The sequence below is a fragment of the Monomorium pharaonis genome, chromosome 9, assembly GCF_013373865.1.
Source record: "Monomorium pharaonis isolate MP-MQ-018 chromosome 9, ASM1337386v2, whole genome shotgun sequence".
Lineage (NCBI taxonomy): Eukaryota > Metazoa > Arthropoda > Insecta > Hymenoptera > Formicidae > Monomorium > Monomorium pharaonis.
In genome coordinates, this window is record NC_050475.1 from 9,221,528 (window position 1) to 9,293,616 (window position 72,089).

Consider the following 72,089-nt stretch of genomic DNA (forward strand, 5'->3'; position numbering starts at 1 on the left):
ATTATAAATAATTAAATAATAAAAATTATATGACATATATTCCACCCCAGTTACGGTTTGCTCTCTTTCTCTCTTCCCCACTATGAAACTGTGTCCGACCGTTTATGCGCGCAATCGAGCCTCACTCCCCACTACATTATTTGTATAAGCAGCGCCGTTATCTTGGCTGCTAGCGAGCGCCGATATTAGGCTGCCAGATTTTATAAACTTTAAAATATTAAAAAATATTACATTAAAAAATAAAAATATAACATTTGGATACTGTAGTCTACGTTTAATACTTAAATTTCTTTGGTACAATTGAACTTGTAGCAACATGTTAAATCTTAGCTTTCCCTTTTTCTGAAATTCTTTTCAAAGATCATGCGACTTACAAATAGCATAAGTATATATAGGCGAAATTTTTCGTGCATCCCTTAGATGTTTTCAAGTCTGTGTTTGAGTAAGTTTACAAGAAAGAAGTAGTGTGCCTTAAATTTACAAGTGCGATTTAAGAACAAATAATTATTTTCCACAAAATGGAAAATTTCGAACAAGTGGAAGATATCGTAATTATCGATATCGCTGATTACATCGAAATTATTGACGTTGAAAAAGATGTTATCGAAGTCATAGACATTGCAGACGACGACGAAGAAAAAATGGGTGATAATGTAAATAGGGATGATAATGTAAATATGGGTGTAAATATTGTAAATAATGAAGATGTGAATAATGAAGAAATTGTAAATAATGATGAAGACAATCGACTAAGAAACGCGGCAGATATTATCCACCAGGAAATGGACATTGAAAACGTTATGGAAATGGGAGATATTTTCGAAGAAGACTTAGCAGATATCAATTTTGAAGAAGAGGATCGCGAGAGCATACTTTCGGAAGACAGCCAATATTTAAGTGACTGTAGCGACGATTTTGAAGAATGTATGGAGAAAGTTATACAACTCTCACAACTGCAAGCGTTAAACGCACAAACAAAACATTGTGCCATTTATTGTTATTATAAAACCGAGCAGACATATGGTACAGGCACATACACAGCTTGTGCTGAATGCATGATTGGAGTGGCGTATATGGACGCAGACAAAATGTTTGCCGTCCGTCAACATTTAACAGATACGGTTTCTGCAATTAGCGGCAAGTATTGCTCTAATTGCAGAAAACCAGTATTTGTTATAATCCCATGCAATTTATGTCCAATGTGTACACACTAAAAAATCTAAGAAAAACTAAAAAAATAAAAAATAAAATAATAATAAAAACTTAAAAAAGTAAAAGAAAAACCATTTACAACTAGCTAATAATAGCCACAGTCACAACAGCAGCATTTTTCAACAACAATAGTCATCATACCCACCACTACTGCCACTATTAATACATGGAAGGGCGCACTGTATAAGAAGAATATCGTCATACATCAGTCGCTCATTACGAAATTACGAACATCCTCACTACAGTCGCTCGATTACCGGACGGATAACAAAGGACAACGTTGGCTGCTGGAGTCGATCGGTGGAAGATTTTTGAAAAAACGTACAAGATGAACTACTACGTTCCAATCCAGGAAAATGAAGCTCATGATAAACCGTAAGTATTTATAATTTTTAAATTCATTTTATTTATTTTCTATATTTAAAAAATAAATTTTTTCTATAACTCGCTTTATTCTTTTTACAGAAAATCACAGCCGCGCCATACTCTACGTATCTTAGGGAGGAGGTTTCCCCTCACGGCTACATTCTACAAATATTTGGATATGGGAATCAGCGTATGGTCTGAGTTTTTTGTAGAGATGATTCTTGGCGACAACAAGGAAAATCAGCTAATTTTAACACATATATAACATGGCAAATATTCATTGAGAGACGTATGAATATCGAGCGACTCGTGCGGCCAAATGATTGTAAGTCTTCCTCGAAACTTACGATTCATGATCTAGTTGTAGAAATTGTAAACGTACACGATGGAGATATTGTAAAGTTGACATTATATAACACTTGTATATATATGAAACCATTAACAATATTATTTTTACTTAATCTCGAACACTGCGTTGAATCTGTATATAATCAATTATATCAAAATACTTATAGTGTAAGCAATAAATATAAGAAGTTTATTACTATTTTGCGTCAAAATTATGTTACTAATAAGTGTAATGCTGTAAAAATGTTGAATGAAAATTACGATAAAATTTGTATCATAGAATGCGAACTGGTGACTTATGCATCCGACAATATTATACATGATGCTTTACATAATTAATAAATAAAGATGTATTTGTATAAAAGTTAAAAATTATTTAAGAATTATTTCTATCTCCTACCAATTATCCTAATATATAAAATTAATTTAATTTATTAAATGTAGTTTTTATTAAAAGAGAAAGAAGGAGAAAAAAAGAAAGGGAAATATAATGGGTAAAAAAAATAAAGTAAAAGATTGTATATATATATTTTTTATTTTTATTTTCTATTATTAGACCACCAATTTATACAGTTTGAATACATTCTGTAAAGCGCAATTGTTCACATGATTCCGACAACGTAAAGTATGCGTAACATTCATTTTGTTTAGAGGTTTTATGTTTTCGTAATGCATCTCGATATTTTTGACATTAGCTTTCTCGTCCAAAAGCAAGTCCAACAACCATTCTCGTTTCTCACATCTCTTAACGTATATGACGGGTGTTGTTTCATTCCTTATCAACGCCGCTGTAATCAAGTTTTTAGCCATTCTGTACGGAATCATTCCACCCTCCCATGATATTCCATGATGATGCGTAAGCAACCACGATGCTAAGCGCTTATCAGCGTTGCTAAGTTGATGCCACGGCATGGGATGTTGAAAAATGTAATGTGAGAGTTCGACGTCATTTTTGAGAGAGGCAAACTCCTTCACGACAAAGCTTCCTCTGACGATGAAGCCTTGCAGATCCACAAACGTTGGTACAGACATGACTGTTATCGTTGAGAAGACTGTGGTTCACATCGGTGCGTTATAGATTCTTATATCGTCTCAAATGTATTTTTCTGGAGAAAAAAGCGGTGGCGTCGTAGTCGTCTTAGGTAATTTAGCGTACAAGGTTGGTCAACGGATTCTACTGAACTACGCGATCGTGTATGATGAGACAGTACGCGGTGGTGCTCGCGGGCACATTCTCCTTACAATCAAATTCTATGCGCACATCTACAGTTGCGCTTTTGATCGATTCGAGAGCAATCGATAATCACAAACGGATCTTTTTGTCGAAAATTCGCAACAGATAGATTCGGCTCAAGATTATCATACCCATAATAGTCTTTACAGAAACGTGTGTACATATCGTATAGAATTGACTGTTTTTATCGAAATTCAGATTCATATCGTCATACGGATAACATTCCGAGTTCAGATACAGTTTTATTTGTCAGTTTGCAATCATTGAATCGACTCGCGTCCTCAAGCATAACGTTCTTCCGATCAGCCTGCAGAGCGAAGACGACGTAACGCGGCTTCTCGAGCTGAGTAGCGGTCTTGATAGCCCATGTATGTTTGGTTGTGCGTTGCAATAACGGAAACTCATACAGATCCCATGAGCGAAAAGCCATGCTGAGGTATCGCCCGCTTTTCAGAGCACGCAGCATCGACAGTTTATTTTTCTCATTCAACAGCACATGCGGCATTCGCCATTGTACTTTGAATAATTCAATTTCCGGTTCCTGCACTGGATCACCGACTAGACAATTATCATCGTTGCGCGCGCGTATCAAGATCAACTCGTGACGAGCGTTAATCACCACGCGTTTGTAATCTTCGCAAAATCCCAGTAGCATGTTAAGTGGTACACAAAAATTAAAGTATCCTGCGACGTAGCTTTCCTTCGGGAACCGCCAGGTCCGAGGGACTACGACCAATTAACGATAATTTCTATAACAGTTCGCGTATAACGCTTCCTCGCGAAATCGGTAACGTTCGAAAACGGTAGCTTGCTTGAACGGTAACTTCGCAATGCTCTATATTCCTGGGCGCCAGGCGCGGATTTCCGCGCCACACAACAATTAACTATAAGTTGGTAGCCGGATAGGAAGCGTTACTACTGCCGGTGGCTCGTTTCTCGAAGCGGTAGAGGGGCGTGGTTCTTTAGTAACCAGGGGGGTGGAGAGCTCAGATCGAGGCAGGTCGTAGAAGAGAATCGGTACACAATCGTCAATTGAATATTAAATATCAAAATATATTTCTTTAATGATTAATGTGTCAGATTTTAGTTGACACCGAGTACGGTGTCAACAAAAATCATGGATTTTACTCCACTTAACAAAACGTCATAAGTTCACAGAGATGTGGTTAAGATGGAAGCCGGAAGTCAGCACAAAAAGAATGCGGAAACTTAAGATTTACTCTACGAGGCGGGAGGCCGTCGAGACTTTCCGCTCGCCAACCACAACAATTATAATATGTCCGAAAACAGTATTCGCGGTAATAAAGAACGCAATTATCAACTACAAAATGACTGTCGGTGCCGGCTTTGTCCGAGAGGGACGTACTTAATAACTAAATATTCGGGCCGGTCGGTCCGATCTCTCGTGCGGTCACAAGACTTTACTTTGTATTTCGAGTTTCTCAACACTAAGGAACAAACAACAGCAAAAACGGTATCGGATTCGGGATCACCGGTAATACGACAAGAAACGGTATCCCTTATCCGTTCCCGCACGAAAGTCGACCGCCTTACCGAATCTTACTAAATTCCGCGTGGCTGCCGAGTGATGGCCTTACAAAATCCACAATCCTCGTCCGCCGAAGTCGATAACACGGGGCTGGTCCTCTGTGATACGTCGTATCGCCCGGCTTGCCGAACAGTGAGGAGCCCCGGTCCCGCGCCGGCCGGCTCGAGCCGCCGCGCATGCGCGGGCGCTCTTCGATTTCCGATAGGTGGATCCGCCCGACTCGCGTGATCCTCGATCCCGCGCCGCGTTGCTTCAGCTCTCGGAGCGTCCCTGATCGGCACGTGCTCCACAGGTGGGGTCCCTTGTGCCGTGCCGTTTCGGCTGGTCTGGCTGGCCAGGCCGCGACCGAACCGATCTTGGCGGCTGGCGGTTGACATGGCTGTGGTTACTCTTCCGGTCTGTAACCCGGTGGCGTGCCCATGGCGTGACCCTTGCCGGGAGTCGTCGTATTGCAGCGCTGTAATTCGGCGCGGTCGGTACTCTTGGCTCGGTGTCGGCACCGCGCCGCGGGGCCCGACGCACGGCTTGGCGGGGAAACTCCTTGCGGGGTGCTCCTTCCACTGTCGATCGCTCGTAAAGAATTCCCACGAAGGACGCTCCTCCGTCGCCTTTGACACACTTTTCAGATGAGCTCACATTCGGCGTCTTAATTTTAAATGATTGGCACTGCCAATGGAAAACGGTATCGCGGAAACTAAAAAATCCAAAAGAAAATAAAATAACGGAACTGTATCCCCCTCGGCTCAGCGAGGAGTCGCCCCCGTCCGACCCCCTCGGTCGGACTTATTCCCATGATACCACGGATCCCAACCAACGTTATTTGCAATTTTGGTTCTGACATGGTTATATAATTCTTTAGTTGACATGGTTTGTAACCGTCGCTCGCGAGCGACGGCCAACTTCGCCTCCGTCCCTGGTCGCGGCCCTTAGCCGCCCGGGTGTCGGGGCGACTATCTTCGCGAGGTTTCCCGACGTAATACTAAGTTGGGCGCCAAGTACGTTAAGCGTTAAGCGTTACCACTCTGTGTGCACCAAATCGCAAACGAATGTTACGATACTTGAATCGCGGGAAAGACGGGCGCACGCTAGGCGACCGGGGCGTTAGCGGCTCCGATATTCAGCTGCTCAGCCCTCCAATGGCAGAGGGAGAGGTTCGGTGCGGGCGGGTGGAATCGGGAAGGCGAGAGAATTACTTACACGACACAAATGTAACAGAGAAATTAACAATTGTATTTGACCGTAAGAATTACAGTAGTGGGCGACTCTGCGGAGCGGTGATGGCTCGCGCGCGTTACCAGCTGGCGACCACTGGGTATCGAATATTGCGAGAACGGTGTATTGAACGAGCGGGTTATGATGCGTACGTGGGAACTCTCCGACTTGTCTACGCTTGACCCGGCGTCGTTGGTGGACGCCAACTCCCGCCAGGAGGACGACCTCGTCAAGGGCGAACGGGACGGATCGCAACTCCGAGCCCGCGCGACACGCGACGGACTCGTGTTCTCCCGCGCTCTAACGATTCTCGCAAATGATAAGCGCGATAATTATTATTTACTCGCCCGTCGGGCGATTCAAGACGGTTGCGTCGATAACGATCAGAGCGCACTCACCAAAGGGCTCGCAATAACAGTGCGATCGACCCAATTATACAATATCAACGACTAAGTTTTCCAAGGCGCGACAAGATACAACGCGGGAATAACCCGCGACACGACGACCGGACGAAACGACGATTGACTCGGCTGCGGATCGGGACGCACACGCAACGCGAAGCTATTATGAAATGTACAGCACGGAGCGGAATCACGCGGACGGGCGCGATCGGGCGAGACAACGATGCTCCGCTGAATCCGCGAGCTCGTGGCTCCAATAAATACGCCGAAAGATACTGCGATAATTACGCGACTTCCTCACGGCTCGCCCAACCCGCGAAATCGGTGGCTTTACAATTCGTGTGACGCTCGTCTCACTACTTTGCCTCTCTCCTTTTGGCCTCCTCCGGGTCGGGATGGCTTCCGTCCCTGCGTCCTCTCTGACAGCTCGGCTCGGGATCTCGGAACGCACGCACAGTTGTAGTTTCTAAGTCCGCAGCACGAGTGAGGAATCCTGGATCTCGCAGGAGCCGCTTGGCGGCGCGCCCCACCTTGCCTCCGGCGCTCCAAGCCCTTATTGGCTGATTTCGCGAAAATCGATTTTCGCGCAGAGCGCGGTGCCCACGCTGTCGCCGGCTGATCGATCCACGCACGGCAGTCGATAATTATGGGCCCCGGGCACGGGAATCCTAACGCTTCTTTACGCGGCCGACTCTTCTCTCCTCGCCCGGCGTATCCTCCGCCATCGGGGCGTTATTTCCTCCTCGACGGGGCGTCGGCGGATCTTGAGTTATCGTGATTCTTTCGCCGGACTTCCCGCGGTATCGGGTCTGCAGTCGCCCTGTCGGGATGTCGGCATCGCGCGCCGTCGCTGGGTCCTGAAAGCGTGATTCAGCGGCAATATCGGAATTCTTACATGGCACAAACGGTAGGCAAGATAAGGGCGGCATTACCTGCGGACCCCCGCTTAGAAAGGGTCTTCTTTGACTCCCTCGTTGTCCGTTCCTCTGCAATCTCCGGGAAGATTTTCCGTTGAGACGAGATGTCCGAAAACTATAACGAGATCTTCAGAGCCACCGATCTCCGCCGCACCCGCGGAATAACGCTCGCAAAAATCTTAACAATTAATTAGATGGACAGCACGTGGGACGTCACACACACAAAAGTACAAGAGAATACGCTTTTGCGTCCGCTCCCGAGCGGGAGGACGCAGGGCCCGTGTGATGTTATTGCGTAAGGGCCCTCAGGGCCTTGTGACGGACAGCAGCCTGCGGCTGTCACGTCACAGGTTATATAATTCTTGAGCGTGCTGGTTATTCCAACGTTTCTGTTACGATCAATCTCTACACCGTCAAGTTCATATCGAATCTCCTCAAACATAAACGCGATGCAATTATTCCCCAATGTCACACTAGACCCCGTAACTGTTTTTTTTATCGTAACTTTTCCCTTGATATATAAAAAACTTTCAGACGGTATCGTGTATAAATCCTGATGTTGTATAGGTATTCTTATCTCATCGCTGTGATCAAACGTTGTATTGGCAAACGGATTGTACGTGTAAGTCTCGATCTTGATGATGCGATCATCGAAGATCGGCTCATTCTCGATGTTTAAGATGTCCGTCATTGTCGTACTGCGAATCCCAAAGATTGAAGAAATGCAACGTTCGACGCGGTAAGTTTCTTTTTCTCAATGCAAACTTTTTTTCTTGTTGATTGAAATTTTCTACTAAATGTCGGTTTTGTAAACAATGTGTTATCTTTTACGTGCCTGTTCACACGAGCATTTCACGCTGCGTCTACACAAGCGTTATCGTCGTAGTCATCGTACGTGCAATCTAACGATTGAGGTCGCTTAGCGTGCGCCCGCTCGCGATGATTTCTTCCCCTCGAAAATTAAGCAATCGTCCGTGCTGATCGACGACGTGTATTGTCAAATCCGAAATGCTCCATGCGGTGATCGACAGATAAATGATCTGAATCGGTGTTTCCGAGATCTTAGTGTCACGTTCGGAGAAAATTCATGCGTAACGCGTACGCACGCGCTTGTCGTTACTGTATGCGCTTGAGGTCACGTTACATTCTATGCGGATAATGTTTACCTTGATAATGTTAATTGATAAATCTGATTTATACCATTTTAGCGGTTTTAATATACGATCTGAAGAAAATCCTAACAACGATCCAATATTGTTGGGCTTGCTAAAATTTATTTTATAGGCGCATGTTATCTCGCTCCTCATCGTATTGTTATTCGCGCAAAGTACTATCGGGAAATCGTTATCACCGCTGTCTTTATCGACATCGTTGTCTTCAATTGAGATGTCACCGATATGTGTGTGACGCTACCATCGTCTTGTTTTTCATTATCATTAGCTGCATATTCCAGACGTTTCAGCATTTTGTGTTTCAAAAAATCGTTTATGGCTTGCAGTTCGTACGATCCCTCGGGAATCGTAATTTCCACGTCTTCTTTATCAAAGTAAAACTTATTATTCGAAGCATTTACGTTCGGAATTGTGTTGTAAGTCTCAAAGTTTATTAGACCGAGCTCGTAATTGTCATCGCTCAAATGTATAATTAGAAAGTACGTTGTAGTGAGGACGCTGTCCTTCCCGGTTAGCGTAAGTATCAACGACATGATTGAAAAACCGTCCAACGAATACTGAGTTAATTCGCATGTTGTCGAGCTTTAAATTCATACGCATCGACCGTTCAGAGAAACTGTAAACACAAATGCTCTGATTGTAAGTTTGATAGGACGTTCGATTGTATTCTATCTTTGTCACACTGTCTCCGAAATATCATACAAGTTCTTTAGGTGGTCGAAAATTACCAAAACTATCAAAATATATCATGTGATTGTCTCTCTTTGCATACGCTACCCATGAGTACCGCGACCCGTCACATCATCCAGGTTTACGATACCGCTCTCATTTCGTCGTGGACCGCTTATTGGTAATGCGTTACGCATGAAAACATCTCTAAAGTATAGAATACGCATACGAATAGCCGGTTGCTGCAGTTGCACATTTGTCATTGCACCCGCAGGCATTTTTAAGTTCTTTCGATGTTTTTTTTTTCCTTTCGCTGTTACACCTTTTCCGTATTTGTATGGAGCGAGGTACAGTCCCTTTCCACCTGTGTATGGACCAAGATACACCCCGCGATCTTCCATCGTGTGATTGTGTTGTAACTCCTCGAGCTGACTTCGCGCGACTTTACTATCATTCACTGCTTTTGCCACGCTAGCCGCTCCACCAATCATGGATCCGAGTGCACCCAATAACGGTAGAATCAGTAACATGCCGCCTCGTTTCGCTGTTGGAAGTACTCGTTTCTTTTTCGTTGTCTTTTTCTTTATTGTAATCTTCTTCATGCCCATGCCAATCTTTGTTTTAGCTTTCATAGCTGCCCAAACGGCAGCAGCAGCAGCTTTCTCTTTTAGAGCTGAATCTTTTGCGATTACACGTCCTAACGCTTTCGTGGCGAGTACCTCGTCCGTCGCGTGTCGTTTAGCGAAATCGTTGTTTTGAAAATAAACAATATCGTGTTCGCGGCACCCTGCGTCCAATGGATTTACACTCTGATCGCCTCTTGCTAATCGTTTTTTCAAGTGTGTTTCCGGGTCGCAAAACTGATATCCAGGGATATGTAGCTCGAAAAGAAGCGCGTTTATCAAGCGATTTAACAAACCACAACCTGATGGTATTTCCTACAATTCTTTATCAACGGTGCAGGACCGTTGAAATCAGGAATATCAGAGATGTGATAACAGCGCGAATATCTTTGCTACTAAACGATTCGCGGTTTTGCACCCACATATATAGGCGTTCGATCCTATCCTTTTACTTACAAGGGAAGTATCACAAGTGTCCGACGCCAATTTGATTTTCCTTGAAATATGTTGTCAAACACACAAATCTAAGAGACACGTATTTTTTTTATGAGCGGAGTTTCATGTTTAGAGGGTGAAACACCCCTTTGAAAAAAAACAATTTTATTCTTTCGGAGCGAATATCATCGGAAGTATAAAAGATAGAAAAAAATTTTTTTAATAAAAGTTGTACGGCTTCAAGAGTACTTTAAATTTGTAAAGAAAAGAAATTTTTTTTAATTTTTTTGTTTAACAAAACACCCTCCATCATTATTTTTTTTAATTAAAAAAAAATTTTTTTGCTATATTAAAAGATTTCTTTTTTCTAAATTTAACCATGTATATTAAAGTTATGTTACGAAATATCATTTTTGAGAATTAATTATAAAGATTTCCGTATATAAGCTATCCGTGCTCATGTACGCAAATAATTATCGTCTAAACAAGATTATACACAATTTTGATAAGATATATAATAGAAATCTATATAATTGATTCTAGCATCACAAATTATAAATTATAAATAATATTAAGAATTATAATGGTTTTTATTACTTTTCTTTAAAATTAGTAAATTTTTTTATTTTACTAATTTCTGTACATTATTTCTTTATATCTTGTGATTATTTTCTTAAAGCTATTTTTGGTCTTATGCTTTTATATTTTGTTTATTTACATAATAAGATTGTGATTTACATCATCACAATCATTTCTAAATATTTATTAATAAAATAATTTTTAAATATTTATACAATAAATTTGTACATTTTGTATTGTATCATTTACTCATTATACTCATTGCAATAATGATACTCAACGAAGAAATGTTTTAAACATAATGATTTTCTGCACCATGAACATTTTACTATAGCTGCATTATTGCAACCTTCGATATCACATGTTGTTGAAGTATCATCCAAACTAAATTCTACTGGATTTTTAAATTCCTGTAGTCTTTTGTTGGTATAACCACTTTTAAACCACGAATATTTAAATAAGTTACGATATCGCGGGGATGACAATTGATTATGTATCAAAGATTGCAATTTTATTATATTATTTCGTTCATGCAAATTTATATCACATTCCAATAATAAAACTATATCTGAAAATTTTTTAGCAAAATTTTTCCAAATTCTAAATCCGTAAACATCTAATAGTTGTATTTTTTCTGTAGTACCTTTCGGTATAATCATAGTAGTAATATGTTTATCTAGAGGTGTTAAATCCGAAATGATATTGGGACAATGTCCGGTCCATGAATCGATAAGAAGAACGCTATTAGAACCAATGTTTGGAAAATAAGCTTCTTCTAACCACATTTTAAAATGATCTGTAACAAATATAAATTAATTTAATAACTTTCTTATGATTGTTATTAGATTGTTAAATTAAATATAAAATTTCATAAAGATGATAATTGATTATGTATCAGAGATTAATTTTATTATATAATTTTATGTAATTGTTTATCCAAATTTATATATTTTTTTAATTATCAATATTTAAAAATCTAAAACCTTATAAAAGGAAATTTATATTACCTGATGTCATTTTACCAGATTTCGATGCTTTTACAATAACATTTGTTAGTTTAAATAAAGTTTTTTGTACTCTTGGTCCAAATTCGCCGTTAGATTCTTTCAAAACAATAAATAAAGGTGACAGCAAATTACCATTACATGATATTATTGGTTGTATCGTGTATGAATGGGTTGTTGACGACACAGATTGTACGATACGCTCTACTTTTTTTATTCCTTTAGGAGACAATGATCTTCCAGAATGTATTTCTAATTAAAAACCACTTTGATCAGAATTATAAACATTTTCTGCTCCAAACTGTTCAATAAGTGGTTTCACTGTTTTTAAAAAATTATTTGCTGAATTTTGTAAATCAATAGAATCTTCCACTGTTCTTTTAGTTACAAACTTCGTAACTTTTCTTGAAACAATTTGATGGGATTTCTTGAATCTTGATATCCAGCTGTGAGATGCTTTAAATATAGGAATTACATTTCCTATTTCTTTTTGAGCTTGTAAAGCCCATCTTTTGAAATCGATATCATGAACCATAAATCCTGATTCAATAGCTGCAGTAAATTTATCATGTGTAAATTTGGAGATATAAGATAATTTTTCCAAACGATTTCCAGTTGATTGTAGTTGTTCTTCCCATCGTCTTAACTGACGTTCAGATGAAACTCTTTTAAATTTACTTTGTACTGATTTTAGAGAACGATGCCTTTTTCTGTGGTTAATTTCTTTATTATCGTCTAAATTCCGCCAATATTCAACAGCTCGTCTTTTATAAGTACTGTCAAAATTTACTTCACTGTTTGAACACTATAGATGAGAATTTAAATTATCTTCACTCCATGCTTCTTCGTCATCTTCAATTATTTCGAAACTGTGTAATTTATAAGATTCTTGATAATCGAGATAGGTTTCTTCCATCACTTCCAATCCATTATAGTGAAAAATGCTATCTAGTAATAATTTTTGTATGTCTTCTTTTAATTGTATTTCTGCTTCAGTTACTGGCGTTTCTGTTAGATATATTGAACTTATAGATGCCAATAAAAGTCTAACAACATTAAGCGGATTGAGAATCATTTGTAAAGATGTTAAACTTTGCTTTGTATTATAATTTAAAATCAATTTAACAAATTGCACACATATGATTATTACAAAACGATTGCACTGATTGAATGTAAGACTGCTACATGACTATATTTATACTGTCAATTTATACTTATCTTGAGTGTACACGTAAGCCTAATAAGAGATAAAGATTAATTATATTTGATGAAAACATTTTAATTGAAACATGTAATTCATCATGTTCTTGATATGAGGGATACGTGACTTTTAGTGTATTATATATATATATATATATATATATATATATATATATATATATATAGCAATAATTTTTGTACGTTTTCTTTTATATATATAATGAACTAAAAGTCACGTAAGTAGTAGAGCTAGGGCGGTTCTAACTCAAGTTGGAGTGGGGATAAGGGGAGGGGAGGGGAGGGTAATTAATCGAGGAGAGGGTAATTAATTGAGGGAGAGAGGGTAATTAATCGAGGGGAGGGTAATTAATTGAGGGGGAGAGAGGATTTAATCGAGGAGGAGAGGGTATTTAATTGTAGGGGAGAGGATAATTAATAGAGGGGAGGGTATTTAATTGTAGGGGAGAGGGTATTTAATTGTATGGGGAGAGGCTAATTATTTGAGGGAGAGGGTATTTAATTGTAGGGAGAGGGTAATTAATCGAGGAGGAGAGGGTAATTAATAGAGGGGCAGTATTAATCGGGGAAATTAATCGAGGGGATTAATTAATCTATCGCGAAAGAAGGGTTATCAAATAATTTATCGGGGAGGGGTAGGGTTAATCTGTCACATAAATTTCAAATTTCTTTTGTTCTTATTGTTTTTTATAACAAACGTCTTTGTCATAAATTTTAAACTTTCTTTTTTTTTTGTTTATTGTTTCTTTTTAACAAATTACCCTGTCATAAATTTTGAATTTTCTTTGTTTATTGTTTCTTTTTAACAAATTACCCTGTCATAAATTTTGAACTTTCTTTGTTTATTGTTTCTCTATACCAAATGATACTGTCATAAATTTCAAACTTCCTTTTGTTTACTGTTTCTTTTTAACAAATTACCCTGTCATAAATTTTGAACTTTCTTTTCTTTTTTCTTTGTTTATTGTTTCTTTTTAACAAATTACTCTGTTATAAATTTCAAACCTCCTTTTCTTTATTATTTCTCTATAACATATTACCCTATCATAAATTTCAAAACTCTTTTGTTTATTGTTTTTCTAACAAATGAGAAACTTGTCTTAACATGTTTTCGAAAGTCCTTTGTGCTCACCACCACCGCCGCTCAGGTAAAGAGACTTTATTATTTCATATATGTAATGTAATTTTTATTTGATTATTTATAATTTGAGTTAGATTACATATGCATATGTATTCTAATTTAAATTATAAATAATTAAATAATAAAAATTATATTACGTATATTCCACTCCAGTTACGGTTTGCTCTCTATCTCTCTCCCACTACACTAATCGTATAAGCAGCGCCCTTATCTTGGCTGCTAGCGAGCGCCGATATCAGGCTGCTAGATTTTACAAACATAAAAACTTTAAATTTTTAAATAAATAAATAAATAAAATAAAATAACATGCGGATACTGTAGTCTGCGTTTAATATTATACCTGAAAAATTTCTTTGATACAATTGAACCTATAGTAACATAATAAATCTTAGCTTTCTCTTTTTCGAAATTCTTTTCAAAAGTCACGTGACTTTACAAATAAGTATATATAGGTAAAACTCTTAGAGCATCCCTTAGACGTTTTCAAGTCTGTTTACCCGAAAGTCTGTGTACAGTAGCAAATATTTCAAGTGTGATTCAGTGTATGAATAAGTAGTTTTTTTTTCCTCAAATGGAGAACTTTGAGAGAGTGGAACGCGAACTCCTAGAAGAAGCAAACGAAGTCGCTACATTGAGTAAATTTTTCACATGGCTGCAATCATGTGAGGAGTGTATCGAACAACTCGAGGAACATAATCGTGCCAAGCGTCCTCGACTCACCATTGGACAGAGACAATCTATGGTGGCGAGAATCGCTCGACTCGCGGGTGAAAAGGTGCGACTAGAAAGACGTTTTATGCACGTTGGTGGTAACTACGCGAGCACTAGTGACGATACTAATAACGCAAGACTTGAGTGGCGCGAAATAGATACTGCGTTCGAGAGCCGTATCTTAACCGGTGCAGTGATTAACGTGCGTCACATTGAGCCTCGTCATTTTCTAGAAGATGCTAAAGACATTGTGCTAGAGCGAGTGCGAGATGCTTTAGAAAGACACGGTAGTGTAAAAGTTAACACCGCGTTCAATGGCGAATTTATAGCAGGGGATAAACGTGCTAATAAGAGTTATACCACGAGAAACAGCGATCTTTTTAGAACATCAGACTTGGATGAGTGGTACAAGCGGTACGTCATCGAGCCTACGTTAGCGTTGCTCGATGAATTTCAAGAACGTGATAGTGGGTGGGCGTTATCACGTATACTAAACTTAACAATTAATATAAATAAGTATAATCCTATGCGTGCGGGATGTCGTTTCACATTACCACGACCTATTATGCTGAAAAGAGCGGTAGTGAACGTGCAATCAAAAGACAATGCATGTTTCGCGTGGTCAGTGGTCGCCGCTCTACATCCTGCAGACAGAAATAGTGATAGAGTGTCGTCATACCCACATTATTCAGCAATTTTAAATTTCGGAGATATTGATTTTCCAGTCGCGCTAAAAGACATTAAAAAATTCGAGCGACTCAATAACAACATTTCCATTAATGTGTACGGCGTCGAAGAGGAAAGATTTGTCCCCCTGCGACTTTCCGATGACAAGAAGGAGCAACATGTAAACTTATTATACATGCAAGAACCGCACAACGATAACATAGGCCATTTCACATGGATAAAAAATCTCTCTCGGCTCGTGGGATCACAATTGAGTAAAAAGGAACACAAAAAATACATTTGTGATCGGTAAGTAATAATTCTTTATAAACATATTTATAAAATTTTTTTAAATAAATAATAGTAAATTAAATTTTTTTCTTTTATTATTCACAGATGTTTACATTACTTTTATTCCGAGGAAAAGTTGAATATCTATAGCAAAGACTGTAATCAGATGAATGACTGCGCAATTCTTTTACCGAGTGAAAAAGACAAGTGGTTGAAATTCCGTAATCCCAAACATAAGGAGCGGCTACCCTTCATCGTATATGCCGATTTGGAGTGTGTGCTGCAGAAGACGCAATCTAACATGGAGCAAGAATCAACAACATACAAATACCAACACCATCAGGTATTCAGCATTGGATATTACGTGCAATGCTCATTTGATGATACGTTATCCGTGTATAGATTTCGTCGCGATCCTGATTGCGTCACGTGGTTTACAAAACAGCTAGAAGAATTATCACATAATGTTAAGACGCGTTTATCCGCCAATGTTCCCATGATTCCATTGTCAAAAGAACAGTGGGAGGCATACCGTAACGCGACACATTGTCATATATGTAATAATTTGTTCGCGCCGGATGATACACGAGTGCGCGATCATTGCCATTTAACCGGTAAATATCGTGGTCCTGCACATTCAAATTGCAACTTGAATTATAAAAATTCGTTTTTCATTCCAATAGTTTTCCATAATTTATCAGGTTATGATTCACACTTTATAATAAAGGAAATAGCAACCGCGTTTGAAGGTGGAGTTAGTTTACTACCAATCACAAAAGAAAAGTACATTTCTTTTACCAAAACCGTTGAAGATACCACCGAAGAAGATTCGCGAAAACATATCCAGTTAAGATTCATTGATTCATATAGATTCCTTAACACTAGTCTCGATAAATTAGCGTCATATCTTAATACTGATAAATTAAAAATTGTACGGTCAGAATTTTTAAATTTATCTAGCGAAGAATTTAGTTTATTAACGCGGAAGGGCGTATTTCCTTATGAATATGTGGATTGCGCGGACAAGTTGCAGGACACGTGTTTACCGCCGCGCGAATCATTTTACAGTAGCCTGATCGGTGATACGGTGTCCGAGAGCGATTACGCACACGCTGAGAATGTCTGGAAGCGATTCTCTATTCAAACGCTAGGTGAATACAGTGACTTATATTTAAAAACAGATGTTTTGTTATTAGCTGACATTTTCGAAAATTTTCGTGACACATGTATTCAAAGTTATGGTCTCGATCCTGCACATTATTATACACTCCCCGGATATACGTGGGACGCTATGCTAAAATATACTAAAATTACATTTGAACTACTCACAGACATTGACATGATATTGTTCATTGAGCGCGGTATACGTGGAGGTTTAAGTCAATGTTCAGGTAGATATGCACAAGCGAATAATAAGTACATGCAGTCGTATGACTCATCTAAACCGTCATCGTACCTGATGTACTTTGACGTCAATAATTTATACGGATGGGCAATGTGCCAACCTTTGCCTTACGCTAAATTTCAATGGGTTGAAGATATCTTAAATTTTAACGTGAACGCAATCGCTCCGGATTCACCAACTGGTTACATTCTCGAGGTTGATCTCGAGTATCCTCAAAATCTTCACGACGCGCACGCCGATCTACCGTTCTGTCCGACGCGCGACAAGCCGCCCGGTACGCGAGAAGAGAAATTGCTTGCAACTGTTTGCGATAAGAAGCGTTACATCATTCATTATCGCAACTTGCAACAGTGCATGCGTCATGGTCTCCGCGTAACACAAATACACCGCGTGTTAAAATTCGCACAATCTCCATGGCTCCGCAAGTATATTGAATTAAACACACAATTCCGAACCCTTGCAAAAAATGATTTCGAAAAAAATTTATATAAACTTATGAATAATGCGGTATTCGGGAAAACTATGGAGAATGTGCGCAATCACGTTGACGTAAAACTATTAACGAAATGGGACGGACGGTACGGCGCGGAGGCAATGATCGCAAAACCTAATTTTTACAGTAGAAGCGTATTTTCAGAGAACCTAATCGCTATCGAACTGCGTAATCTCGAGGTGAAATTCAACAAGCCGATCTACGTAGGAATGTGTATACTTGACATTTCTAAAATCTGTTTGTATGAATTTCACCACGAGTACATGCTACCACTGTATCGCGACAAATGCAAAGTAATGTATACCGACACCGACAGTCTCATATATCATGTCGAGTGTGAGAATATTTATGAAAATATGAAACGTGATATTACAAGATTCGATACCAGCGATTATCCGATCGGTAATGCGTACGGTATGCCTCTTGAAAATAAAAAAGTGCCGGGTCTGATGAAGGATGAGAACAACGGTGCGATAATGATCGAGTTTGTTGGACTCAGGGCGAAAATGTATGCAATGAGGGTGAATGGGAAGAAAGACACCAAAAAGGCCAAAGGTGTCAAGAGCAGCGTCGTCGCGCGAACTATAACATTCGATGATTATACACACTGTCTCCGTGAAGAAATCGAAATGACACGTCGCCAATCATGTATACGATCAAAGTTACATGAAGTATACACGATATCAGAAAAAAAAATCGCCCTGAGCCCGTACGATGACAAACGATATCTCGTGCCGGATTCAATTGAGACATTGCCGTGGGGACATTGGCGGATACCTTTGTAATATATTGTATTAAATACGTATTTCATATTTATATATTTTCTATTATGTATTTTGCATTTTACATGTATTTTTGTAGTTTTACATTTTATACTGTATATATTATACATTTTACACATATTTTATGTATTTTATATTTCTGCGTCTTTGTATTTTATATTTCACATATATGTTTATATATCTAAAACTCGTACGAAAAAAGATTTTTATACCTATTATATATTAAGGATAAGGAAGAAGGAATAATAAAGATACTCTTTGTTATATATCATAAAAATTTATTTGTATATTTTATACATTATACTTTTGTATGTTTATAATAAATAAATGTTTATTATTCTGTATGAATCAAATGATATTGTCTTTGTGTATCCATGAATTGTGTGATCCATCGAATCCCAACCACTTTAGTAGACCTCGTCACCCTTCCTGCGTAATATTTTTTCCACAAGAAATACATCCGGATGAGTCGTGCGATGTAATTCGTACTCGTAGAACGCTCCAGATATAGATTTTCCGCGATAATCCTCGAGTAGATAGGTTACGGGATTGGTATGCTGGACTTTAATGATTTTAAACACCTCAGTCGTCCAATTTGGTGTATAACCCTTTTCAAAGACAGTTTTGTACTTGCTTACGCGTACAGAGTCACCCACTTTAAATTTTGCCGGACCGGCAATCTTTATAGCGTTGTATACTGTAGCCAAGAGTCTTTCAGCTATTGCGGGTGTTACGTCAACGGGTCGCATGCCAATTGTTCGATGCTTTCGGGTATTGTAAGTAGACACGAGACGCGGTAACATATCAATCCATTTGTAATTGCCGTTGAACGTAAACTGTTTCCACATGTCGTTTTTCAGCGTGCGATTGAATCGCTCAACGACCGACGCTTTCATTACAGAGTACGTAGAATAATGATTGATATCATGTTTTTTCAAGAGTTTCTGTACATCAGCGTTGTAAAACTCCTTCCCCATATCGGTTTGCAAGTTTTTCGGATGTCTACTGCTCTCTCGAATTATCTTGGCGATAGCGTTAGCCGTCTCGCTTCCACCCTTGCTCTTGAGTGGTACAACCCACGCATACTTGCTCAACACATCGATGACAGTGAGTATGTAGTGATAGCCTTTGTTGAAACGCGAATACGGATGCATCTCAACGATATCAGCCTGCCACAAGTCGTCGTATCCTCGAACTATAACACGTCTTCGTGGAAAATTTCTTCTTGCTGGAGCGTGCAGTTCCTCGACGAGTCGCAGTCTTTCCGAACTAACGCGTCTATTGAATTTCAATGATTTCATGTTTCGCAAACTTGATCAAGTAATAACGCGCGCGATGAAATTACACTATGATTTATTTCGTTCTTTTACGTTCTTTTACGTTCTTTCACATTCGTTTCACGTTCTTTCACGTTCTTTCACGTTTGTTTTACGTTCTTTTACGTTCTTTTACGTTCTTTCACGTTCGTTTCACGTTCTTTCACGTTCGTTTTACGTTCTTTTACGTTCGTTTCACGTTCGTTCCACGTTCGTTTCACGTTCTTTCACGTTCGTTTCACGTTCTTTCGCGTTCTTTTACGTTCTTTCACGTTCGTTTCACGTTCTTTCACGTTCGTTTTACGTTCTTTCACGTTGGTTTCACGTTCTTTTACGTTCGTTTCACGTTCTTTTACGTTCGTTTCACGTTCTTTTACGTTCGTTTCACGTTCTTTTACGTTCGTTTCACGTTCTTTTACGTTCGTTTCACGTTCTTTCATGTTAATTTATAATAAGGCCAGCCTCGCGAAGTTCCTCAATTATTGACAACATCTCATTATCATGTGCATTGTGACCAGCTTGACGCGAAGCTTCAAGCAAACGTAAGCGATCCACTAGCTCGTTGGGATCATCCCAGTGCACGTAATCAATCGCGTTATCATTTAATGTCGCAACGTTAGGTAATCCTTTTCCAATCGTAAATTTATCATTTAATAACGGTGCAATTATATATTTATACTTATATCCCTTGTTGCTCAATAATCGACCGTGTGAAACGTGATTTCGTTTATGCGCGTTTGTAACCAACAATATGTTTTTGTACTTTCGTTTATCGTTTTCCATGTAGAGGGAATCATCAGGATATCTCTTAAAGATTAGTTCGTAAAGACCCGGTGTGCCAACGTATCGCATACCGTCGACAATTATGTTATCTTCGCTGTCCACGTCAAACTTTTTACTACCAAGCATCATTCCATCCTTGCCCAGATAAACACCGTAAACGATATCTATAATTTTCTCTTTTTCACCATGACCGCTGAGGAAATCTCCGATGTACTCTTGACCTAGCGGACCAAAGTGCTGCGACAACGCTTTAGACCCCCTGGTGTTTGCAAACGATTTCGAACGATTGCTGCAAACGAATCGTCTGTCGTTTCAAAAACATCTTCGTTCTGGAGCGACTTGGGTTGTACAACAACCATACGCGGCGTGGACGCTATTGCTGGCGAATCCATCGCTGGTGAATCCATTGCATCATTTAACGTATGCTGATGCTGCTCATCCTGTATCGATGGCAAATCTACCGCGTCGTTTAATGTATACCGCATAAGTTTGTACGATTCGTTTAAAGTGTGATCCATCGAAGTGTTTTTTTGTTTCCTCTTTATCTTACTCTTTGTCGTATCCTTCTGAACAAACGACGTTTCAACATCATCGTCACGAGGCTCCTCTTTTATTGCGTGTGTACTAGAATTGTCAACAATCTTTTGCAGTGGTTCAATGAGAGGTTCAAAGTGTCTCTTGGTCACGATATCCTCTTCGATCCTACCGGTCTTCAAGGCACGATGTTTTTTTCGGATTGATTCACTCGTTTTCTCAATCTCCTTTGCAATATTTTCACGCTCGCGTATATCTTTCTTTTCAGCCATGTTGACGTTTGTTTAACGTTGACGTATCGATAACGACTAATCGTTCCGTGGTATCGCAAACTCGTTAAATCCTCTTCTATCGTCCGTTAGCAAGCTCACTATCCTTGTCTATCACTAGAAATCCATAATCACGCTGCCAACAATCGCGACACAATGTACAAAAATCATCATACGTCATATCGGTATTCACGTGATCGTTGTATACATGCTTCAGGTTGGTATTATCCTGCTTGAATAAGATTAATAGGTTCGCGTTGTCACGTATAAGATGTTTAGGTATTCTAGCATACGTCTGACAGAGATAAAAACTATCGACGTTTGAATGTCTACCCATTGAAAAGTATTCTCTTATCGTATCTTGCTTATCACACGCCACGTCATCAAAAATGAAGATTGAGTTTGAACGCGCCTCGCTCGGAGGAATAACGTCACTGTTATTAAAGAATGTAAAGTAACCGATTTCATCGATCGATGTTAACAAATTCTCCAAGTATCGATATTTCGGCTGCTGCAACGATTTCGAGTACACGTACACGTTCTCGAAACGTACGCCGTGCGGACTTTCCAACAAGCTTATGATAACGTTAGTTTTACCACAATTCGAGGGTCCGCAAATAATTGCACGTATAGTACTCGGCAGCATTTCACCATGCTTACGCTTCTCACTGTCACCCATCAGTGACAATTTGTTGTCATAGTTTGTAACGCGTATCGCCAACGGTTGTCGTACGAACCTCATTTTCTACTAAGTAAAAAGGTAGGACCGAACGTCTATTTATATGCGCGCAAAACCGCGAATCGTTCAGTAGCAAAGATATTCGCGCTGTTATCACATCCCTCTGATATTCCTGATTTCAACGGTCCCACACCGTTGATAAAGAATTGTAGCGAATGCCATCGGGTTGTGGTTTGTTAAATCGCTTGATAAACGCGCTTCCTTTCGAGCTACATATCCCTGGATATCAGTTTTGCGGTCCGGGAACACACTTGAAAAAACGATTAGCCAGAGGCGATCAGGGTGTAAATCCATTGGACGCAGCGTGCCGCGAACACGATATTGCTTATTCTCATAACAACAATCTCGCTAAACGAAACGCGGCGGACAAGGTACTCGCCACGAAAGCATTAGGACGTGTAATCGCAAAAGATTCAGCTCTAAAAGAGAAAGCTGCTGCTGCTGCTGTTTGGGCAGCTATGAAAGCTAAAACAAAGATTGGCATGGGCATGAGGAAGACGACAATGAAGAAAAAGACAACGAAAAAAAAACGAGTACTTCCAACAGCAAAACGAGGCGGCATGTTACCGATTCTACCGTTATTGGGCGCACTCGGATCCATGATCGGTGGAGCGGCTAGCGTGGCAAAAGCAGTGAATGATAGTAAAGTCGCGCGAAGTCAGCTCGAGGAGTTACAACGTCACAATCACACGATGGAAGGTCGTGGTGTATATCTTGGTCCATACACAGGTGGAAAGGGACTGTACCTCGCTCCATACAAATACCGAAAAGGTGTAACAGCGAAAGGAAAAAAAAAACGTCAAAAAAACGCTAAAAATGCCTGTGGGTGCAATGACAAATGTGCAACTGCAGCAACTGGCTATTCGTATGCGTATTCCATACTTTAGAGATGTTTTCATGCGTAACGCATTACCGATAAGCGGTCCACGACAAAATGAGAGCGGTATCGTAAACCTGGATGATGTGACGGGTCCCGGTACTCATTGGGTAGCGTACGCAAAGAGAGACAATCACGTGATATATTTCGATAGTTTTGGTAATCTTCGACCACCTAAAGAACTTGTACGATATTTCGGAGACGGTGTGACAAAGATAGAGTACAATCGAACGTCCTATCAAACCTACAATCAGAGCATTTGTGGGCAATTGTGTTTACAGTTTCTCCGAACGGTCGATGCGTATGAATTTAAAGCTCGACAGCATGCGAATTAACTCAGTATTCGTTGGACGGTTTTTCAATCATGTCGTTGATACTTACGTTAACTGGGAAGGACAGCGTCCTCACTACAACATACTTTCCAATTATAGATTTGAGCGATGACAATTACGAGCTCGGTCTAATGAACTTTGAGACTTACAACACGATTCCAAATGTAAATGCTTCGAATAATAAGTTTTACTTTGATGAAGAAGATGTGGAAATTACGATTCCCGAGGGATCGTACAAACTGCAAGCCATAAACGAGTTTTTGAAACACAAAATGCTGAAACGTCTGGAATATGCAACTAATGATAATGAAAAACAAGACGATGGTAGCGTTACACACATATCGCATGATGACATCCCACTTGAAGACAACGATGTCAATAAAGATAGCGGTGATAAGGATTTCCCGATAGTACTTCGCGCGAATAACAATACGATGAAGAGCGAGATAATATGCGCCTATAAAATAAATTTTAGCAAGTCCAACAATATTGGATCGTTGCTAGGATTTTCTTCAGATCGTATATTAAAGCCGCGAAAATGGTATAAATCAGATTTATCAATTAACATTATCAACGTAAACATTATTCGCATAGAATGTAACGTGACCTCAAGCGCATACAGTAACGACAAACGCGTGCATACGATACACAAATTTTCTCCGAACGTGACACCAGGATATAAGATCTCGGAAACACCGAGGCAGATCATTTATCTGCCGATCACCACACGGAGCATTTCAGATTTGACGATACGTGTCGTCGATCAGCACGGACGATTGCTTAATTTTCGAGGAGAAGAAATCACCGTCAGATTGCACGTACGACGACTACGACGATAACGCTTGTGTAGACGCAGCGTGAGATGCTCGTATTGAACGGGCACGTAAAAGATAACACATCGTTTACAAAACCGACATTTAGTAGTAAATTTCAATCATCAAGAAAAGAAGTTTGCACTGAGAAAAAGAAACTTATCGCGTCAAACGTTGCATTTCTTCAATCTTTGGGATTCGCAGTACGACAATGACGGACATTTTAAACATCGAGAATGAACCGATCTTCGATGATCGCATCATCAAGATCGAGACTCACACGTATAATCCGTTTGCCAATACAACGTTTGATCACAGTGATGAGATAAGAATACCTATACAACATCAGGATTTATACACGTTACCGTCTGAAAGTTCTATACATCGAGGGAAAAGTTACGATAAAAAAAACAGTTACGGGATCTAGTGTGACATTGGGGAATAATTGTATCGCGTTTATGTTTGATGAGATTCGATATGAACTTGACGGTGTAGAGATTGATCGTAACAGAAACGTTGGAATAACTAGCACGCTCAAGAATTATATGACCATGTCAACTAACAGAACCAAAATTGCGAATAACGCTGGTTGGGATCCGTGGTATCATGTAAATGGATACTTTAATTTTTGTGTGCCACTTAACATGCTATTGGGATTTTGCGAAGATTACAAACGCGTGGTGATTAACGCTCGTCACGAGTTGATCTTGATACGCGCACGCAACGATAATAATTGTCTAGTCGGCGATCCAGCGCAGGAACCAGAAATTGAATTATTCAAAGTACAATGGCGAATGCCGCATGTGCTGTTGAATGAGAGAAATAAACTGTCGATGTTGCGTGCTCTGGAAAGCGGGCGATACCTCAGCATGGCTTTTTGCTCATGGGATCTGTATGAGTTTCCATTATTGCAACGCACAACCAAACATACATGGGCTATCAAGACCGCTACTCAGCTTGAGAAGCCGCGTTACGTCGTCTTCGCTCTGCAGGCTGGTCGGAAGAACGTCATGCTTGAGGACGCGAGTCGATTCAATGATTGCAAACTGACAAATGTAAAACTGTATCTGAACTCGGAATGTTATCCGTATGACGATATGAATCTGGATTTCGATAAAAACAGATGGGCAATTCTGTATGATATGTATACACGTTTCTGTAAAGACTATTATGGGTATGATAATCTTGAGCCGAATCTATCTGTCGCGAATTTTCGACAAAAAGGTCCGTTTGTGATTATCGATTGCTCTCGACAAAACGAATCGATTAAGAGTGCAACTGTAGATGTGCGTATAGAATTTGACTGTAAAGAGAACGTACCCGCGAGCAGCACCGCGTACTGTCTCATCATACACGATCGCATAGTTCAGTACAATCCGTTGACCAACGTTGTGCGCAAAATTACCTAAGATGACGACGACGACACCACCACACTTTTCTCCGGAAAAATACATTTGAGATGATATAAGAATGTATAGCGCATTGATGTGGATCAGTCTTCTCAACGATAACAGTCATGTCTGTACCAACGTTTGTGGATCTGCAAGGCTTCATCGTCAGGGGAAGCTTTGTCGTGAAGGAATTTGCCTCTCTCAAAAATGGCGTCGAACTCTCACATTACATTTTTCAACATCCCATTCCGTGGCATCAACTTAGCAACGCTGACAAGCGCTTGGCATCATGGTTGCTTACGCATCATCATGGAATATCATGGGAGGGTGGAATGATTCCACACAGAATGGCTAAAAACTTGATTACAGCAGCGCTGATGAGGAATGAAACAACACCCGTCATATACGTTAAGGGATGTGAGAAACGAGAATGGTTGTTGGACTTGCTTCTGGACGAGGACGCTAATGTCGAAAATATCGAGGTGCATTACGAAAATATAAAACCTCTAAATAAAATGGATGTTACGCATACTTTACGTTGTCGGAATCATGTGAACAATTGCGCTTTACAGAATGTATTTAAACTGTATAATTGGTGGTCTAATAATAAAAAATAATAAAATATATATATATACAATCTTTTACTTTACTTTATTTTCCCCATCATATTTCCCTTTCTTTTTTCTCCGTTTAATAAAAACTACATTTAACAAATTAAATTAATTTTATATATTAGGATAATTGGTAGGAGATAGGAATAATTCTTAAATAATTTTTAACATTTATATAAAAACATATTTATTAATTATGTAAAGCATCATATACAATATTATCGGATGCATAAGTCACTAGTTCGCATTCTATGATACAAGTTTTATCGTAATTTTCATTCAGAATTTTTATAGCATCATACTTATTAGTAACATAATTTTGACGCAAAATAGTAATAAACTTCTTATATTTATTGCTTACACTATAAGTATTTTGATATAATTGATTATATACAGATTCAGCGCAGTGTTCGAGATTAAGTAAAAATTGTACAGTTGATGGTTTCATATATATACAGGTATTACACAGTGTTAATTTTACGATACCTTTATCGTGTACGTTTACAATTTCTATTACTAAATCACAAATAAAAAGTCTCGAAGATGGTATAGTTGCTCGTACGAGTTCTTCAATATCCACACATCTCTCGATAAATTTTTGCCATGTTATATATGGCAAAATTAGCTGATTTCTCTTGTTGTCGCCAAGAATCATCTCCACAAAAGGCTCAGACCCCACGCTGATCCCCATTTCCAAGTACTTGTACCCTGTAGTGGTCAAAGCAAACCTCCTCCCCAGGATACGTGGAGTATGGCGCGGCTGTGATTTTCTGTAAAAAGAATAAAGCGAGTTATAGAAAAAAATTTTTTTAAAATATAGAAAACAAATATTATGAATTTAAAATTATAAATACTTACGGTTTATCATGAGCTTCGTTTTCCTGGATTGGAATGTAGTAGTTCATCTTGTACGTTTTTTTTTTTTAAATCTTCCACCGATCGACTCAAGCAGCCAACGTTATCCTTCGTTGTCCGTCCGGTAATAAGCGACTGTAGTGAGGATGATTAAACTTTTGTAATGGTTGACTGAGATTGAAGCTCTTCTTCTTATACGGTGCGCCCCTCCAATAATAGTGGTAGTAGTGGTGGAAATGGTGACTATTATTCTTGAAAAATGCTGCTGTTGTGACTGTGGCTATTGTTGGCTAGTTGTAAATAATTTTTCTTAGATTTTTTTTTAGTAAATTTTTTCTTAGTTTTTTCTTAGTTTTTTTATTTATTTTTTTAATGTGTGCAGACCGGACACATATTGCATGGAAATAATATGTATACTGGTTTACGACAATTAGAGCAATATTTGCCGCTAATTGCCGTAAACCTGTCCGTAAGATGTTGACGGACGGCGAACATTTTGTCTGCGTCCATATACACCACTCCAATCATGCATTCAGCACAAGCCGTGTATGTGCCTGTGCCGTATGTCTGCTCGGTTTTATAGTATGAAAAAATAGCACAATGTTTCGTTTCTTCGTTTAACGCTCGTAGTTGTGCAATTGAAACATCTTTTTCATGCGTTTCCAGGAACTCATCACTGCAGTCGCTTAAATACTGACTGTCTTCGGACAGCACGCTCTCGTTATCCTCTTGTTCCTCCTCAAGGTGGAAATCCGGCACATTTTCATCAAAATCATCGATGATGTTAAAAAAATTCTCGTCGTTTATATGATGTTGTACGATGTCAGCAACGTCGATTTGTTCATCCATATTTACATCCATATTTATATTTTCTTCATTATTTGCATCTATATTTACATTATTTACACAATGTACATTATGTACATCTTCAATTTCGACTTCATCATCATCGTCCGCGATGTCGATGATTTCGATGTAATCATCATCAGCGATGTCGATAACTTCGATGTAATCATCATCAGCGATGTCGATAACTTCGATTTCCATATCACTCATTTTTCGGAAAAACTATATCTTTTACTAATCACACTTGAAAACTAGCTGCACATAGACTTCGGATAAACTTGCTCAGAAATAGACTTGAAAACGTCTAAGGGATGCTCTAAGAGTCTCACCTATATATACTTATGCTATTTGTAAGTCACATGATCTTTGAAAAGAATTTCGAAAAAGAGAAAGCTAAGATTTATTATGTTACTATAGGTTTAATTGTATCAAAGAAATTTTTCAGGTATAATATTAAACGCAGACTACAGTATCCGCATGTTATTTTATTTTATTTATTTATTTATTTAAAAATTTAAAGTTTTTATGTTTGTAAAATCTAGCAGCCTGATATCGGCGCTCGCTAGCAGCCAAGATAAGGGCGCTGCTTATACGATTAGTGTAGTGGGAGAGAGATAGAGAGCAAACCGTAACTGGAGTGGAATATACGTAATATAATTTTTATTATTTAATTATTTATAATTTAAATTAGAATACATATGCATATGTAATCTAACTCAAATTATAAATAATCAAATAAAAATTACATTACATATATGAAATAATAAAGTCTCTTTACCTGAGCGGCGGTGGTGGTGAGCACAAAGGACTTTCGAAAACATATTAAGACAAGTTTCTCATTTGTTAGAAAAACAATAAACAAAAGAGTTTTGAAATTTATGATAGGGTAATATGTTATAGAGAAATAATAAAGAAAAGGAGGTTTGAAATTTATAACAGGGTAATTTGTTAAAAAGAAACAATAAACAAAGAAAAAAGAAAAGAAAGTTCAAAATTTATGACAGGGTAATTTGTTAAAAAGAAACAATAAACAAAAGAAAGTTTGAAATTTATGACAGTATCATTTGGTATAGAGAAACAATAAACAAAGAAAGTTCAAAATTTATGACAGGGTAATTTGTTAAAAAGAAACAATAAACAAAGAAAATTCAAAATTTATGACAGGGTAATTTGTTAAAAAGAAACAATAAACAAAAAAAAAAGAAAGTTTAAAATTTATGACAAAGACGTTTGTTATAAAGAACAATAAGAACAAAAGAAATTTGAAATTTATGTGACAGATTAACCCTACCCCTCCCTGATAAATTATTTGATAACCCTTCTTTCGCGATAGATTAATTAATCCCCTCGATTAATTTCCCCGATTAATACTGCCCCTCTATTAATTACCCTCTCCTCCTCGATTAATTACCCTCTCCCTACAATTAAATACCCTCTCCCTCAAATAATTAGCCTCTCCCAATACAATTAAATACCCTTTCCTCTACAATTAAATACCCTCCCCTCTATTAATTATCCTCTCCCCTACAATTAAATACCCTCTCCTCCTCGATTAAATCCTCTCTCCCCCTCAATTAATTACCCTCCCCTCGATTAATTACCCTCTCCCCCTCAATTAATTACCCTCCCCTCGATTAATTACCCTCCCCTCCCCTCCTCTTATCCCCACTCCAACTTGAGTTAGAACCGCCCTAGCTCTACTACTCACGTATCCCTCATACAAAGAACGTAATGAATTAAATGTTTTCAATTAATATGTTTTCATCAAATTAATTAATCTTTATCTCTTATTAGACTTACATGTATATTCAAGATAAGTATAAATCACGTGTTAGTCGTTATCGATACGTCAACGTTAAATAAACGTCAATATGGCTGAAAACAAAGATATACGCGAGCGTGAAAAAATCGCAAGGGAGATTGAGAAAACGAGTGAATCAATCCGAAAAAAACATCGCGCCTTGAAGACCGGTAGGATTGAAGAGGATATCGTGACCAAGAGACGCTTTGAACCTTTCATTAAACCGCTGCAAAAGATTGTTGACAATTCTAGTACACACGCAATAAAAGAGGAGCCTCGTGACAATAATGTTGAAACGTCGTTTGTTCAGAAGGATACGACAAAGAGTAAGATAAAGAGGAAACGAAAAAACACTTCGATGGATCACACCTTAAACGAATCGTACAAACTTATGCGGCATACATTTTACGACGCGGTAGATTTACCTTCGATACAGCATGAACAGCAGCAGCATACGTTAAATGATGCAATGGATTCATCAGCGATCGCGTCCACGCCGCGTACGGTAGTTGTACAACCGAAAATACCCAAGTCGCTCGAGAACGAAGATGTTTTCGAAACTGCAGACGATTCGTTTGCAGCAATCGTTCGAAATTGTTTGCAAACACCAGAGGGTCGAAAAGCGTTGTCGCAGCACTTTGGTCCGCTAGGTCAAGAGTACATCGGAGATTTCCTCAGCGGTCATGGTGAAAAAGAGAAAATTACAGATATCATTTACGGTGTTTATCTGGGCAAGGATGGAATGATGCTTGGTAGTAAAAAGTTTGACGTGGACAATGAAGATAACATAATTGTCGACGGCATGCGATACGTTGGCACACCAGGTCTTTACGAGCTGATCTTTAAGAGATATCCCGATGATTCCCTCTACATGGAAAACGATAAACGAAAGTATAAAAACATATTGTTGGTTACAAACGCGCATAAACGAAATCACGTTTCACACGGTCGATTATTGAGCAATAAGGGATATAAGTATAAATATATAATTGCACCGTTATTAAATGATAAATTTACGATTGGAAAAGGATTACTTAACGTTGTGACATTAAATGATAACGCGATCGATTACGTGCACTGGGACGATCCCAACGAGCTAGTGGATCGCTTACGTTTGTTTGAAGCTTCGCGTCAAGCTGGTCACAATGAGATGTTGTCAATAATTGAGAAACTTCGCGAGGCTGGCCTTATTGTAAAAGAACGTGAAACGAACGTAAAAGAACGTGAAACGAACGTAAAAGAACGTGAAACCAACGTGAAAGAACGTAAAACGAACGTGAAAGAACGTGAAACCAACGTGAAAGAACGTAAAACGAACGTGAAAGAACGTGAAACGAACATGAAACGAACGCAAAAGAACGTGAATGAACGTGAAACGAACGTGAAAGAACGTGAAAAAACATGAAACGAACGCGAAAGAACGTAAAAGAACGTGAAACGAACGCGAAACGAACGCGAAAGAACGTGAAAGAACGTGAAATGAATGCGAAACAAACGCAAAAGAACGTGAAAGAACGTAAAACGAACGTGAAAGAACATGAAACGAACACGAAAGAACATGAAAGAACGTGAAAGAACATGAAAGAATAAAATAAATCGTAGTGTAATTTCATCGCGCGTGTTATTACTTGATCGATAGTTTGCGAAACATGAAATCATCGAAATTCAATAGACGTGTTAGTTCTGAGAGGTTGCGACTCGTCGAGGAACTGCACCCTCCAGCAAGAAGAAATTTTCCACGTGTTATAGTTCGAGATCGTCATCGCCAAGATAATTCGAGAGAGTAGTAGACATCCGAAAAACTTGCAAACTGATATGGGAAAGGAGTTTTACAACGCTGATGTGCAGAAACTCTTGAAAAAACATGATATTCATCATTATTCTACGTACTCTACGTAATGAAAGCGTCGGTCGTTGAGCGATTCAATCGCACGCTGAAAAACGACATGTGGAAACAGTTTACGCTCAACGGCAATTACAAATGGATCGATATGTTACCGCGTCTCGTGTCTAATTACAATACCCGAAAGCATCGAACAATTGGCATGCGATCCGTTGACGTAACGCCCGCGGTAGCTGAAAGACTCTTGGTTACAGTATACAACACTATAAAAATTGCCGGTCCAGCGAAATTTAAAGTGGGTGACTCTGTACGTGTAAGCAAGTACAAAACTATCTTTGAAAAGGGTTATACACCAAATTGGACGACTGAGGTGTTTAAGATCATTAAAGTCCAACATACCAATCCCGTAACCTCGAGGATTATCGTGGAAAATCTATATCTGGAGCGTTCTACGAGTACGAATTGCATCGCACGACTCATCCGGAAGTATTTCTTGTGGAAAAAATATTACGCAGGAAGAGTGACGAGGTCTATGTAAAGTGGTTGGGATTCGATGGATCGCACAATTCATGGATACACAAAGACAATATCATTTGATTCATATAGAAAAAAAAAACGTTTATTTATTATAAACATATAAAAGTACAATGTATGAAATATATCACAAATAAATTTTGTATGATACATAACAAAGAGTATCTTTATTATCCCTTCTTCCTTATCCTTAATTTATATGATAGGTATAAAAATCTTTTTTTTCGTACGAGTTTTATATATATATAAATACATGTAAAATATGAAATATAAAGACGCAGAAATATAAAATACATAAAATATGTGTAAAATGTATAATATATATATAGTACAAAATGTAAAACTACAAAAATACATGTAAAACATAAAATACATGATATAAAATATACAAATATGAAATAGGTATTTAATACAATATATTACAAAGATATCCGCCAATGTCCGCACGGCAATGTCTCAATCGAATCCGGCATGAGATATCGTTTGTCATCGTACGGGCTCGGCGATTTTTTTCAGATATTGTGTATACTTCATGTAACTTTGATCGTATACATGATTGACGACGTGTCATTTCGATTTCTTCGCGGAGATAGCGTGTATAATTATCGAATGTTATAGTTCGCGCGATGACGCTGCTCTTGACACCTTTAGCCTTTTTGGTATCCTTCTTCCCATCCACCCTCATTGCATACATTTTCGCCCTGAGTCCAACAAACTCGGTCATTATCGCACCGTTGTTCTCGTCCTTCATTAAACCCGGTACTTTTTTATTTTCAAGAGGCATACCGTATGCGTTGTTGATCGGATAATCGCTTGTGTCGAATCTTGCAATATCACGTTTCATATTTTCATAAATATTCTCGCACTCGACGCACTGGTATACGAAACTGTCGGTGTCGGTATACATCACTTTGCATTTGTCGCGATACAATGGTAACATGTACTCGTGGTGAAATTCATACAAACAGATTTTTGAAATGTTGAGTATACACATTCCTACATAGATCGGCTTGTTGAATTTGTGACGATACGTCACTAAGTCCCGGGCCGACCATCCGCCCCACCACGGGACTCGGCGTCTACGGACGCCCCTCCCGAAAGTCTAGTACCCCCGTCGGGAACCGATCCCACCACGCTGCTGGGAGCGCGTGGGGATCGCCCCGACGGGTATAAAAGCCAAGCTCGATCGGGATCGAGCACCAGTCCCGTCCTGTCGACTGAGTAGGTCTCCGGACCACTCTGACGCCCGGTTCTCGCCGGCATTTGACTATCCTTGTGTCCGCCGACGGAGCAGGCCACCTGGCCGTTCCGCCGCCCGGTTCTCGCCGGCATTCGGCTATCCTTGTTGTGCCAACAGAGCAGGCCACCTGGCCGTTCTGCCGCCTGGTTCTCGCCGGCATTTGGCCATCCTTGTGTCCGCCAACAGAGCAGGCCACCTGGCCGTTCTGCCGCCCGGTTCTCGCCGGCATTCGGCCGTCCTTGTCATCTCCAACGGGGCAGGTTACCTGGCCGCCCTACCCGCCGGTTCTCGCCGGCGCCCCCGGGTCGCGACCGCGTTCTAAGGTGCCGCGCACGAGCGCGCTCCCGTCCGACTGACATCGCTAGGTTAAGTTGTACATTATTGTGTATACCCGCGTAGTCTAAGTAGTACATAAGGTAGCATAAGAAATATGTAAGATAGGATAAGCCTTATAATAAAGACTTATTACTTTAATATCGGTGTGCGCAAGTTGGTTTCCCCCCTTCTCTCGAATCCTGGTGCCCGGCGAGCCTGTCCGAGGCGTTCGGGAAAGGCGAACCGTCACAAATTTCACCTCGAGTTTACGCAGTTCGATAGATTAAGTTCTCCAAAAATACGCTTCTGCTGTGAAAATTAGGTCTTGCGATCATTGCCTCCGCGCCGTACCGTCCGTCCCATTTCGTTAAAAGTTTTACGTCAACGTGATTGCGCACATTCTCCATAGTTTTCCCGAATAGTGCATTATTCATAAGTTTATATAGATTTTTTTCGAAATCATTTTTTGCAAGGATTCGGAATTGTGTGTTTAATTCTATATACTTGCGGAGCTATGGAGATTGTGCGAATTTTAACACGCGGTGTATTTGTGTTACCCGGAGACCATGACGCATACATTGCTGCAGGTTACGATAATGAATGATGTAACGCTTCTTCGTAAACAGTTGCGAGCAATTTCTCTTCTCGCGTACCGGGTGGCTTGTCGCGCGTCGGACAGAACGGAAGATCGGCGTGCGCGTCGTGAAGATTTTGAGGATATTCGAGATCAATCTCGAGAATGTAGCCTGTGGGTGAATCCAGAGCGATTGCGTTCACATCAAAATTTGAGATATCTTCAACCCATTGAAATTTAGCATAGGGCAAGGTTGACACATTGCCCATCCGTATAAATTATTGATGTATCAAAATACATCAGGTACGACGATGGTTTCGATGAGTCGTACGACTGCATGTACTTATTATTCGCTTGCGCATATCTACCTGAACATTGACTTAGACCTCCACGTATACCACGCTCAATGAACAATATCATATCAATGTCTGTGAGTAGTTCAAATGTAATTTTAGTATGTTTTAGCATAGCATCCCACGTGTATCCAGGAAGTGTGTAATAATATGCAGGATCAAGATCATAACTTTTAATACATGTGTCGCCAAAATTTTCAAAAATGTCAGCTAATAACAAAACATCTGTTTTTAAATATAAGTCATTGTATTCACCTAGCGTTTGAATGGAGAATCGCTTCCAGACATTCTCAGCGTGCGCGTAATCGCTCTCGGACACCGTATCACCGGTCAGACTACTGAAAAATGATTCGCGCGGCGGTAAACACGTATCCTGCAACTTGTCCGCGCAATCCACATATTTATAAGGAAATACACCCTTTCGAATTAATAAATTGAATTCTTCATTAGATAAACTTGAAAATTCTGAACGTACAATTTTTAATTTATTGGTATTGAAATATGACGCTAATTTATCGAGACTAGTGTTAAGGAATCTATATGCATCAATGAATCGTAACTGGATATGTTTTCGTGAATCTTCTTCAGTGGTACCTTTAACGGTTTTGATAAAAGAAATGTACTTTTCTTTTGTGATTGGTAGTTGAAAGTTGAAATTCATCGAGCAGCGTTAACGTAGGCTCGATAACGTATCGCTTGTACCACTCGTCTGAGTCCGATGTTCTAAAAAGATCATTATTTCTCGTGGTAATACTTTTATTTGCACGTTTATTTCCCGCTACAAATTCGCCATTGAATGCAGTGTTAACTTTTACACTACCATGTTTGTCTATAACTTCCCGCACTCGCTCAAGCACAATGTCTTTGGCATCTTCTAAAAAATGACGAGGTTTGATGTGACGCACATTAATCACTGTACCGGTTAAGATACGGCTCTCGAACGCAGTATATATTTCACGCCACTCAAGTCTCGCGTTATCACTATTGTAACTAGTGCTCGCATAGGTATCACCAACGTGTATAAAACGTTTTTCCAGTCGCACTTTTTCACCCGCGAGTCGAGCGATTCTCGCCACCAAAGATTGTCTCTGTCCTGTGGCAAGTCGAGGACGCTTGGCACGATTACGTTCTTCGAGTTGCTCGATGCATTTATCACATGATTGCAACCATGTAAAGAATTCACTCAATGTAGCGACTCCGTTTGCTTCTTCTAAGAGTTCGCGTTCCACTCTCTCAAAGTTCTCCATTTGGAGAAAAAAAACTACTTATTCATACACTGAATCACACTTAAAATATTTGCTACTGCACACAGACTTACAGACAAACTATCTTGCAAACAAACTTGAAAACGTCTAAGGGATGCTCTAAAAGTCTCACCTATATATACTTATGCTATTTGTAAAGTCACGTGACTATTGAAAAGTCACGTGACTTTTGAAAAGAATTTTAAAAGAAGGGAAAGCTAAGATTTAACATGTTGCGACACGTTCAATTGAAATAAATTTTTCAGGTATAATATTAAACGCAGACTACAGTATCCGAACGTTATATTTTTCTTTTTTAATGTAATATTTTTTAATATTTCTTATGTTTATAAAATCTAGCAGCCTGATATCGGCGCCGGCTGGCAACCAAGATAATGGCGCTGCTTATACGAATAGTATAGTGGGGAGTGAGGCTCGATTGCGCGCATAAACGGTCGGACACAGTCCCATAGTGGGGAAGAGAGAAAGAGAGCAAACTGTAACTGGGGTAGAATATACGTAATATAATTTTTATTATTTAATTATTTATAATTTAAATTAGAGTACATATAAATATATGTAATCTAACTCAAATTATAAATAATCAAATAAAAATTAAATAAAATATATGAAATAATAATAAAGTCTCTTTACCTGAGCGGCGGCAGCGGCGGTGGCGACCCCTGAGCACAAGGGACTTTCGAAAACATGTTGAAACAAGTTTCTCATTTGTTAGAAAAAATAATAAACAAAAGAATTTTGAAATTTATGACAGGGTAATATGTTATAGAGAAATAATAAAGAAAAGGAAATTTAAAATTTATGACAGGGTCATTTGTTATAGAGAAACAATAAACAACAGAAAAAAAGAAAGTTCGAAATTTATGACAGGGTAATTTGTTAAAAAATATAAACAAAAGAAATTTATGATAGGGTCAATTGTTATAAAAAAACAATAAACAAAAAAAATTATGACAGGGTCATTTGTTACAAAGAAACAATAAACAAAAGAAAATTTATGACAGGGTCATTTGTTACACAGAAACAATATAAACAAAAGATTTTGAAATCTATGACAGAGTCAATTGTTATACAGAACAATAGAAACAAAAAAATTTTTGAAATTTATGTGACAGGTAATTACCCCCCCCTTCCCCCCATTCTATTGTTTAGGTTAAAACCGGCCTAGTACAACTACTGTCGTTCAGCTAGATCGTTGCTATGCGAGTAAGCTATATCGTGCTCGTGACACGCTGCGTGTAACGGATTTATACTCTGATCGCCTCTGAGTAATTGTTTTCCCAGGTGCGTTCCCGGACCGCAAAACTGATATCCTGGGATATGTGACTCGAAAGAAAGCGCGTTTATCACGTTATTTAACAAGTCACAACCCGCTGGCACAATTTTTTATCAACTGTGTAAGCCGATTTACAACCATACATATATTGTAATTGCAAAACACATCTTTCGAAAGACGTTGCGAGTAGCACCTCTTTCGAAAGACGCACAATAATTCGCCGCGCTCACGGAAATCCCATGTAACTTCCGTGAGCTTACAACATCATGCTCGGAAGCAGTTCCGTATCGCCCTAGAAATAAGGCCCTACGCTACACAATTAAACCACAAGGCTACCGCGTTCCGATGTCAAAACGCTTAGCCTCGCGGAAGCTACCGACGCCCGGTCACTGGCCCCCCAAAATTGCGCCAGAAACCATCGTATATAAGCGCGACCACGCCGTGACCGAGCGGAGAGTAATTTAACAACGTCCGAGCTACGTCAGTTTTACTACGGATCTTACTTACAGATCTTACTTTACTCGTGAGTGACACTTGATACCGCTACGCGCAACAGCTGACTGTAAGCACCGAGCGGAGGAATAAAGACTACGAATTAACCAAGTAAGAAGTGTTTTCTTTCATTCAAACAACAAGCCAAAATGATTCTGGGATTCGTCCTGCCTTAGGGGTTAGGACTCGTAGGGTGAAGGTTCGGCTCGTGGTTATTAACAAAGAAAAACACTCTCACTTGTTTGTCAGATGAACTTTTATTCTTGTCTTGTGGTCAGGCTTACACTCAGCTGTTGCACGTAGCGGTATCAGATGTCACGCGCAATAAGACTTATAATAATCCGACGTATCTCGGACGTTGTTAAATTACTCTCCGCCGGTCACTGCGCGTGCTGACTTATATAGTCGGATGATTTGCTAGCTTAGCGCGATTTTTGGAGGCCAGTGACCGGGTGCGTTAAGCAACTTCTGCGAGGCTGGGCGTTTCGACATTGGTATGCGGTAGCCTCGCGGTTTACTTGTGCCGCAGTTTTTATTTAAGTTGATGCGGAACTGTATTCGGACTGTTCCGCATCGAATTTTGCGAGATCACGAAAGTTAGCAGGAACTTCCGTGAGCACGGCGGATTCCAAAGACGTTGCGAACAATGACCTCTTTCGCAACATTTTTCGTCACTGATCTACGTTGTAGTTCGGGCTACAATAGTTTATATCGAGAATATCGGAAGGACTCGATAACAGCACGAACATCTTTGATACTGAGCGATTCGCGGCTTTGCACGCATATAAATAGGCGTTCGATTCTTTCTACGTAGTAAAAAAATGAGGTCCGTGCGACAATCCTTGACGATACGCGTTACAAATTACGACAAGTTACGACTGATGGGAGACCGCGGGGAAAATCGTAAGCATAATAAAATGCTGTCAAGTACTATATGCGGAATCATTTACGACCCCTTGAATTGTGGTAAAACCAACGTTCTTATAAGTTTGCTGGAAAGTCCTCACGGCATACGTTTCGAGAACGTGTACGTATACTCGAAATCGTTGCAACAGCCTAAATATCAATATTTGAAGAATCTGTTAACATCAATCGACACAATTGGTTACTTTACGTTTTCTAATAACAGTGATGTCATTCCATCGAGCGAGGCACGTCCAAATTCAATGTCTTTGACGACGTGGCATGCGATAAGTAAGATACAATAGGAGTGTACTTTTCAATGGGGCGATACTCAAACGTAGACTGCTTTTATCTTTCTCAGACGTACGCCAGAATACCGAAACATCTTATACACGACAACGCGAACCTTTTAATCTCATTTAAACAGGATGATACCAACCTGAAGCACGTGTACAACGTTCACGTGAATACAGACATGATGTATGAGGTGATTTTTGTGCATTGTGTCGCGATTGTTGGCAACGTGATTACGGATTTTTAGTGATAGATAAGGACAGTGCGCTTACTAACGGACAATACAGAAGAGGATTTAATAAGTTTGCGGTGCTACGGGGCGGTTAGTCGTTATCGATACGTTAACGTTGGATAAATGTCAACATGGTTGGAAAAAAAGATATACGCGAACGTGAGAAAATCGCGAGAGAGATTGAGAAAACAAGGAATCGATCCGCAAGAAACATCGTGTTTTAAGGATCGAGGAGGATATCGTGACTAAGAGACACTTTGAACCTCTTATTGAACCGCTTCAAAAGATCGTTGACAATTCTAGTACGCTCGCGATAAAAGAGGAGCCGCGTGACGATAACATAGACGTCGAAACATTGTTCGCCCAGAAAGACTCGATACAGAGTAAGATAAAGAGAAAACGAAAAGAAACCTTGACAGATCATGCATTAAACCAATCACGCTAATTAATGCGACATACGTTAAACGTTGCAATTAATTTACCGTCGGTGCAGAAGCATACGTCAAACGATGCAATGGATTCAGCAGTGGTGGATTCGCCACCGATACGTACGGTAACTGCAAAACCAACAATATCCAAGCCGCTCGAGAATGAAGATGTTTTCGAAACTTTAAACAATTCATTCAAGGCTACCGTTCGAAATCGCTTGCAAACGCCGGAAGAAACGTTGTCGCAGCATTTGGGCCCATTGTGTCAAGAGTACATCAGATATTTTCTCGGCGGTAGTAGTGAAAAAGAAAAAATTATAGATGACGTGTTTATCGGTTATACGGTGTTTATCTTGGCAATAATGGAATGATACTTGGTAGTGAAAACTTTGACGTGGACAGTAGCGATCACATAATACTTGACGGCATGCGATACGTTGGTACACCCGGTCTTTACGACCTGATCTTTAAGAGATATCTCGACGATTCCCTTTACACGGAAAATAATAAAGAAAAGTACAAGGACATATTATTGGTTACAAACGCGCATAAACGCAATCACGTTATGCGTGGTATTATTGAGCAATAAGGAATACAAGTATAAATATATAATTCAACCGTTATTAAATAATAATTTCACGATTGAAAAAGTATTACCTAACGCTATGACCTTAAATGATAATGTAATCGATCACGTGCATTGGGATGATCCGAACGAGTTAGTGGATCGCTTACGATTGCTCGAAGCTTCGTGCCAAGCTGGTCACAATGCACACGACAATGAGATGCCGTCAATCATCAAGAAACTTCGCGAGGCTGGTTTAATTATAAATTAACTCGCGTGTCGTCGAAATGAATAAGTCGAATAGTGTTACTCACATCAAAAAAATGCTAATCAATAAATTTGGGCTATACGAACAGAGAAACGATGACGATTCGTATTATCGTTGAAGTGATATAGTGAGAAATTACGTGCACGAAAACGTTCTGTGTCGTGTTGCAACGGACTTTGACGCGATATTGCGCAAGATTCGCCGTCTAGTGCAGCCTGAGGCTGATACGAACGCCGTCAACAAATTGTACGTGGACCAGTGTATAAAAACCTCGATGAATCAACAGAAAAAATCAGACGAAAGATTGACTTTGCTTGAAAAGAACGTGCTACCGTACAGACTGCAATAAACAAATTTCAGTACAATTATTAAAGTAGATTTAAAAACAATGACATCGAACGACAATGAGCGGTAATGAATGACCAAGAGACGGTTACAAACGTCTAACGAATGGTTCCGAACAGTTTCTGAATCAACAACGCACAGTTCAGGAACGGGTGTCAGATAGCTATCAAATGGCACAGAATCGCTATCGAGCGACTCAAGAACGATTATCGGATGGTTATCGAACGGTTGTAAATCAGATCAGAAATGAACGACTATCTAATCGATCGGTACCGGAAGACAAACAATGGAAGACAACTTTTGAAGGATGACAACAACAAAAAATAAATGAACGACGAAAGAACGTCAATATTAACGACAAAGAACGATAAAGAATAATACGAACAATAAAGAACGTCAACGAACATCAATACAAATGTCAACGAACGTCGACGAACGTCAACGAACGTTAACGAATGTAAACGAACGTCAATACGAACGTCAACGTACGTCAATAATGTTTAGAAAACGAAATAAATTGTAGTGTAATTTCATCGTGCGCGTCATCCAATCGAAAGTTGTGTGCGAAACATGAGAGCATCAAAATCAGATCGATACGTTAATTCCGAGAGACGACGACTCGTCGAAGAACTGCACGCTTCGATTAGAAAAATTTTTCCACGAAGACGCGTCATAGTTCGAGGATACGATGACCTGTAGCAGGAAGATAACGTCAAGATGCATCCATACTCGCGTTTCAACAAAGGCTACCACTACATACACTCACTGTCATCGATGTATTAAGCAAGTATGCGTGAGCTTTACCGCTCAAGATCAAAGGCGGAAACGAGACGGCTAATGCTATCACCAAGATAATTCGAGAGAGCAGCAGACATCCGAAAAACTTGCAAACCGATATGGGGAAGGAATTTTACGTCAAAGTGCAGAAACTTTTGAAGAAACATTACACAATTAATCATTATTCTACGTACTTCGTAATGAAGGCGTCGGTCGTCGAGCGGTTCAATCGCACATTGAAAAACGACATGTGGAAGATGTTTACGTTCAACGGTAATTACAAGTGGTTCGACATGTTACCACGTCTTGTGTCGAATTACAACGCTCGGAAGCACCGAACGATTGGCATGCGACTCGTTGACGTAACCCCCGCTATGACTGAAAGACTTTTGGCTACAGTATACAGCGCGATAAAGATCGCAGGTCCGGGGAAATTTAGAGTGGACGATTCGGTACGCGTAAGCAAGTACAAGACAATCTTTGAGAAGGGTTACACACAATTGTTTTACCGAATTGGTTACAACCGAGGTGTTTAAGATCATTAAAGTGCAACGTACCAATTCCGTAACTTATTTACTCGAGGATTATTGCGGAACAATTATCGCTGGAGCGTTCTACGAACACGAATTGCATCGCGCGTCTCACCCTGACGTGTATCTTGTGGCGAAAGCATTGGGTAGGAAGGAAGACAAGAGTAGTAGGGATATGAAAGTTCTAACTTAAACAATAAAACGGGGGGAAGGAGGAGGGGAAGGGAGGTAATTAGCTGTGACATAAATTTCAAAATTCTTTTGTTATTGTTCTTTATAACAATTGACCCTGTCATAAATTTCAAAATTTCTTTTGCTTGTTGTTCTTTATAACAAATGACCCGTCATAAATTTCAAGATTTTTTGTTTATTATTTTTTATAACAATTGACCTTGTCATAAATTTCAAAATTTCTTTGTTTTCCTATAACAAATGACTTTATCATAAATTTTCTTTATTTATTGTTTCCCTATAACAAATAACCCTGTCATAAATTTTAAAATTCCTTTGTTTCCCTATAACAAATAACCTTGTCATAAATTTTCTTTGTTTATTGTTTTCCTATAACAAATGATCCTGTCATAAATTTCAAAATTCTTTTGTTTAATGTTTTTCTAAGAAATGAGAACTTGTCTTAATATGTTTTCGAAAGTCCTTTGTGCTCAGGGGTCGCCGTTGCCGCTCAGGTACATAGGTAAAGAGACTTTATTATATATATATAATGTAAACGAGCCGTTTCTCCGCCGTCGTTAAGGCATAAAGATATGAGGCCGTTACCCTCTTACCTCGTGTAGTCCCCTCCGCTTATCTCTTCTCCTCGCACGTCTCCGCTCCTCTTGTCATCAAACGGGGGCTATAAAAGCCCTCCGCTGGTAATAAGAGAGCAGATCTCTTTGATCTAGCGAAGTGAGCCGACCGATCTTCTCAGCGAACTGAGCTGAGTCTCCAGAGCACGCACTGAGTGCCGAACATAACCTCGCACCGGCTTGCCGGCGCGCACTGAGCGCTTCCTCGCGCCACATATTGAGTGGCAGATCACCGCTCCGCTTGTCACCCGGATCACGGTATGCGCACTGAGCGACCGATCCCGACACGATCCCCGTACACGGGGACCCCGTAGTGAGAGGAAACCGGCGCCGCAAAGATTATCCACGCGGGATGACACCGTACACAACAGCTGATCGACGCAACAGCTGATCATCGTGGCTACCGAGCCAAGCTCCGCGCCGTACCGCGCAACCGCGCACCGCCGCGACCAGTAAGAGCGTCGCGCCAACCGACCCAGCGAATGGGAACACCGTGCCGCACCGCGCAACCGTGATCATAGCACCGCAGCCAATCCGGCTACCGCCGTAACCGACACGAGCGCCGCCTCGTACCGCACAGCCACTGCTGTACCGCCACGAGCGCCGTAATCACCGAGAGCGACCGCTACCGCAATCGGCGTACCGATCGACCGACGCACGGACCGTACGCCCGCCGCAGCCAATCGGCATCGAGATACCACGCGCACCTGCGCACCGCGATAAATATCGCCAGCATCACGCTCACGCGCCTTGCACAGCGAAAGATTAGGTTTAAATATTATACATATTAGGTAGGGGCAATTGTACATATTAGCTAGGAGTATTTGAATAAACCATAGTTTTAAATATATATAACTTGCCTCCGTTCATTCACTTAACCAGCCCGCCGCCCGAACCCTGAATTCCCGCGGCTATCCGTAGCCAATAGAATTCATAATTCACGGTTACAATGTAATTTTTATTTGATTATTTATAATTTGAGTTAGATTATATATTTATATGTACTGTAATTTAAATTATAAATAATTAAATAATAAAAATTGTATTACGTATATTCCACCCCAGTTACAGTTGAGTGAGTCCCAGATGCGCACAGTAATAAACGGACACAGCAGGCTCAGTGAAACGGACACAGCGGGCTGAGTGAAACGGACACGGTAACAAACGGACACAGTAACAGACGGGCACAGACCAAACGGACACAGACCAAATGCGCACAGTGCGAAACGGACACAATCGCAAACCCATGTAATGCAGAGAATGCTTCGCACACACATACACACACACGGGTGGTGCAAGCGGGGGCTTCGCATTCTCTCTTCCTGCACCCACCCTATCGACAGGAGTGCCCTGAAAAGTCGCAACCCATGTGGTAAGTTCGTGCGTATTTGATCCGTGCGAATTTGGTCCGTGCGCATTTGGTCTGTGTGCATTTGGTCCGTGCGCATTTGGTCTGTGTCCGTGTGTTACTGTGTCCGTTTATTACTGTGTCCATTTGTTACTGTGTCCGTTTGTTACTGTGTCCGTTTGGTCTGTGCGCATTTGGTTTGTGTGCATTTGGTCTGTGTCCGCTTGTTACTGTGTCCGTTTGTTACTGTGTCCGTTTGTTACTCTGTCCGTTTGTTACCGTGTCTGTTTGGTCTATGGTGCATTTGGTCTGTGTTCATTTGTTACTGTGTCCGTTTGGTCTGTGCGCATTTGGTCTGTGCCCGTTTCGCATTGTGTCCGTTTGTTACTGTGTCTGTTTAGTTTGTGCGCATTTGGTCTGTGTCCGTTTCGCACTGGGTCCGTTTATTACTGTGTCCGTTTGATCTGTGTCCATTTGTTACTGTGTCCGTTTCACTCTGCCTGCTGTGTTCGTTTATTACTGTGCGCATCTAGGACGCTTTCGTTACAGTTTGCTCTCTCTCTTCCACTACACTAATCGTATAAACAACGCCTTTATCTCGACTGCCAACGAGCGCCAATATTAGGCTGCTAGATTTTATAAACTTTAAAAATATTTAAAAAATAAAAAAAATAAAACATTTGGATACTGTAATCTGCATTTAATATTACACCTAAAAATTTCTTTCAACTGAACGTCTCGCAACATATTAAATCTTAGCTTTTCCTTTTTCTGAAATTCTTTTTAAAAGTCACGTGATTTTACAAATAGCATACGTATATATAGGTGAGACTCTTAGAGCATCCCTTAGACGTTTTTAAGTCTGTTTTCGAATAAGTTTGCCCGAAAGTCTGTGTGTGTGTGCAATTAGTTTTTTCAAGTGCGATTTAATAAACGATTCAGTTTTTCCAAAAAATGGCAAATTAAATAGAAATTATCAATATTACTGGAAATGACATTGAAATTATCAACATCGCGGATGATGAAGTCAAAAAAATATATGTACAGTGTGTTGCACTTGAATACAGTGCAGTATAAACGGGTTGCCTATCCATTCCGTCAATAAAAACGCATGCCGATATTATCAATGAGTAGGGAAAGAATGCGCGGAGAGAGCAGGGTAAGCAGGCATGCTGTATACGACCCGCAGTCTGCGCTTCGTCAACGCGCTAAATCCTTTTTTTAATGTAGTAATGACGAGTTGAGAGAATAGCGCGTGAAAGTGATTTGAATCTGACACAGGTCGAAAGAAAATAATGCCGCATGCAAATAAGATAATCAATTTGAATACTCGCCGCAACAATATTGAATGATAATGTCAGAAGCGAGAAATTACATGAGAAGATCTTTCTTCTTACTTTGTACGCCTGCAGAGATTAATTAATTTTTTTATAGGTCAAACTGCACGTAAGTAATAACAAAATAGGTAGCATAATAAGTATTAGCAAAATACCAGGGTTCAATAAGTTAATATATTTTTTTAACTAATAAGATTAAAGTTAATGGCTTATATTTTTTATATAATTTTTCCCCTCAGGGTTTACAATCTCTGTACATTCAACTTACCACTACTCTTAAAAACTATCTTAATCTACTTAACCTACAAAAAAATCGAGGTGCTTCGGCCTATCATAGTCTCCACACCCCTTCCGCTTTGCACACACGCACATACACACACACACACACATACACGACGCTTTGTGGACTTTTGTTTCCTCTCCAATCAATCCAATTTTGCATCTACTCCTCTCCTCCCACATACTCCTCTCCCCTTCCCCCCTCTCTCTCTCTCTCCAGGTCCCTTAACCAACTCTCTTCCTCACCTTCCGTTCCCAAAATCCTCTCCCTCGCTTCTTGCCAATTAATGCTACCTCCACCCCAATCTCTGCACTCCTCCCACACATGCTCCCACGTCTCACTCATCCATCCACACAATCTACACATCCTCTTTTCCTCATTCTCCCAATATCTATTTCTTCTCATCCCATTGCCTAACCTAAATCTCAGCACTTTATTTTATCTACTCTCTCCCCACTTTTTTTTTAAATACCCTGGAATTCCTTCCTCTTTTACCCATTTATAACACTTATTATATTCCGACTTTCTAATTCTCCTCCATCTGTCCTCTCTCTGTAACTGCCTCTTCTTACTTATAATCTTGTCCGTCTGTATCTCTTCTCTCACCATATATCCCGGTGTGTTCCAGTCCAAACCTAGCACCCACCTTAAATATCTTTCCTCTAACCTCTCTATACTCTTTCTTTTTCCAGCCCCATACTTCCACTCCATAACTCATTACTGTTCATACCAGCCTGTCGAACATCCAAAACCTCCCCCAATTCTTGCTTTCTCTTCCCTATCCCCCAAACCCGTCCCATTATCGCCGTCGCTTTCCTCACTCTGTCCCTTACTTGCGCCTCTTGCCCCCCATTTTTTTGCATGATATATCCCAGATAGCTGTACTTCTTAACTTCTTCTATTCTCCTTCCTTTCCACCATCACTTCTTTTTACTTTCCCTGTCTCCTCCCCTTTTAAATCTCGTTATTTTCGACTTTCCTGCGTTTAAAATTAAGTTTTTCTCGTCTAAGTACGCTTCTAGTCTCTCTATCATACTCCTCATCTGATCTTCCTCCTCCGCTATAACCATTAAGTCATCCGCGTATGCTAACGTGCAAACCCTCTCTCCACCTATCTTTACACCCTCACTTAACTCTCCTCATAACCTCCTCTAAATTTAATATTAGGATGTTGAATAGCAACGGACTCAGCGGGCAGCCTTGTCTTACTCCCCTACTTGTCCAAAACTCTTCTCCTATCTCCTAGCCTATTCTAACTCTACTTTTCGTCTCTCTTAATAAGGTTTCCACTCTCTCTATCAATCCCCCTCTTACCCCCCCTCTCTCTCATCGTTCTAATCAATATACCCCTGTCAACCGAATCAGATGCCGCTTTCAAGTCAACGAACAACGCTACTAATTTCCCTCATTTTCTACCTATGCTTCTATTCACCAAGTAATTAAGTACAAAAATGTTATCTGTCGAACCTCTGCTCTTCCTAAAACCTGCTTGATTGTCTGGAATTATCCCCTTTCTCTCTATATCCTTCTTCAACCTCTCCGCTAGGATCATAGCATAAACTTTGTACAGTGAGAGCATCAACGTTATCCCTCTATACTCTTCCACGTTTTTTCCCTCCCCCTTTTTTATAATTGGAACCACTACCCCCTCCTTCCACTTCTCTGGCCACTTCTCCCCCTTCCACACCCTATTCAAGAATTCCACCATCCATTCCTCTAACCTCTCTCCCCCCACTTCCACACTTCATACGGTACTCCATCAATTCCTCCTGCCTTTCCTAGTTTCAACCTCTTTACTACGCTCCTCACTTCCTCCTTACTTACTACCTCCTCATCCTCTCCTTCTCTTCCATATTCCCTTCCTTTTCTCCTAACAACTCTATCTTCTACTCCCCCTAGCAAGCACATGAAGTACTCCTTCCATTTTTCCATCTTTATTCCCTCGTTCACCTTTTTCCTTCTCCTCCTATCCTTATTTATTATCTCTCACACTTCACTCTCTGTCCTCGCTTCCTCCGCCTTTTTTTCCCATATCCTATTCTCCTGTTCCTTTTTCCTCTTACATAACTTCTTGTATTCTCTCTTCCTTACTAGAGGTGGAGAACTATCGATAGTGGTTACTATCGATTGCGCGATAGTTAATTTTATAAATATCGATAATATCGATAGTACTATCGACAATTTTGAAATTATTATTTAATATTATAAATCAAAAATTTTAATAAATTCTATCGGGTTTTATATTATCGACTATGTGTATTAAACTTGTGTATTATATCGATATGTAATGGGAAAAGAAATAAAATTATTAAGTATATAAAATTTATACAAAAAATGTATTCTTCAAAACGCTGAAACTTATATTATTGCGTATCTATAACTTATTATAGTATCACTTTTCGCAAATCACTGCTGAGTATACAAAATTAATAAAGAAATTTACTTTTTTAAACAATAAAACAAATATATATTATATATTGCACACCTATAACCTACAGTATCACTTTTCGCAGATCACTGCTGAGCATACAAAATTAATAAAGAATTTTATTTTTTTTAACAATAAAACAAATATATATTATATATTGCATACCTATAACCTACAGTATCACTTTTTGCAGATCACTGCTGAGTATACAAAATTAATAAAGAAATTTATTTTTTTTAACAATAAAACATATTATTACGTACCTATAACCTACAATATCACTTCTCGTAAAGCATCTATTACCCAGATAGCCAAGCGAGATTAAGCATATCGGGCAAATTAATGTACTGCATGTATGTTGTGAACTTGCCCACAATTTGCTGTCGTTGTAATTTAACGTGGAACGAAGTTAACATTAGGAGAGCAAATGACCTTCATGAGTTTATATAATTATAAGTGCATGCATTGAGAAATAATAAATTTGTCACATTGACAGCAATTGTGCATGCATATTGACAACTTGCCGTCAGTTTGTTGAATTCTAATGTAGAATTTTACATGATGTCAGAACAACAGACAGTTTGAAGAAACACCTTGGCTTTAGTTTGATAAAATTAATAGGGAATAAGTGACAGCAAAATAACAACACATTGCCTTTATTTGGCTATCTGGGTATAAGTATTTAATTAACGCTTAAGAATTAATGGACGAGATCAAAATCTTAGATAAATCAGATATCTAGGTATTAAAAAAGGAATGTTTTAATAAAAAATAAAAATGCAATAATTGAAAACAAATCCTACAGTGGAGGTATATCTAATTTATAAATAATTCACTAGAGCTAGATTCCGGACTTCTCGGAAACAAAGAAAAAATTGATAATCGAGTATCAGTTATCTTAACTAGAAACACGTATCATATCTTTTATGGTTCAGAAACTGAATGAAACATTTGCAGAATGCTAGCTAATTAACTTTTTCTGTGAATATTAAAGTAAATCATACAATCTATTCTTCAATTAACCACATATTTTGATTTAAAAATATTAACAAGTTTATATTGGTAGGCTTTAAGTTTGAACGTCTTGCCGAAATTATTTGTCCTACTTTAGAAAATATCTTTCGGACGAAACCGAAGTACTTGGGCAGAAGTAACGTTCAGCTATCCTCTGAAGTTCCTTTACGAAATAATTTTTTCAGTATAAAATCGGATTTTCATCTAGCGCAAGCGTAGGCGATTCCAAATATTGGCAAATTGCTATAATACCATCTGTTGTCGCATTTGAGTTGTTTATTGTTTGAGAAATGCGCCGGGATAAAAAATCCATCAACCCAAGAGTTGTCGTTGCTTCAATTGACGTTGATGAAGATGACAATGTCTCAGAAGTAGATAGTTCACCTTCCAAATGCAAGTGTTTCTCTTTTCTGACTAGTTGAGCCACTTCTTGTTGAACAAGTTGCTGAACATTATTCGCGTTCTCCACATTACGAAATGCACATTTCCTTAATTTGGGGTCTAATAATGTCGCAACTTTAGGAATAGTTCTTTGTTCATATATAAAGAGGCGTTTTATCACAGATAATTTCAATCTTGTACATAGTTCTTTCGCAATGTCACTGGTAAGTGAGTTCTATTTCAGTTAAACTACTATGTATTCCCACTACTAAAGGGATAATTAGCGATACGTCACATATGTCTGTCCAAAAATTCGATTTGTTGCAGTTTCAAAAGGTCGAAGCAACTTCACTACTTTTTTTAAATCAATGAAGTTGTTATAGCTTAGTGGTTCTGGCGCTTTAGGCAACTTTGACAGAGTTACAATTAAACAGTCTTCTGTGTTTAAAGTGATCAGTCGTTCTATCATATATAAAAGGTTATTCCACCTTGTTGTAACTTCTTGTAATGACTTTAATTGTTTTAAATTTTTTTTGCGTTGTTCTTCCCGTAATTTGTCCATTGCAAGAATACTTTTCTTAAAATATTTAATTTGTTTACATTTTTGTAAAAGAAGTACAAGACCATCAGTTTCCTTTTCTTTTGTATTTAAGCCATCATTTACTGTTAGGTTTAAACTATGGGCAAAACAAGGTAAATGCTTTATTTTAAGCAAATTACAAGCATTAATCATGTTTTGAGCATTATCGGTAAAGATACATTGTACCTTATTTTCCAAGTGCCATTTTTTAATGACTACGTGAAAAAGTAATATTAATTTAGCACATCTACAATATTATCAATTTTTATTTTTTTTTTTTTTACCTCAATATGCTCCGCAATACATTCAGCTGTATGACTTCCTTCTACTTGAACTGGTTCCAGTATTATAGTTTTAAGATTTTCATGTAAAACGAAGTGGCAGGTAATGGTAATGTAACCTTCTCTTGCCAGAGATGACCACAAATCAGTAGTGAGTGATACATATTTATTAATAATTTCTTGTAACTTGGCATCAATTTCAATTGATAGAAAAGGTAATATTTTATTACGCAATGTTGTTTTACTTGACAGTTTGTACTTTGGATCTAATGTGAAAATTAAGTTTTGAAATTCTTTATCCTGAACAATTGAAAATGGCTGCAAATCTTTTGCAATCATAAAAGCTATTAATTTGTCAAGTTTTTGCTTTTTTGCGTCATTTTCATTATACAAATTGTTTTTACAAACAAGTGAAGTAATGATCTTCTGCTTCCTAATTTTCTTTATTCGTGTTTCTGGCGTTGTAGTTGTATCCGACTCATCAGAAGAATCACTCTTATTGCTTAATTCTTCTCTATGACATCTTTTCAAGTGACCATGTAAGTTTGATGTGTTTCTACTTGTTTTGTATTCTTTTTTACAAAATAAACATATGGCGAACTAATTAGGATTTCCTTTTGCCCATTTTAAAACTGCAATAATTGTAAAAATAAAGAGTTAACCTAATCTCAAATATTGGCTGTTTTCCTTTTAGGGAACACAATCGACACAAGTATCGCTCTATCTTTGTTACTCATTAAACATAAAAAAAAATAGAACGATGCTTGTGTCGATTGTGTTCCCTAAAAAAAAAGCAGTCATTATTTGCTTATCCTAATCGAGTGTATTGCGATATCGAGTATGAATTTAGTGTATAAGTTTAGTTTATACAAAATTATATAAGATTAAAAATTATTTATTTATTTACCTGGTTACAAAGTAAGGTATTTATTTAGAACACCCTACCTGACATTCGATCTGTCACACAAAATGCAGCGACATGAGCAATATGAGCATGCTCTACAAAGTACAAACATTAATGAGTTTGTACTTCAGTGTAAATAGATGTAGATGAACGCCAGCGTCATTGGTAAGAACCAATTAATAATGTGCTCATCTACACTTATTTTCCCCAAAGTACAAACTCATTACGCTTGATTTATGCTTTGGTCTTAGTCCTAAAATTCTACAATTTAACCAATAAGAATAAAGATTTCGGTTGGATTTGTATTTCTAGTGATTGAATTCTAAGAATTTTAGAACTAAGACAGAAGCATAAATAATGTTTGGTTTAGAGCCGATTTCACTATCTCCGATTAATTTTAATCGACGATTAGTTCATTGGAATTGACCAATCAGCATCTGTCGTTCAGCGAAATGACAAATGCGATTGGTCACTTCCAATGGACTAATCGTTGATTAAAGTTAATCGGAGATGGTGAAAACGGCCCTAAACCAAACATTATTGCTCTTCTAAACTGCATGCGCATGCTCTGTGCGCGACTATCGTATGACTATCGATAGTAAAAGAAAACTATCGATATATCGAAATTAAGAAAAATATCAATATTATCGATAGATACTATCGATAGCTTTTCACCTCTATTCCTTACCCCCTCTCCACTTTCTCAATTCCCCTCTCACCTTCTTTTTCATCCTCCTACATTCCTCGTCCCACCAACCCTTACTATTTCTCATTCCTATTCTCCTTTCCTTCTCTATCCTACCTACTGCCCCTATGATTCTCTCCTCCATATCTTCCCATTTCTCGTTTAACCTCCTTTCTCCTCCTGCCTCCATTCCCTTTTCTCCTCCTTAAATCGTTTTTTACTTTCCTCATCCCATATCCCCCTTATGCCTCTACTTTTAACTCTCTACTCCCTTTCTCTCACCACGTTCCTAACTTTTATTTCCACTGGCATATGATCCGAATCTACTTTATCTTTTACTATCATTTTTTCTACTCTTTCTCTTGTCACCCCTTCACCCAAAATATAGTCTATCACCGTGCTACCTTTACCTCCTACGTACGTGAACTCCCCTTCCTCATCTCCTGTCACACACCCATTAAATATCACCTACCCACATTCTCCTATCATTTCCAACAAATTTCTTCCTCTTTTATTCATCTTCTTATCCTTTGACTGTCTCCCGCCTTGTTCCTCAACCTCCTTCCTCTCCATCTTATCCCGCCAGCCTCCTCCTTCACAACCAGTCCTTTCGTTAAAGTCCCCCCCTATTATTACCCTAGTTCCACCTTCCTTTGTTTCCATAATCTGTCTTATTCTCTGCATTACATTCTTCCTCTCCTCGTCCCTCACATAAACGCCCACAATTCTCCAATTTTCCCTATCTAATTTAACTCTCACTAACATCATCCCTTCTCCTATTTCTTCTATCTTGGTTTCTACCTTTCTTAACCTTGTTCTAACTCCCACAATCATTTTTCCTATTGCCCTACCTTTCTTATTTTTCCTTTCCGCATTCTGCACTCCCCATTCATACCCCCTGGCAACCTATTTCTTACCTTTTCCCACCCCTTTCCATCTAACCACGTCTCCATCAAACACATTACATCCCATTCTTTTAAACCCTCCCAAAATTCTCTATCTTTGTTCCTTAACCCTGCCACGTTCCAAAACGCGATTCTCACTCCCTTCTCATCTATCCTCTTCTCTCTTCTTATACCATTTACATTCTTCCTTCCTTCTCTTCCCCTCTTTCTTCTACCCCAACCTCTCCCTTCTCATTTATCAGTACTTCCTCTTCCTCATCTCACCTCCACCAACTCTCCTATTCTAATCCTACTATAACCTAGCCATACCCTATTTCCTTTCTCCTCTTCTGTTCTCGCTATCTTCTTTAACCTCCATCTCATTTTTCTTTCCTTCCACGTCCAATCTGCTAAAATTTTTTCTTCCCTCCCTTTTAGATTCTTCTTTTTATTCCAGACCTCTTCTCTGCTCATTTTCTAGCCTTACCCATAGCATCTCCCTCCCTTTCTTATTTACTTCTCTTATATTTCTAATCCCCTTCACTGTCACCTCCGCCCCTATATCTTTAAACACTTTTCCTACGGCTTCCTTCCTCCCCTACCCTCCTTTATTGCCACCCCCCTAATTATAACATTTTTCCTCCTCTCTTCCCTATCCTTCAACTCCATCTTCTTCTCCACCTCTCTAACTTTCTTATCCAGCATTTTATCTCCTACAGTATCCATTTTCTCTAATTTTTTTTCAACTCCTGCGCCTCTACTAACTTCTTTCTTTCTCTTTCCCATCTACTCTCCCTCCCCCTAAGGTCTCTAATTTCTTTTCTTAAAATCTCTATTTCCTCTCTCATCCTTTTCCCCTGCTCTTCTACTATCTTTTTTAACTCCTCTTTTATTTTTGTTTTTACTATTTTTAATCTCTCTATTAACTCATCTTTCCACGTCCTTAAATTTCTAACCAATTCATCCTCCTCCCGGCGGTAATTTTGCCACTCTCTTACTTCCCCATCCTCCCTTTAACGACATACAACCATAGACATAGTAAGTATAGACCGAGCATTCCGCTGTATAAGCGTTGATGCTATAATGTGGCGCGTTCGAGTGCGCTCGTCACAAGGGCGTAAGTCCGATCGAGAGGGTCGGTCTGGGGCTACTCCTTGCCAAGCCGAGGGGGAAGCAACTTTATTGTACTTTTAACTTTCGCGTTACCGTCTTTTCATATTGTTGTGTTAAGTTTTATTAGAGATAAGGCGCCGAGTGAGTGCTCAATCCCAAAATTGTATTGAAGACGGAAAAGGAGTAGCCGTCGAGGGAGTGTTGTCGCGAGCTCTCGACAGTGGACGGGACACCTCGCAGGGAATTTCCCAGCCGAGCCGTGCGTCGGGCCCTGCTGCGAGTTGCCGTACCTGAACTACGAGGATACCGACCCCGCAAGGATACAGCATTAACTTTCTAATTACATTAGAAAGACTACTTCTAATTACATTAGAAAGACGATCCTTTGGGTGAAGGGCACGCCATCGGGCTGCAAACCGGGGGAGCGGTCGTATCACTGCCAACTGCCCGCCACCAAATCGATTCGGTCACGGCCTGGCCAGCCGGATCAGCCGAAACGACAGGGCACGAGAGATCTCATATTCGAATATCGCCACGCTCTGATTCCGGAAAATTCCGAGGGATGAAGCGGTGTTGCGGTGGATCAAAGATCCTGCGAAGCGGACGGATCTATCTACTGAAAATCGAAGTGCGCACGCGCCTGCGCAGGGGCTCGAACCGGCCGGCGTGGTACCGGAGTTCCTCACTGTTCGGCGAGCCGTGCTTTGATGCGTATCGACGAGGATCTGCCCTGACAGAGTCATCCCGGTGGACCAGGAATTTTGTTGTAAGGCCATCACTCGGCAGCTCTCCAGGAGTTGCGTAAGATTCGGTTAAGGCGGTCGACTCTTGTGCGGGTCCGGATAAAAAATACCGTTCCTTTTCGTGCTACTGGTAATTTGGAATCCGCTACCGTTGTTGTTGCTTTTGCGTTTGAGAAACTCAAAATAAAGAGTAGAGTCGTTGCCGCACGAAAGATTGGACCGACCGGCCCCGAATATTAATTAATTAAGTACGTCCCTCTCGGACAAAGCCGGCACTGACAGTCATCTTTAGTAATAGTAGAGTTTATTGTTATCGCGAATACTGTTTCCGTAAATTATCGTACCTGTTGTTGTTCGAGCGGAGAGCCTCGTCGGCTTTTCGCCTCGTATAGTAGATTTTCTGAAGTTTCTGCATTTTCTCTGTTCTTAAATTCTTGTTTCTCCATCGCGTAGATCTGTGGATTTCTCGGGTTCCGATAATTTGAGTAATGTTAATTATTTCTGTTTGCTACCGTACTCTTTAATTACTCAGGAAATATATTTTGACCTTTGTTATTTATTTGAAAATTGTGTACCGATTCTATTCTGCGACCTGCCTCGATTCGAAATCTCCACACCTCCCATTTATTTAAGAATCACGCCCCTCTACCGCTTCGAGTAAAAGAGCTACCGGCATTCGTAACGCTTTCTCTTTGGCTACAGAATTATCGTTACTTATTATGTGGCGCGGAAATCCGCGCCTGGCGCCCAAAATATATAATAGTGTGAAGGTACCGTTTACGCAAGTTACCGATATCGTGGAGAGAGCATTTTTTAGCGATACCGTAGCGATATTTTGGTGATACCGTTTACGCAAATTATCGATTTTCGTTGAGAAAGCGTTACTCGTTAACATTAATAGAGGTTACCATTTAATTGGGCGTAGCCCCTTCGGACCTGGCGGTTTCCGAGGGAAAACTACGTCGCAATGCATACGAAAAGAAAGAGAAAAGATATAAGAAGACCTTCTATCTCTTTTTAATGCCGGAAAAGTGGGGAGCACTTCTCCTTATCAATCGACGGGAGGAGATGAGGAGAAGTGCTCCCAATTTCTCCGGCATTAAAAAGAGAAAAAAGATCTTATATCTTTTCTCTTTCTTTTCGTATGCATCAACGCTTATACAGTGGATGCTCGGTCTATACTTACTATGTCTATGCGTACAACTATCGCTTCTTCCTCTCTCTATATTATTCATGCTTTATGCTTTATACTAGGCCCGTTGTCTCTTATGAATGGGAGCGTCCCAGATGCGCACAGTAATAAACGGACACAGCAGGCTGAGTGAAACGGACACAGAACAAATGCGCACGGACGGACACAGTAACCAACAGACTTACCACATGGGTTGCGACTTTTCGGGCACCTCTACCGAAGGGATGGATGCGGAAAGGGGGGCGAAGCCCTTGCACCGCGCGCGCGCGCGCGCGTGTGTGTGTGTGTGTGTGTGTGTGTGTGCGTGCGCGCGCGTGTGTGTGCGCAAAGCATTCTTTGCACCACATGGGTTTGCGACTGTGCGCATTTGGTCCGTGCGCATTTGGTCCGTGCGCATTTGGTCCGTGCGCATTTGGTCTGTGCGCATTTGGTCTGTGTCCGTTTCACTCAGCCTGCTGTGTCCGTTTATTACTGTGCGCATCAGGGACTCACTCTTGTAAATTTGCCTTAACCGTTCTGTTTACTCCTAGGTCTCCAGGCAGCGCTCGTAATCTCTGCTCTTCTCTATCCTCGCGTCACGCACGCCTGTCTTGACGCTAACTACTCCTTGCCTCTACTCTGCTGCCCATTAACTCACCAAATTTATATGCAATTTCTCTCTTGCACACTCCTCTCCCCACTCAATCTCAACCACCCACACACTCCACTCGCTCTCCACAATCACATTACGCTATCCCACTTCTCTTTTTACCTCTAAACCTCTCGATTTCTTTATATATAACTACCGGCTAACCACACGTCTAACTCACAACGGCCCGGAAACGGAAGTCCAGTTAATGGCTTATAAAATTTTAATTATTAATTTAGTTTATAAATTAATAGTTACATGAACAAAAACTCGGTTAAAGTTACTCAGTTAAAATTAAATTAACTCATGTTAAATTAAAAATTAATTTTAAAAAGCATCATTAATATTACATTAAAAAGTTATAATTTATACAAATTAGAATATCAATACAATATGGATTATTAAATATCTTTAACATTTATCTGTAAATTAAATCCATAAATCTAAGTATTTTCTCTTCGTAGAATTTTATCTTCTTTTTTAGAACAATTCGTAAAAACTTGAAAGCAATAAAAGATTTGTAACTATATAATGCACATTGTTTATCTTTCCATTGAAATAATATGTATTATAGATAATTGTGAGGACGTGAAAGTCACAGTGAAGATTGTGCCAATTATTTCTTTAAACTTTGCTTTGCGTGTCATAAATGCAATCTACATATCCCAGCAACATAAATTAACAGTGATAAGTATTAATTGTAATTTAGCATTCAACAATCTACTAATCGTACTGTCACCTAACATGTCGGATATATAACAGTTATTGTGTGAGCAATCTATTTTAATATGTCCATGCTGCGCTGTGAGGGGAAAGTAGATATAATTAAGGAAGACACGTTTGGCGTTGTTGTAAATAAGCATGTATTTATACATTTATTTATTTATACCAAATATCATAATCAATATGCAATCAAATAAGTTAAAATAAAAATATATAATAAATAAATTTAAATGCCAATAAAAGTTATAAATGGCAAGTCAAATGATAAAATGAAGCGATTACAAAATGAGTCAAATGATAAGATAAAAAAGTTATAAATGGCGTCAAATAATAAAATAAAACCGATAAAAAAATAAGTTAAATAATAAGATAAAAACGATAGAAGATAAAGCAACAGAAGAAGCAATGGTCAATCGCTGATAACAATTTCGTCCAAAAATACAGATATTATAATATTTATACAAATAAACAGTTAAAAACGTATGTATATGTTAAAAATTTTTAATCTATAAAAAAACAAATTTTAGGTTTATAACAAGTGTTCGAAATGTCTTCCATTATTCTCCAACAAAGCGCTACTCGTCGTATAAAATTTTACGTACTTTTAATAATGTTTTAAGTGTTATGATAGCGCTTGCTTGTTGGATACGATTTATGAGGTCTTCTCTATTACGCAGTAAAGTTAAATATACTTTTTCTTCAAGTAACTCCATAAAAAGAAATCCATGGGAGTCATATCCGGAGAACGCGGAGTCCTTCGAACAGAGGACTTTGAATCACTATCCATCGATTGGGAAACATACGATTTAAACAAGTCTGCGCCAAATGAGATGTGTGTGCCGGGTGACCATCCTATTGATATATAATCCGTGGACGGAGGTCTAGCGGAACGTCCTCTAAATATTCAATCAAATCGTTTTTCAAAAAAGCGATATAACTTTCTGCATTAATAGCTTCATCAAAAAAATGTGGCCTAATCACGTAATTATCGACAATACCCATCCACACGTTAACGCTAAATCGTCCCTGCACATGCACCTCTTTGCGGCAGTGCGGATTTTCTTCAGCGTAATGATGTTCGTTATGCAGATTAACTCTTCCATTGTTGTGGAAGGTGCACCGTCAAAAAATCCAGGTGCATCCGTTCAAAAAATTTGTTTTAAAAATAATCGTTATTCTCCATATCATCTACATCAACCTGCAAATAAATCGTTTACATTAGCTAAAGTTCTTTTTTTTATTGTGACATAATTTTGATGCATTTCGCTCACCTGCTCAGATATCCAATCACAGAAAGCCTCTCTACCAAGAAAGTCTTGGCGTGGTAACTGAGTGGTGTGGCGTTTGAAAGGAATCATTTTTAAATTGTTTTTGATAATGTAATGTACTTTTGTGTGATCTATATTTAATTCTGTCGCAATAGCCCTTGTGCTTGTATGTGGATTTTTTCATGTACTGCCATTCTTACTGCATTGATTGTTTTGTCATTTCTACGACGCACGTTGATATTTTGCTTCGGTGCATGCAGTGTTTCATATCTGCGCATGTTTTGTTCTTAGTTTCTAAAAATGCTGTAATGTGGATGGCGTCTTTAGGGAAAACGTTCTGCATAAAGTGCTGCAGCTCGCCTTTCATTTCGTTCACACTGCGCGTAAATGAATACCATGTCGATAAGTTCATCGTTCCCGTACCGAGCCATTTTTTGTTTTATTTATCTCCTTAGAGTCGTCGAAATAATTATCTATCACAATGGTAACACAATTGTTGAAACGTAAAACAATTGAAAATTTGTATTGCTTTCTTTGCAAGACGTTTTAGGATAATTAAGCATGTCAAAACTTAAACCGAAACTTTAAAATCACTTACCTTGATGTTGGTGAATATTCGTTTTAGTGCTATGACTGTCAATTGTAATTGAGTCAATGTGCAAAATTGCAGAGTCAAAAAGTAAAAAATATAAAATATAAAAAAGTACAAAATTTAGTCACATTGAGTAAAGACTGAATTGAGTAAAGACTATAATAATACACATGATCTTCTTCGTCTGGAAAATGAGACAAGACCAAAAACGTTACATTCAATATGACAAAGTCATAAGATAAAAACAAATAAAGGACAATAGTATATACATGACAATTACAAATCTTCTATTGCTTTCAAGTTTTTACGAATTGTCCTAAAAAAAAAGATAAAATTCTACGAAGAGAAAATACTTAGATTTATGGATTCAATTTACAGATAAAATATTAAATATATTTATTAATCTATATTGTATAGATATTCTAATTTAAATCAATTATAACTTTTTAATTTAATGATGCTTTTTAAAATTAACTTTAATTTAACTTGAGTTTTTTATCTTATTATTTGACTTATTTTTTTATCGTTTTTATTTTATCATTTGACGCCATTTATAACTTTTTTATCTTATCATTTGACTCATTCTTTAATCGCTTTATTTTATCATTTGACTTGCCATTTATAACTTTTATTGGCATTAAAATTTATTTATTATATACTTTTATTTTAACTTATTTATAATTGCATATTGATTATGATATTTGGTATAAATAAATAAATGTATAAATACATGCTTATTTACAACAACGCCAAACGTGGCTTCCTTAATTATATCTACTTTCCTCTCACAGCGCAGCATGGACATATTAAAATAGATTGCTCATACAATAACTGTTATATATCCGACGTTATAGTACGGTTAGATTGTTAAATGCTAAATTACAATTAACATTGTTAATTGTAATTTAGCCGGTTATTTTATGTTGCTGGGATATATAGATTGCATCTATGACACGCAAAGCAAAGTTTAAAGAAATAATTGGCACAATCTTCACTGTGGCTTTCACGTCCTCACAATTATCTATAATACATATTATTTCAATGGAAAGATAAACAATGTGCATTATAGTTACAAATCTTTTATTGCTTTCAAGTTTTTACGAATCGTCCTAAAGAAAAAGATAAAATTCTACGAAGAGAAAATATTTAGATTTATGGATTTAATTTACAGATGAAATATTAAATATATTTAATAATCTATATTGTATTAATATTCTAATTTATATAAATTATAACTTTTTTGTGTAATATTAATGATGCTTTTTAAAATTATTTTTTAATTTAACATGAGTTAATGCAATCTTAACTGAATAACTTCCCAGGTAGCAAGCTCACGTTATTTTGACGTCCCAAAATGGTCATTTACTGACTATTCTTGACGTCACGAAATGATGTCCTTATGACGTTAAAATGACGGTCGAATGTCACAAATTCCTGACGTCATGAAATGTACCGTATTTTGACGTCATGGAATGACGTGAACAATATGTAGTAAAAAAAATCTCTTAAATTATCCTGTTTCTGAATATAATAACATAAAGAGACTTCTAAAAGATAATATTATAATGTCAGAATGTTAACTAATGCGTCGTTTTTTGAGAAAAGAAAGATATCATGAAACTGATATCTAAAAGATTTCTTAAATCGGATATCTTTAAACTGCAAGTAGAGAAAAATAAAATAAAATAAAAATTTCTTTTTTTTTAAATTATTTTTATCAACAGCACATACTAAATTTAGGACAAATTTTTATTAATTAATTAAATTTAAATTATATTATTTTATTTTATTCTTACTTGCCGCTGGTAGGTTTGAACCCGAGACCTTAGGATTACGAACCTTATTCTCTATTTGCTACGCCAATTTGACTCACCGATATGGGTACTTGTTATTGTCTACATATACCTATATGTTATAAACTGACGCAATTATATTATTTTTTATAAAAACAATTAAATTTTGCAAAACATTAAAAATAAATAGCATTAATTTATTTACTTATTAATTTCATTGTTAAATTTATCTTTTTCCATAACTTTAATAATTTGATGGAAATTGCGATCTATTTAGCACTAATACTTCGAAGCGTTCAAATGGTTAATTAGATAGATAACTATATAGATCATACATTCTAAGAAAAATTATAGTATTATACATTTATTATCCTGTTTTTGTACAGTACATGATAAATTTAGATTTTGTGCATTTTTTGTGCGCAGTAATTGTAGACAAACCGTTATTTTTGAAAACATTATCTTTATGATAATTTTTTTTAATATCTCTCATTCAGGATGTTATAGGCTGCGTTCGATATTTACTGTCAGTACTGAAAATCTACAGTATATGTGACGTAAACTATAGATTTTCAGTACTGGCAGTTAATACCGGAACGCAGCCATAGCGTTGTCTGATTTCTGAGTCAATTACGACGCGCATGGACGACTCAAAAATCGAACAACATTGTGATATCTTTTATGAGACAATAAGCTGATATCGTTTAGCTGATATCATAAGAACGTTTAGAAGATATCATAACATTTTCAATGAGATATCTCAAAGACCGCTCTTAGTAGACGTCTCTGATAAATGTTATCATTTTGACATCATTTCCAAGATATCTAAATGTTTTCTTAAAAAAGTTCTTTTAAAGTTGAATATAATATGCTTATATAATATACTTATGCCTTACGCCTTAAATCTCATTGTAGACACCACTTTAGACCGTGTCTAAAATACGTCTTAATGACGTCTTTATGTCCCGATCTTGGATGCGTGCTGTCTGGGAAAATATTCGTTTAGATCATGACTGAAATATGATTTCGAAATGACGTCACATCATGACGTCAATTTTAGGCCATGTAAAAAAATGGTCATTTTGACGACATATGACCAGATATGACCATTTTGGGACGTCAAAATGACGTGGGCTTGCTACCTTGGTTTAACCGAGTTTTTGTTCATGTAACTATTAACTTAACTAAATTAATAATTTAAATTTTATAAGCCATTAACTTTAATCTTATTAGTTAAAAAATATATATAAACTTATTGAACCCTGATATTTTGCTAATACTTATTATGCTACCTATTTTGTTATTACTTATGAACGTGCAGTTTAACCTACAAAAACATTAATTAATCTCTGCAGGCGTACAAAGTAAGAAGAAAAATCTTCTCAAGTAACTTCTCGCTTTTGACATTATCATTCAATATTGCTGCGTCGAATTCAAACTGATTATCTTATTTGCATGCGGCATTATTTTCTTTTGAACTGTGCCAGATTTAAAACACTTTCACGTGCTATTCTCTCAACTCGTCATTACTACATTAAAAAAGGGATTTAGCACAAGCGCGTTGACGAAGCGCAGGCTGCGGGTTGTATACAGCATGCCTGCTTACCCTGTTCTCTCCGCGTAAGCACTCATTGATAATATCGGCATGCGTTTTTATCGACGGAATGGATAGGCAACCTGTTTATACTACACTGTATTCAAGTGCAACATCCTGTACATAATCTAAATAATGTACATAATGTAAATAATAATGAAAATGTAAATATGGATGTAAATATGGATGAGAACAATGAAGATGCTAACAATGGGAGCGTCCCAGATGCGCATAGTAATAAACGGACACATCAGGCTGAGTGAAACGGACACAAACCAAATGCGCACAGACCAAATGCGCACGGACCAAATGCGCACAGACCAAACGGACACAGTAACCAACAGACTTACCACATGGGTTGCGACTTTTCGGGCACCTCTACCGACGGGGCGGGTGCGGGAGGGGGGCTAAGCCCCCCCTTGCACCCCCGGTGTGTGTGTGTGTGTGTGTGTGTGTGTGTGTGTGTGTGTGTGTGTGTGTGTGTGTGTGCGCGCGCGCGCGCGCGCGCGCGCGCGCAAAGCATTCTCTGCATCACATGAGTTTGCGACTGTGCGCATTTGGTCTGTGCGCATTTGATCCATGCGCATTTGGTCTGTGTCCGTTTCACTCAGCCTGCTGTGTCCGTTTATTACTGTGCACATCTAGGACTCACTCCTAACAATCAACGCAACGTTGCCGACACCATGAAATGGATGATGAAAATTTCATGGACATTGTCCTTGAATTTGATGAAAATGTTCCTGATCTCCATTTTGAGGCGGAGGAGGAAGAAGATCGCGAGAGTGTGCTGTCTGACGACAGCCAGTATATGAGTGACTGTAGTGAGGATTTCAACGAAACTCATGAAAAAGACATCTCAATCGCACATCTGCGAACGCTAAACATGGAAACTAAACACTGTGCAATATATTGTTTTTATAAAACTGAAGAAACATATGGTACAGGCACATACATTACATGTGCCGAATATATGATCGGAGTGGCGATCATGAATGCCAATAAAATGTCTGTCGTACACCAACACCTAACAAACACGGTTTCTGCAATTAGCGGCAAATATTGCTCTTATTGCAGAAGACCAGTATTTATTTTGATTCCATGCAACATTTGTCCTATTTGCACGTACTAAAACCATTTACAACAGTAGTCACAGTCGCAGTTACAACAATAGTTACAGTCTCAACCATAGTCACCATGCCCACTACTACTTCCACTATTAATACATGGAGGGGCGCACCGTATAAGAACATCGCCATACATCAGTCGCTTATTACGAACATCCTCACTACAGTCGCTCATTACCGGACGGACAACAAAGGACAACGTTGGCTGCTGGAATCGATTGAAAAAACTTACTTCCCGAAGATGAACTACTACGTTCCAATTCAAGAAAACGAAGCTCGTGATAAACCGTAAGTATTTCTTAATGAAATCAAATTTTATTACATATTTATTACATATTTATTTGGATTTTATTTCTAACTCGCATTATTTTTTTTTCTTTACAGAACACAATCGCAGCCGCGCCATATACCCCGCATCCTGAGAAGGAGATTTCCCCTTATGGCTACATCTTACAAGTACTTGGAAATGGGAATCAGCGTGGGTTATGAGCCTTTTGTAGAAATATTGCTTGGTGACAATAAGGGTAACCAGATAATTTTGCCATACATAACATGGCAAAAATTTATCGAGAGACGTGTGGATATTGAGGAATTTGTACGGGCAACTATACTATCTTCGAAACTTTTTATTTGCGATTTAGTAATAGAAATTCTAAATATACACGATAAAGGTATCGTAAAATTAACACTGTGTAATGTCTGTATATACATGAAACCATTAACAATATTATTTTTACTTAATCTTGAACACTGCATCGAATCTATGTATAATCAATTATATCAAAATACTTATAGTGATAAATAAAAACATTTTGTAAATCTTTTACGTCAAAATTATATTACTAATAAGTGTGATGCTCTAAAATTATTATTTAAAAGTTATGATAAAACTTGTTTAATAAATTGTGAACTAGTGACTTATGCTTATAATAATATTGTAAATGATGCTTTACATAATTAATAAATAAATATGTATTTGTATAAAAGTTAAAAAATTATTTAAGAATTATTCCCGTTTCCTACCAATTATACAGGGTGTTTGGTAAAGATTTATGCAATTTTTATAAGCAGGTAGAGCGCATTAAGCTGAACATAAAATCCTCATCGTTTTTCCATTTTCACAATAGTTAACGAGTTATAGACTTGTAAAATTTTCTGTATTAGCCCGGCCTACCGGCAAATGCAAGCACGCCGAGCGCCCGACCGCGGCGGCCGCCCCTCCCTAGCGCTTGAACCTTGAGATTGCTAGGCGCGCGGGGGGAGTTGTTACAACAAGCGGCAATGGCTACACACAATGTATACGTGTACATGTGTACAAAAAAATATCAGTTCTAATGCTTAAAGAAGCAATTACTAAATTTATTTTTTTTTTATAAATAATTATTTTTAATAAAAATTTTTTTTGTGATAGTCTTAAATGTCGTAAACTGTCATAAATTTTAAAAGAAGCTATTATCATGTACTCAAAAACAAATTTATCCTTCTTTAAACAACATTAGAAAATTTTATCGATTAAAATGGAAATAACAACCAAATAAAATGTTTGTTTTAACTTTATATTCTTAATTAAAAATTAAATAACGAGGATATTTATATTTTTAATAAAATTAATCCTTGTGATAGACTTATAATACACGGAAAAAACTTTGTGGTAAAAATTACTATGGTAAGTAGTAAACGCGTGCTAAGGAGGAATTATGAAAATTTTTATTATGTTCTTCATCAAATTACGATAATATTTACACTACTTATATGATATAATTCTCTGAAATTTCTTCTTACAGTTCGTGGTTACTATCATAAATAATAAATCATACATAATTTTACTTTAAAATTTTCTCCGTGTAGATTTACGAATATATGAATTTATTAAATGTTTGAAAACTTATAAACAATATTTATTTAATTCAAGAAAATTTAGTATGTAATGTGTGTGTATTTGGTGTGTGTGTGTGTGTGTGTATTTGGTGTGTGTGTGTGTGTGTGTGTGTGTGTGTGTGTGTGTGTGTGTGTGTGTGTGTGTGTGTGTGTGTGTGTGTGTGTGTGTGTGTGTGTGTGTGTGTGTGTGTGTGTGTGTGTGTGTGTGTGTGTGTGTGTGTGTGTGTGTGTGTGGTGTATGTACGTACATACGCGAGAAAAGAATAATCACTTTGTGACAGTAAAATGAATAATCATTCCTTAGTTCGCGATTTTATATCACTATTATTATTCATGCTGATTACTATACAATACACGCACACGTAGAAAAATATGATTCTAGTTTTAAGAAAATCAATTATTCATTTTTAATTCTATTCTTTTTTAATAATTATCTTATTTTTAATGGTTGAAAAGAATATTCTATTGATAATAAACATCTCACTTTACACAAAACAAATAATGTTTAACATTTTCGTGTATGTATCACACACACACACACACACACACACACATTTTTTGAATTTTTGAAAATAATCATTATTTATTAAAAAAAAATAAATTTAGTAATTGCTTCTTTAAGCATTAGAACTGATATTTTTTTGTACACATGTATGTACACGTACACATTGTGCGTAGCCATTGCCGCTTGTTGTAACAACTCCCCCCGCGCGCCTAGCAATCTCATGGTTCAAGCGCTAGGGAGGGGCGACCGCCGCGGTCGGGCGCTCGGCGTGCTTGCATTTGCCGGTAGGCCGGGCTAATACAGAAAATTTTACAAGTCTATAACTCGTTAACTATTGCGAAAATGGAAAAACAATGAGCTGCTTATAAAAATTACATAAATCTTTACCAAACATCCTGTATATACTAATATATAAAATTAATTTAATTTATTAAATGTAGATTTTATTATAAGGGGAAAAAATGGAAATATGATGGGTAAAAATAAAATAAAGATTGTATATTTTAATTTTATTTTTATTATTAGACCACCAATTAAATCGTTTAAATACATTTTGTAAAGCGCAATTGTTTACATGTTTCTGACAATGTAAGATGTGTAACATCCATTTTGTTTAGAGATTTAATGTTTTCATAATGTGTCTTGATGTTTTCAATATAGACTTCATGTATCGCTTCGTCCAGAAGCAAATCCCGCAGCCATTCTCGTTTCTCACGTCCCTTAACGTATACAGTAATTTCATCTTTGACCGCCGTTGTATCTATTACCGTTGTAATCAAACTCCTAGTCATGCTGTATGGAATCATTCCATCCTCCCATTGTATGCCGTGATGATTATTAATCAACCACTTTGCCCGATGTTTCTCTACCTTGGTGAGATTGTTCCATTGTTCACAACAGCAAAAAATATAGTGAGAAAGTTCGACGCCATTTTTGAGAGAGGCAAACTTCTTCACGACAAAGCTTCTCCCAACGAGGAAACCTTGCAAGTCCACGAATGTTGGTATAGACATGACTGTTATCGTTGAGAAGACTGTCCACATCGATGCGTTATAGATTCTTATATCATCTCAAATGTATTTTTTTGGAGAAAAGAGCGGCGGCGTCATCGTCGTCTTAGGTAATTTTGCGCACAACGTTGGTCAACGGATTGTACTGAACTACGCGATCGTGTATGATGAGACAGTACGCGGTGGTGCTCGCGGGCATTCTCCTTACAGTCAAATTCTGTGCGCACATCTCCAGTTGCGCTCTTGACCGATTCGTTTTGTCGAGAGCAATCAATAATCACAAACGGACCTTTTTGTCGAAAATTCGCAACAGATTGATTCGGCTCAAGATTATCATACCCGTAATAGTCCTTACAGAAACGCGTGTATCATACAGAACTGACCATCTGTTTTTATCGAAATCCAGATTCATGTCGTCATACGGATAACATTCCAAGTTCAGATACAGTTTTACATTTATCAGTTTGCAATCATCGAATCGACTCGCGTCCTCGATCATAACGTTCTTCCAACCAGCTTGCAAAGCGAAGATGACGTACCGCGGCTTCTCAAGCTGAGTAGTGGTCTTGATAGCCCACGAATGTTTGGTTGTGTGTTGCAATAATGGAAACTCATACAGATCCCATGAGCGAAAAGCCATGCTGAGGTTGCCTGCTTTCCAGAGCAGCATCGACAGTTTATTTCTCTTATTCAACAGCACATGCGGCATTTGCCACTGTACTTTAGTGATGCGCAATTCTGATTCGATTATTTGAGAATCGATCTTTTTTCACTAATTAATCATGATTATTAATCGATCATTCAGATGGTTAATTATTAGTGAATCGATCTTTCTTTTCACGATTTTTTTCGATTTTCACGATTTAATTGATTTTCAAATTTTGACCAGTTTCTTAAGCCCGGTCTACAATAAGTTGTTAGTTGTTGATCGTAAGAAATTTAATCAATCATATTCGCTTATTCTTCTCTAAGATCAACTGTGATTGGCTAGATTTCTTACGACCAACGACTAACAACTTATTGTAGACGGGGCATTAAGCCCATTCTGAGGCACTAAAAGTGAGTATTCTCACGTCCGCCATTTTTCTTCAAACTAGTAAAATAACTAGCATAATGTTTTATATATATATATATAATACATTGTAATAACCTTTACAGTCTCAAGATCATAAATATCTGCGTTTTATTCTACTAGTTTACACCGAGCACTTGGTACGCATATCAAATAGTGAATTTAAGCTGATCAGCCAATGATTAAACACATTCACTAGTTATTTACTATTTGATACGCGTACAAACGGATAGACGAAAAGTACGAAAAAGAACTACTCAGTTCGAAAATCAAGACCATGCTTTCGAAGATCGATCATCTTTGCTTAACTACAGACATCTGGACAGAACCATTTAATACCTAGAGTTATATTGGCCTCACCGTACATTATATCAATTTTGAACTTACGCAACTAGAATGCTTATCTCTTGGAATAAAAGAACTCGAAGAAAGTCACAACGCAGAATATATATCGACAATTGTAAGCGAGATACTAGATGAGTGGCACATTAATACCGATTCAGTAGTAGCTGTAATTACAGACAACGCTTCCAATATCACGAAAGCGATGCGGGATACGTTTGGGCATCGAAGACATATGCCATGTTTCGCTCACACCCTAAATCTAGTAGTTCAAGACTCAATTGCTGCAATACCGGAATTACAAATTGTGGTAAAGAAAGTGAAATCTATTGCCACATACTTCAAACGTAGTGTCAAAGCAACAGATGCACTCAAGGAATTACAGATATCGGATCTTGAAAACGGTGGACTGGTTTTAAAATTAAAGCAGAAATGCGAGACACGTTGGAATTCGCTTTTTTATATGATCGAGAGATTCGTTCAATTGGCGAACCACGTGAGCACCGTATTGATTAGCCTTCCGCGAAAAAAGCAAGACGATATTCCAGAGATGACAACACGCGCCGAGCTACAAATTTTGAAAGACGCCTGTGCCATTTTGCGTCCAATCGAACGCGTTACCACAGAGATGTCGGGCGATTCGTACGTCACGTGCAATAAAATCATCCCCATTGTTAATTGCCTAATAAGAACTTTAAAAAAACTCAACACTGAGCATGACATTTCGGAACGTCTGCACAGAAATATTTTACGAGAACTTTGCAGAAGATTTCAAGGCGAAGATTCAAACGTCGAAAAAAACGCTTTTCTCGCTATATCCACCTTACTGGACTCACGCTTTAAGAAACTGCACTTCCGCAGCTCATTAGCTGTTGCTACAGCAATGAATAAGATCTGTCAATTGATGAAAGAAAATCGGAATGAAACTTAATCTACTGTTGCTATCGTAGAAAGTACATCAAATCTTGCTAAGAAAACAGAAGATTTGTGGAACGTTCACGATGAATTGATTGCATCTTCATCAACAAACTTTGACGCGCCTGGTAGCATACCAATCGAACTGCGACAATTTCTTAATACCAATGTCGTCAGCAGAAGCGAGGATCCACAAAAAGTTTGGTAAAAACTGAAAGATATTTACCCAAAGGTATACGAAGTCGCCATGAAATACTTCGTGGTTGTGGGAACGTCTGTCCCATCTGAACGTTTGTTTAGTGCTACCGGTGATATTATTAGCGCGAAAAGAAATAGAATCGCAGGAAAAAGAGCGTCGCAGGTTATATTTCTAGGATCTCTACCTGAAAGATACTGGAACTAGACCACTAATAACTACTCATATATTTATTTTCAAAAAAATGTAAACTAAACTATAAGTATATTTAGGAAACGTTAACTATAGTATATCAAAAAGAATACGTAAACCATAGGTATATTTTTAAGTTTTTTATATTACTAATATAGAAAAAGTTTAAAAAGTCTATCAATGAAAAGTTTCATAGCGTGTTGCAACTAGATTGTTTTATTATCGAAAATCTTTGATTATGGTTAATTCTTGATTGTATTTTATAAAAATTTTAATATTACATTTAGTTTGTATTTGTTATTATAGTTACCTATTATTTTAACAAAATTTATTTCGACGTATATATTATATATGTGTGTGTGTATATATATATATATATATATATATATATATATATATATATATATATATACATATATACACACATAACACACACACACACACACGCACACTAGGGCTGCGGTCTATTTAACGCTTCAAACGTTCTAAAAAATTCCTTGATTGGTCAATTAGTAAAAGTAAAATTCTCTGTTCTGATTGGTAATCAAACGCTTCGAAGCATTTGTAGCGTCAAGTGGATCACAGCCATGGTTTCAGATAAAAAACCGATCTTTAATCGATTCTGCCATAATCGATCCATTTTATCCCTATGAATCGAATCGCAAATTCTTTTTTATAGTGATTAATCGATTATGAGAATCGATCTTTTTTAATGCGACGTCGCATCACTACTGTACTTTGGATAATTCAATTTTCGGTTCCCGCGCTGGATCGGCGACTAGACAATTATTATCGTTGCGCGCGCGTATCAAGATCAACTCGTGACAAGCATTAATCATCACGCGTTTGTAATCTTCGCAAAATCCCAGTAGCACGTTAAATGGTACACAAAAATTAAAGTATCCATTTGCAGGATGCCACGGATCCCAACCAGCATTATTCGCAATTTTGATTCTGTTGGATGACATGGTTATATAATTCTTGAACGTGTCGATTATTCCAATGTTTCTGTTGCGATCAATCTCTACGCCGTCAAGTTCATATCGAATCTCATCAAATATAAACGCGATGCAATTATTCCCCAAAGTCACATTAGATCCCGCAACTGTTGTTTTTATTGTAAGTTGTCCCTCAATGTATAGAAAACTTTTTGACGGTAACGTGTATAAATCCTGATGTATAAGTATTCTTATCTCATCACTGTGATCAAACGTTGTATTGGCAAACGGATTGTACGTGTGAGTCTCGATCTTGATGATGCGATCATCGAAGATCGGCTCATTTTCGATGTTTAAGATGTCCGTTGTTGTACTGCGAATCCCAAAGATTGAAGAAACGCAACATTCAAAGCGGTAAGTTTCTTCTTCTCGGTGCAAACTTCTTTTCTTGATGATTGAAATTTACTACTAAATGTCGGTTTTGTAAATGATGTGTTATCTTTTACATACCCGTTCAACACGAGCATCTCACGCTGCGTCTACACAAGCGTTATCGTCGTAGTCGTCGTACGTGCAATCTGACGATGATTTCTTCTCCTCGAAAATTAAGCAATCGTCCGTGCTGATCGACGACGCGTATCGTCAAATCCGAAATTCTCCGTGCGGTGATCGGCAGATAAATGATCTGCCTCGGTGTTCCCGAGATCTTATATCCTGGTGCCACGTTCGGAGAAAATTCGTGTATCGTATGCACGCGATTGTCGTTACTGTATGCGCTTGAGGTTACATTTTATGCGGATAATGTTTACGTTGATAATGTTAATTGTTAAATCTGATTTGTACCATTTTCGCGGCTTTAATATACAATCTGAAGAAAATCCTAGCAACGATCCAATATTGTTGGGCTTGCTAAAATTTATTTTATAGGCGCATATTATCTTGCTCCTCATCGTATTGTTATTCGCGCGAAGTACTATCGGGAAATCGTTCTCACCGCTATCTTTATCGACATCGTTGTCTTCAATTGGGATGTCACCGACATATGTGCGATATGTGTGACGTGTGATCGTCATGTTTTTCATTATCATTGTTAGCTGCATTTTCCAGATGTTTCAGCATTTTGTGTTTCAAAAACTCGTTTATGGCTTGCAGTTCGTACGATCTCTCGGGAATCGTAATTTCCACATCTTCTTCGTCAAAGTAAAACTTATCATTCGAAGCATTTACGTTCGGAATCGTGTTGTAAGTTTCAAAGTTTATTAGACCGAGCTCGTAATTGTCATCACTTAAATCTATAATTGGAAAGTACGTAATGTACGTTATAGTAAGGACATTGCTCTTTCCGGTTAGCGTAAGTGTCAACGAGGTGATTGAAAAACCGTCCAACGAATACTGAGTTAATTCGCATGCTGTTGAGCTTTAAATTTATACGCATCGACCGTTCGGAGAAACTGCAAACACAATTGCCCACAAATGCTTTGATTGTACTCTATCTTTGTCACATCGTCTCCGAAA

At 38.4% G+C, this 72,089-nt stretch overlaps 3 protein-coding genes across 3 annotated transcripts; 2 read left to right on the forward strand and 1 right to left on the reverse strand.

Moving 5' to 3' along the window:
- Positions 1-10,510: 10,510 nt before the first annotated feature.
- Positions 10,511-13,043, reverse strand: LOC118647415. Its single transcript, XM_036292273.1, has 2 exons — positions 11,725-13,043; positions 10,511-11,513 (listed from the first exon to the last, which is right to left on the reverse strand). Exons 1-2 carry the CDS (start codon positions 11,732-11,734, stop codon positions 10,963-10,965), a joined length of 561 nt encoding a protein of 186 aa, XP_036148166.1. The 5' UTR covers positions 11,735-13,043; the 3' UTR covers positions 10,511-10,962.
- Positions 13,044-15,891: 2,848 nt separating this feature from the next.
- Positions 15,892-18,463, forward strand: LOC118647413. The gene has a single exon (XM_036292268.1). The coding sequence runs from the start codon at positions 15,915-15,917 to the stop codon at positions 18,429-18,431; it is 2,517 nt and encodes an 838-aa protein (XP_036148161.1). The 5' UTR covers positions 15,892-15,914; the 3' UTR covers positions 18,432-18,463.
- Positions 18,464-24,301: 5,838 nt separating this feature from the next.
- LOC118647355 lies at positions 24,302-25,499 on the forward strand. The gene is made up of 2 exons (XM_036292127.1): positions 24,302-24,485; positions 24,586-25,499. The coding sequence occupies exons 1-2, from the start codon at positions 24,302-24,304 to the stop codon at positions 25,497-25,499; spliced, it is 1,098 nt and encodes a 365-aa protein (XP_036148020.1).
- The last annotated feature ends 46,590 nt before the right edge of the window (positions 25,500-72,089 follow it).

Excerpts from the sequence above, each read along its gene's own strand:
- LOC118647355 (XM_036292127.1), top strand. The coding sequence starts at position 24,302 with ATGACGGACATTTTAAACATCGAGAATGAACCGATCTTCGATGATCGC. Across the intron at positions 24,486-24,585 it reads TTCTATACATCGAGGGAAAA|AGATTGATCGTAACAGAAAC; the intron begins GTTACGATAAAA and ends TTGACGGTGTAG.
- LOC118647413 (XM_036292268.1), top strand. The coding sequence starts at position 15,915 with ATGAATGACTGCGCAATTCTTTTACCGAGTGAAAAAGACAAGTGGTTG.